The sequence below is a fragment of the Sturnira hondurensis genome, unplaced genomic scaffold (genome assembly GCF_014824575.4).
Source record: "Sturnira hondurensis isolate 20B ecotype Veracruz unplaced genomic scaffold, ASM1482457v3 Scaffold0022910, whole genome shotgun sequence".
Classification (NCBI taxonomy): domain Eukaryota; kingdom Metazoa; phylum Chordata; class Mammalia; order Chiroptera; family Phyllostomidae; genus Sturnira; species Sturnira hondurensis.
The window spans coordinates 10,114,857-10,186,945 of record NW_028095541.1 but is presented as its reverse complement, the minus strand read 5'-3'; the positions used below and the strand labels follow the sequence as shown (position 1 = coordinate 10,186,945).

At 43.0% G+C, this 72,089-nt stretch overlaps 1 protein-coding gene across 1 annotated transcript; it reads left to right on the top strand.

Annotated features, from left to right (window-relative positions):
- The first annotated feature begins 19,826 nt into the window (after window positions 1-19,826).
- ALOX5AP (arachidonate 5-lipoxygenase activating protein) lies at window positions 19,827-50,418 on the top strand. The gene is made up of 5 exons (XM_037037117.1): window positions 19,827-19,959; window positions 26,480-26,579; window positions 33,416-33,486; window positions 41,700-41,781; window positions 49,942-50,418. Exons 1-5 carry the CDS (start codon window positions 19,890-19,892, stop codon window positions 50,102-50,104), a joined length of 486 nt encoding a protein of 161 aa, XP_036893012.1. The 5' UTR covers window positions 19,827-19,889; the 3' UTR covers window positions 50,105-50,418.
- Window positions 50,419-72,089: the final 21,671 nt, after the last annotated feature.

Below are 72,089 nucleotides of genomic sequence, written 5' to 3'. Positions count from 1 at the left end.
ATAGCCCCCCCCCCCCCCCCCTGGGCCTCCACGCGATTATGCCTGTTTTAGGTCATTCCCCCCTTGGGGAATCTTCCCTGTCATTGGCTAACTGATCAAGCGGGGGGGGGGGGGGGTCAGATATGAAAAAAGGAGCAGAAGCAGTGCTGCTGCCAGGGAGATAAGCTTTGTCTCCTTAGTGGCTTATGGTCTGAAGGTCACTCACTCAGCCTTAGCCATGGGGGCATTACAGCTCCAGAAACCAGGTAGGGTGGTTCCCAACAGGGAAGCACTGGTCCTACATTGTTCCTATGTGGTCAAGAGGTCTAGGTTGCCTCTGAGAAGACTGCTTGCTGCTGGGCTGTAGGCCCTAGGCAGAATGTCTCCATTTAGCTTACAGTACTGAGTTCCTGTTAGGAACCTCAGGTCTTGTCAGTAGTGTTCATGTTGCTATGTGAGCAATGCCATTCCTGACTTTAATCTTGTTACTACACTATTACTCACTCCCCCTTCTGAGCTGGTGTCAGGTTGTTGGGACTATCTCTCAGCTGTGGACTGAGGGGGCACCTCTGTGGTCAGATCAGCTCTGGATTGGTCATGGCACACCACAAGTTATAGGAAGGCTGTCCTCTTCCTTAGGTTTGCTACCTTGCTCCTTCTCCATGTTGACAGGTGGCCTTGTACTGGTTGCTTAAGCCTCCTGGGCCTCCATAGAACAACTAGTTCTCAATGGCTTTGGAGTCTGGCAGGCCTGGCTTTGATTTACATCTTTTAACTTGCTTGTGACAACAGCGAAATCACTGGGGGTCTCTGAGCTTCACTCTCCTCCTCTGTAAAAAGAGCAATAATCATAGGTTTTTGTGTATATTAAATGAGACATTGGATATCAAGCCTGTGGTACAGTACCTGGAGCATTTATCACACTCGGCATATGTTAGCCTTTTTTCTAACCAATGGTCTATGACTCTACAAGTATGGTTGTGCCACATTGCACTAGCCAAAGTGTAGTTATTGAGTGCCTTCTTGGGCACTGGGGCAGACAGTATCTCCACATCCATTCTTGCTTGTTCCGGAGCCTGGCTCCCTGAGCACCATGCAGGGAGAGAGGCAGAAGCAACCTCTGAGCCTAGAGTGGAATGGTGGCAGGAACATCTTTTATGGGGTGGAAAATGGCTCGGGCTGCCAACTGTTGCCCTGCCTCCTCAGTACTTCCTCCTGGCGTGGCCCTGTGTTGAGCCCCCATGTTGAGAAGGGCTTATTTATCAGGGTGTGTTCAGAGTCTGGGGCTTTTGAAAGCTCCCCGTTGAGTTTCTTTCTGTGGCACATTAGCATCCCTTTGGGCTCCTGGGCTTCTTTTCAGGCAAGTAACCCTGTAATTTTGTAATATTCAACACCATCAGATATTATAGATTACCTAAACCCTCACCATCTAAATACATCTCTGAGTGGTTTGTAACAACCTTCAAATACAACATAAATTATAATATCTCTCAGGATATATGAGAACATCTGTTTTTCTTCAAATGCACTAAACATAGAAGGGTCTTGTGGGCTATCTTTAAAATAGATTTAATACAACATTTAGGAATGATAAGCAAAATATAATCACAGTCAAAAGGGAATTTGAGCATTTCATATTAATAACATTGGGACCTTATGTTTAATTCAGTGTTAAAAGTTGACAAGCCTGTAGGAGTCAGGAAATTCAATTAAAATTATCACAGTAATATGAATTTAGCCACATCCTGTATTAGTTATAAAACTCATTTAACACCACAAACAATTATGTTTTCAGTTATTATATTCAAAATGAAAAGAGAACCAAAAACATGTTAATACTGTATATGCTCTGTTCATGTGATCTGGCTAGTTTTGCCAGGAGAAGAAATTTAACTTTTGAATCTTTGAATGCCCAGTCATTTAATGAGAACTCTATTTGCTTGCTTGTTGCACAATTTCTGTCATTAAAAGATGAAAAAAAAAAAAGCAAAGGAGCCTTTCTCTCTCCTCCCTGATGATTCATAAGAGACTTGGTGGTCTGCAACCTGAGGGCATCCTCAGGGGCCCATGACCACCTCTAATATCTCCTCCCACTTTTCTGTGGGCACAGATCCTATTTGATTGCAGGTGTTGTAACTCAGTGAGTATGCAGAACATGTAATCTAGAGCTGGGAATCCCCTGCAGCCATTTATTTGGGGAGAAACGAAGCTCGTAATTCGGTCCTCCACTCACTGAGTCTACTGACTCTACTCCTTTTCCTAACAGGAGACCATAAGAGATGGCTATTCATTTTTAATACACATATATCTGCATCGAGTCTAATTTTGTCACATTTCAACAGTACTGCCAAGGGTGGTGTTTGGGAGCTATGGTCAAACATTCCCTCAAGAATGGCCAAAATCAACCAAGCCCTGGGAACTCCAGCTATGAGTCTGAGTGATTCCTGACAAAGAACAGTAACAATGATTGTTGTGAAAGAGTCACAGGGGACGTTCTCAGAGAATGGCACCAACATGTATCAAAAATGTTGTCAGAAATCTAAGAAGTATTCTTTTATTTTTAAATATTGTTTATTTATTTTTAGAGAGAGAAGAAGGGAGGGAGAAAAACATCAATGTGTGAGAGAAACATCAGCGGGTTGCCTCTTGCATGCACACCCCCAGTTGGGGACCTGGACCAAAACCCAGACATGTGCCCTGCCTGGCATCAAACTGGTCACCTTTTGCTTTGCAGGATGATGCCCAACAAAGTGAGCCACACTGGCCAGGGCTGAGAGTTATTCTTGATTCTTCTTCCTTATCCCTTATCCCACACTAAGCCTTGTACTGACTATTTCATAAATAGCCCTCAAATCCACCATCTTCTGGCTAAGGCTGTTGCTACCCACCAACCATAATCTACCCTCTTTTCTCCACTCATCTCTGGATGGAGCCCCAGCTGTTCTTCCTATCTTCATGTTGGCCCCTCCAACCTATTCACATTGTAGCCAGTCTGGTTTTTTAAAATGTAAATCCGGTTTCCAGGACCCCCTCTTAAATTCTTCAGTGGCTTCTCTTTGCCCCTGGATCATTTCAAGATTCCTTGATGGTACTGGCAAGGAGTCTTGTAACATGGTTCCCCAGGCTCCTCTCACACCACCCCTTCAGTCTGGTTTCCAGCTAAGTGGAAGTTTTTTCAGTTCCTCAACTGCATTGTGATCTCTCTTGCTCATGATTTTTGAATGTGTAACTTCCCCTTTTCTCATCCCTACCAAGCTAATATCTTTCAGGTCTCATCTTATAGGCACCTGCTCTGGGAAGATCTTCCCAGTATCCTCTTTAAAAAAGACTGAAAATACTTCTCTACCCTGTTATCCATTTCCCATTTATCCCACACTTCATCAAGGCAGTAAGTAACATGCCTTGTCAAGAGATTACATGCCTAGTCTCTTCTGAAGTGAGGAATAGCCTTGTGACAGCATTTTGGCCAATGAGATGGAAGCTGAAATGGCAGGGTAGGATTTTCAGGAAACCTCTTTGGAAGTGTGATTCTTCTTTTCTCTTTTCACCTTTTCTCCTTCATGCTTCCTAAAGTGAAGAACAGATGCTAGAGGCACCAGAAGTCACCTTGGACAATCAAGTGACAGTGAGATGGCAGCCACATATTAGGGTGGTGGAGCAGAAGGAGAGTTGGCATGTGGGTCCTGGATAATCTTGGAGTTGCCACACCAGCTCTGGTTTGCTTATCATCAGAATTTTTTTATATATGAGAGGAAAATAAACTTTTATGCTTAAGCCATTGCTATTTGGGTTTTTCTGCTTATGTGTAGATAAACCTAATCCCAACCAGTATTACCATTACTGGGTCTATTTTACTTAGTGCCAACCCAGGGGTATGTATACTCAGTAACTGTTTGTTGAATGAGAAAACAAATCAGAGAAGGTAGACAATACATAGAATTTAGTCCTCCTGCCTAGCTGTCATCTGATCCTTTTGAGGATCTGGGCACTGTATGTAATTCCACAATTCCTTTAATAGGTCAGTCAAAGAGCCTGGATCACTCTTCTAACAAATTACCAAACTTGGGGCTCTGATCGCCAAACACCTTCAAAAATAGTTGCTCTGATGAAGACACTTTAAGATCATGATTTATAAGAAACAGAACATGCTAAGAGACTAATGTGTTGGTAATTTTTGTGAAGAGTGTAAGATCTGTGTCTAGTTTGCACATAGATGTCCAGTTGTTTCAGCACCATTTCTTGAAAAAATGATCTTATTTCCATTGTATTGCCTTTGCTTCTTTGTCAAAGATCAGTTGACTATAAATAATATTGTAATAATTATGTATGGTGCCAGGCGAGTAGTAGAATATCGGGGGGTCACTTCATAAATGATATTATTGTCTAACTACTATGCTGTACACCTGAGACTATTATAAAGTAGTATTGAATATCAACTGTAATTAAGAAATAAAAAATAGATATAAGTAAAAATAAAAAATATGTCACAGGGATGTAATATATATATGATGATTACAGTTAATAATTTTTATTGTATATTTAGAAATCACTAAGAGAGTAGATCTTAAAAGTTCTAATCATAAGTACAAAAATTATAACTATAGGTGGTATTAGTTGTTAACTAGACCTATTGTGATGATCATTTTGCAATTATACACATATCAAATCATTATAGTGTATATCTGAAACTAATATAATGTTATATATCAGTTATATCTAAATAAAAATATAAAAATGAATAAATTTAAAAAATCAGATGACTATATTTATGTGGGTTGATTTCTGAGCTCTATATTCTGTTCCATTGATCTTTTTGTCTATTCTTCTGTCAATGAATAGAAACTGTCACAATTTCCATAGTTTCATAGTAAGCTCTTGAAGCCAGGCAGTGTCAGTCCTCTGAATTTTGAGTTGTATATTGTGGGTCTCTTTCCATTACATATAAATTTTAGAATTTAATTTGTCAACACCCATAAAATAACTTGGTAGAATTTTTATTGGGATTGCATTGAATCTATAGATCAAGTTCAACCTATAGTCAAGTTGACATCTTGACAATATTGAGTCTTCCTAAACATGAACATGGAACATCTTGTGATTTTTTTACTTATCTTTTTATTAAATTCATCAGACTTCTATAGCTTTCCTCATATAAATCTTGTACATATTCTGTTAGATTTATGCTTAAATATTTTATTTTGGGAGGAGGTGCTAATGTAAGTGGCATTTTTAAAAATGGCATTATATTTTTAATTTCAGATTCCACTTGCTCAATTCTGATATATAGGAAAGTGATTGACTTGTGTATCGACCTTGTTCCTGCAATCTTGCTATAATTACTTGTTAGTTTCAGGGTTTTCTCTTTTTTATTTGACTAATTCTTTCAGGTTTTCTACACAGACAATCATGTCATCTATGATCAAAGGCAGTTTTATTTATTCTTCCTCAATCTATATATCTTGTATTTTCTTTCTTGTCTTGCTGCATCAGCCAGAACTTTCAGAACAATTTTGAAAGGAGTGCTGTCTCATTCCTGATTTTAGCAAGAAAACTTGTAAACTTCTAGTTTCTCACCTTTAGGTATGATGTCAAGTGCAGGTTTTTCATGGATTTCTCTATCAAGTTGAGGACGTTCCCCTCAATTTTTAATCTGTTGAGAATGTGTTGATAATTGAAAGCATCCATGTTTCATACCAGCCATCCGAAAATCTAGGAGAGGACCGGAGCATGTGGCAGAGCTCACAGAAGGGCGAAACTAAACCAGAAAAAGAGCTCAGTTCTTTCTTTGAGTTATGCCATTTACTAGCTTAAATCTTGAGCAAGTTACTGTGAGTCTTAGTTTCTATTTTGGTAAAGTGGACTAAATAAGATAACGCATGTAAAATGTTTAGCAACATTCTGAGTAAAAGGTGAGCCCTCAATAAATGTCAGCTATTAACTGCTTGCTCTCTGATGGAGTAACAGCACGTTCTTTCCCAGTGCTCTCAGATCCAGGCTTAAGAGGAGCCATTCCATTCTCTCTTTTGAAGCCTTTTCTAATCAGTTCCTAACAGAATAAAGAAAACTCCTGTTAACTGATTTGCTCCTTCTCTGAGCTAATTTGTAGTTAATACCTTCCTTTAGCTTCTAGATGCCTTTTTTTTTTCTCACTCTCCTTCAGAGATTTGGCAGGTAATCCAATCTCACAGTTGGGTGGCTTCTTGCTAAAGATAGAGGATCTGAGATCTGTAGCAATTTACAGCTATTCATTGATTTTTTTCCTGTAGAAGGGAAATCTATGTTGTTTGGGTCAGTCCAGGATAACTGGTCCCAGACCTTAGAATCTCAGACAGGTGGTCATACCACCTGCCTAGTTAAAACAGAGACCAAAGCAAAGAATGGAGCGAGGGAAATATGTGCTAAGATTTTAGTGCTCCTGGCTCTGTCTTTTATGCAGCTTAGCTGGTTTGTGAAGGAAGAATAGATTCTGAAGATTTCTGTCACCTGATATTTCTAACCCATTTGAAAGTGAGAAGATCCTCTCATTCATTGGTCATAGTTAATATAAATTCCTTTCTTGAAACTTTATTAAATAAACTGATTGTGCATTTCTATGCAATTTACTTTAACCTCTAAGTGGAAAACACTACTGAGATACTAAACCAGACATTTTTTAAAATGCTGTTTTAATATCAATTTTATTGAGGTACAGTTTACACACAATAAAAGGCACCCATTCTAAGTGCATGATTTGATAAGTTTTGTTAAATGTGTATATCCATCACCAAAAACAAGATATAGAATATTTCCACCACCCCATAAAGGGCCTCTCGTGTTCTTCCTTAGTCACTATCAGCCCAGGCTCACCTCCAGCAACCATTACTTTGCTTTCTATCAATATAGATTATACTGTTTATCTTTTCTAAAGCTTCATGTAAATGAAATCATACAGCATGCATTCCTTTGTGTCTGTCTTCTTTTGCTCAGCATAATGGTTTTGAGATTCATGTATGTCATGAGCATCAGTAGTTTACCCCTTTTTATTAATGAATAATTGCACTGTAAGAATATAGCACAATTTATTTTTTCCATTTACTGGCTGGTGGACATTTGGGTGGTTTCCAGTTTGGGGCTATTTTGAATAAAGCTGCCACAGACATTAGGCCATGTGTCTATGTGGAGTGAATTTGTATTCCAAAAATCTCTGGGCCTGCCCTTGCTGTGAAATTCCTCAGGGATCCAGTAGTCTGAACCATGTCAAATTATATATTCAAAGGTGGAGGACAAGTTCTTACATCTGGTCCATCCTTCTACTAAGAAAAGTCACAATGGGGTGATTCACTCTGGGGTGACCCTGCGGATAATAATAAAGGATAATCTCCTCAGGGGGTAGACGCTGAGCAGTGAAAGTGAATGTTTCTTTTGCCCAAAGGAAAAAAATGGCCCTAAGCACAAATCTGCACACACTCATGGACGCTGTACAATAGTTTGGCTGGATTGTCAGGAACTTGGAAGGGACCTGATCAGAAGACTGGTGGCAAGGAGATCTGGGGAAAAGATGTATGGATTGATTTCTCGGAATGCACAGAAAATGTGAGAATAGGTATCGTATGTGAATGCCTTCAAAAGCAACTGAAGCAGAGGAGGAGCTTAGTAGTCAGGCGGACAAAATGATCTTTTTTAGTGGCATCAGTTACCCTCTTTCCCCAGATACCCTGGTTCTTGCCCAGTAGGCTTACAAATACAGTGCCTGGGGGTTGGGGCAAGGTTATGTGTTGACACACCAACATGGATTTCCAGTCATCAAGGCTAATATAGTTCTGGTTACTGCTGAGTGCTCAACCAACCAAGCATAAATATGGTGCCCATTCCCTGAGTTACAGCTGGTGAATAGAAAACTACCTGGTGGGATGGTGGTTATAATGGACCTCTTCTGTCATGGCAGAGGCAGTACTTTTTCTTCACTGGAATAGACATTTGCTCTGGAAAATGACTTGCCTTCCCTGATCATAATGCTTCTGCTACACTCACTATCTCTGGATTTGATCCCATTCTCACAAAATTTTATCCATCATTGCTTCTGATCAAAGAAGTATTTTACAGCAGAGAAAATCTAGCAATGGGCTCATGATCATGGCCTTCATTGGCTTTACAATGAAGCAGTTGGCCTGCTTAGAACTCTGGAATGGACTTTAAAGTCTAACCTATAACACCAGCTAGGTGGCCACACCTCTTAGAGCTGGGGTTATGTCTTTCATGATGCAGTATGTGGTCCAATCAGTGGCATATAAGTGATGAGATTCTTCTCATAGCCAGGACTCAGGGATCTAGGAATCCTGGGGTGAAAATGAGAGTGGCTTTTCTCACTATCACCCTTGGTGGTCCAGTAATAATTAAGTTTCTCACCTCTGCAAATTTCAGCACTGCTAGTCTAGAAATCTTAGTCCCTAGGGGAGCAAGGCTTCCATCATAGAACACAAAAACAGCTCCATTAAACTGGAAGCAGTTTACCACCTCTTCATGCCAGTGAACCAACCAGTAAAGAAGGGGGTTCTTTTATCTGCTGGGGCAATTGATCTGATTATAAAAGAGACATCGGACTGCTACTATGCAATGGGGTCAAGGAGCTTGTTCTCCCATGTTCTGTAATTCCTGTCAGTGGAAAACAGCAATAATTCAATACCTACAGGGCTGATAATGGCCTGGGCTCTTCAAGAATAAAGCTTTGGTTATTTCTCCAGGAAAGGAAGCTGACCAGTTGAGGTACTTGTTGAGAGAAACTATAGTATGGGTGATAGAAGGTAATTACAACTATTAGCCAACAGCTACTATAACCAGTTAAAGAAATGAGGACTATACTAGAGTAAAAGATTTCTTCATCTTGATCTGAATATAATTGTGTATATATTAATCATTTTATTCCTCTATTCAATTCTCTGCTATATAACATAATCCATGTTAATAGTAGCTAACCTTGTATTAGCATTTAAGTTGCCAGCTATCAACAGAGAAATATGACTCAGAAGCAGAAAGAATGGCACCTAAAGATGAGCAAATCATCTTTATACCATTTTTCAGGCAGGATTAGTGCCTTTCATATTTTATGAGAGAAAGTTTCATTGTGTTAGATGGAAGCATCATTTTGCCGTTCTCTTTTTTAGAAGTTAACTTCTGTTTGGTTTAAAGGGGTGTATGTGGCTACCAAGTTGACAAGGGGTGGACTGTGGTAGATTTGTATTGTGTGAACTTGCCTAAGCTGCAGCCATATTTTCCTCAGTTCACTTCCCTGAATAGTTCTGGGTTAGTGTGTGCCACACGAGGTTTTCTACGAGGTCATGAAGGTGGGAGTGAGGCCTTCTGCCTATGCTGAGGAAGGCAGTCAGTACATGTAGATCTGTTGCACACACCTGGTTGTTTATGCTGACTCATCTGGTTGGCTGAGCCCTCAGTTGCCCCAGTCTCTACCAGAAACCCCTTCAGCTTATCTGTGGTGAAGGCACCAGGTTCTTCTGAAGAAAGACTGGTGATTGAGGTTTGGGCTTAATGTCAGACAGACGTGGGCTCCAGCCTGTCCTCATGGTTTCCTCACAGATTATAGGTTCAAGTTTGTCCTTGCTTTTCCCACATTGTGTTCTTCCTCCCTTCCTGATAGCCTCCCTTCATAGTTTAGGCTTCAGAAACAGTTGTAGAAATAGCGGCTTCACCATTATGGGCTGAATTAGGTCCTCCAAAAAGACATGTCAAAGTTTTAACCCCTGTACCTCAGAATGTGACCTTATTTGGAAATAGGGTAATTGCAAATATAATTTATTAAGAAAAGTCATCCTGGAGTAGGGTGGGTTATTAATCCAATATGACTCTTCTCCTTATAAGAAGATGGCCATGTGAAGACAAAGGCGTGAGTGTGATCACCACATGACCATGAGGACTGAGACTGACCTGGTGCAGGTGCAGCTAAGGATCACCAGGGACTGTTTGCTACAACCAGGAGTTGGATTGAGGCAACTCCTTGATTTCAGACTTCTGTTCTCCAGACAATCGGTTTTGGTTGTTTTAAGGCACCCATGTGTGGTACTTTGTTACAAAAGCCTTAGTAAACAAATACAACACTGAGACTGTTTAGCCAGTTTCCACAATTGTGTTGAGTCAAATCCCTATTAAAGTTTTTATTTAAAAAAATGTAAGGATATTTTATTGATTATGCTATTATAATTGTCCCATTTTCCCCTCCCATTTATTCTCCTCCACCCTACACCTCCCTCCCACTAGCATTCCCTCTGCCGTTAGTACATGTCCATGGGTCTTGAATAAGTTCTTTGGCTCCTCCATTTCCTATGTTATTTTAAACCTCCCCCTGTCTATTGTGTGCCTACAAATTATGTTTCATATTCCCTGTACCCGTTTTATCCATTCTCCTTCCCCTCCTGCAGATAACCCTCCATATGATCTCTATTTCTGTGACTTTGTTCCTGTTCTAGTCGTTTGCTTAGTTTGTGTTTTTGTTTTTTTGTTTTTTAGGTTTGATTGTTGATAGTTGAAAGTTTATTGTCATTTTACTGTTCATATTTTTCTCTTTTAAATTTTATTTTATTTTTTAAAATTTTAAAGTTAATTTATTTAATTGTTGTTCAAGTACAGTTTTCTGTTTTTTGCTCCCATCCCAGGCTACCCCTCCAGTGCTCCCCACCTCCCTCCCATTTCCACCTCCCTTAGTTGTTCTCCATGTGTCCTTTATACTAGTTCCTGTACATCCTTCCCCTTTGCCCCTGGAATTCCCTCCCCTCTCCCCTCTGGTCACTGCTTGCCTGTTCTCTATTTCAGTGTCTTTGGTTATATTTTGCTTACTTGTTTGTTTTGTTGTTTAGCTTCCTGTTAAAGGTGGGATCATATGGTATTTGTCTTTCACTGCCTAGCTTATTTCACTCAGCATAATGCTTTCCAGTTCCATCCATTCTGTTGCAAAGGCTAGGAGCTCCTTCTTCCTTTCTGCTGCATAGAATTCCATTGTGTAAGTGTACCATAGTTTTTGATACAGTCATTTACTGATGGGCACCTAGGTTGCTTCCAACTCTTGGCTATTGTAAATTGTGCGGCTATGAACATTGGGGTGCGTAGGTTCTTTTGGATTGGCATTTCAGGGTTCTTAGGATATAATCCTAGCAGTGGAGTTGCCGGGTCAAAAGGTATATTTATTTTCAGTTTTCTTAGAAAATTCCATACTGTTTTCCATAGTGGTTGTACCAGTCTGCAATCACACCAACAGTGAACTAGGGTCCCCTTTTCCCCACAACCTCTCCAACACTTGTTGTTTGCTTTGTTTATGATGGCCATTCTGACCAGTGTAAGATGGTATCTCATTGTGGTTTTAATTTGCATCTCTCTGATAGCTAGTGATATTGAGCATCTTTTCATGTGTCTCTGGATCCCCTGTATGTCCTCTTTGGAGAAGTATCTGTTCAAGTCCTTTGCCCACTTTTTAACTGGGTTGTTTGTCTTCTTAGAATGGAATTGTGTAAGTTCTTTATATATTTTGGAGATTACATCCTTGTCTGAGGTATCATTGGCAAATATGTTTTCCCCATACAGTTTGTTTTCTTTTTATTTTAATACTGTTTTCTTTAGCTGTGCAGAAGCTTTTAATTTTGATGAGATACATTTGTTTATTTTTTTCTTTATGTCTCTTGCTCCAGGGGACATATCAGTAAAAATGTTGCTGTGTGAAATAACTGAGATTTTCCTGCCAATGTTCTCCTCTAGGACTGCAATGGCGTAAGAGCTTATATTTAAGTCTTTTATCCACCTTGACTTTATTTCAGTGTATGGTGTAAGTTGGTGCTGGAGTTTCATTTTTTTGCACGTAGCTGTCCAGTTCTCCCAACACCATTTGTTGAAGAGGTTATTTTTACTCCATTTTATGTTACTGCCCCCTTTGTCGAATATTAATTGACTGTAGAGAGTTGGGTTTATTTCTGGGTTCTCTGTTCCATTCCATTGGTCTATGTGCCTGTTTTTATGCCAGTACCAGGCTGTTTTGATTACAGTGGCCTTGCAATACAGTTTGATATCAGGTATTGTGATCCCTCCTACTTTGTTCTTCTTTCTCAAAATTGCAGCTGCTATTCGGGGTCTTTAATGGTTCCATATAAATTTTTGAAGTGTTTGTTCTATGTCTGTGAAATATGCCATTGGTACTTTAATAGGTATTGCATTGAATCTGTAAATTGCTTTGGGTAGTATGGACATTTTGATGATGTTAATTCTTCCAATACATGAACACTGTTTATGTTTCCATTTGTTTGTCTTCCTTGATTTCTTTCTTCAGTGTTGTGTAGTTTCTGTATTCAGGTCTTTTACCTCCGTGGTTAGGTTTATTCCCAGATATTTCATTTTTGTTTTTGCTATATCGAATGGGATTTTTTTCCTGACTTCTCCTTCTTCTGTTTCCTTGTTGGTATACAAAAATGCCTTTGATTTCTGGATATTGACTTTGTATCCCGCTGTTTTGCCAAATTCATTTATTAGGTTGAGCAGTTTTGGGGTAGTGTCTATAGGATTCTCCAAGTACACTATCATGTCATCTGCAAACAATGACAGTTTTGTTTCCTCCTTTCTGATTTGGATGCCTTTTATTTCCTTTTCTTGTCTGATTGCTGCGGCTAAAACTTTCAATACTATATTGAATACATATTTTTGATCTCTTCTTTTTCTTAGATAAGTCTTTTTAACATTTTATGTAACTTATATAAGTATATAAAGGGCTTGGTGGTGAAATTTTTTAACTTGACCTTATCTGGGAAGCACTTTATTTGTTTTTCCATTCTAAATGATAGCTTTGCTGGGTAGAATGATCTTGGATGGAGGTCATTGCCTTTCGTGACTTTGAATATTTTTTTCCAGCCCCTTCTTGCCTGCAAGGTTTCTTTAGAGAAATCAGCTGATAGTCTAATGGGCACTCCTTAGGTAACTGTCTTCTTTTTTCTTGCTGCTTTTAAGATTCTCTTTTTATCTTCAATCTTGGGTATTTTAATCGTGATGTGTGTTGGTGTGTGCTTTCTTGGGTCCATCTTGTTTGGGACTCTTTGAGCCTCCTGGGCATCTATTTCCTTTGCTAGATTGGGGAAGTTCTCCTTCATTATGTTTTCAAATAAGTTTTCAGTTTCCTGCTCTTCCTTTTCTCCTTCTGGCACCTTCGTAATTTGGATGTTGGAGTATTAAAATTGTCCTGGAGGTTCCTAAGCCTCTCCTCATTTCTTTGAATTATTCTTTCTTTGTTCTGTTTCTGTTGAATGTTTATTTCTTTCTTCTGGTAGAAACCATTGATTTGAGTCTCGGTTTCCTTCCCTTCATTGCTGGTTCCTTGTATGTTTTCCTTTAGTTCACTTTATATAACCTTCACTTTTTCCTCTATTTTGCAATCATACTCAACCATTCTGTGAGCATTTTGATAATCAGTGTTTTGAATTCTACATCTGATAGGTTGGCTATCATTTCATCGCTTAGTTATTTTTGTGGAGTTTTGATCAGTTCTTTAATTTGGGCAATATTTCTTTGTCTTGGCACACCTGTTATGTAATAAGAGATGGATCCTTAGATATTCGTCAGGGAAGGGCAATCTACATCACTGCTTTGTGGTGCTGTATGTGGGGGAGAGGTCAGAGAGGGAACAATGCCTCTTGCTTGGCTCTCACCTAGCTTTCAGTCACTTCCCTTGCTACCCACAAGCAAATTGGGCCCTTCTGGTGCTGATTCCTGGGTGGGTGGTTTTGTATACATTCTAGGACCCTATGGGTCTCTCCAACAAACTCTCCTGTAAGGCTAGGAGTTTCTCCCAACTCCACAACCCCCACAGGTTTTTACAGCCAGAGGTTTTCAGGCTTCTTTTCCTGCACTGGATCCCTGGGTTGCATGGTCTGTCTTGCTCCTCAGTTGTTCCTCCCCATTTTTCCACATGCAGATGTGGGACTGCCAACTACTGCCTCACCCAACTAGTCCTCCAGCCACCACCTTGCCATGTGTCCTCTCCGCCCCCTCTACCAGTCTGCATGAATGTTTCTTTAGCTCCTTGGTTGTTGGACTTCCATAAAATTCATTTTTTTTCTGGCAGTTATGGTTGTTTTTTGTTATTAAATTTGTTGTTGTCTTTCTTTTGGTTGTGCAAGGAGGCAAAGTGTATCTATCTACCTATACCTCCATTTTGGCCAGAAGTTTAAAGTTTTTATGTAGATATAATCTTTTAGTGGTTTTGTTTCTTTGGTCAATCCCTGGCTGACACAGGACATGTGTTTTTATTTCTTTTGGAAAATTGCCAAACCTTCTCCAAAGTATTTTTATTTATATATTGTCATCTTTACCTGTCACTAGCAATAGATTAGCATTCCACTTGCTATATATCCCTGCTAACCATGTTCAGAGGCTTACAGTGGGACCTCATTGTGGTTTAATTTATATTTCTTTGCTGACTAATAATGGTGAGCATATTTTCACGTTTTTAGTGGCCATTTGTATATTCCCTTTTGTGAAATGTTTGTTTAAACATTTATTCATTTTTAAAAATGGGGTTATCTTCTTATTATTGACTGAAAATAAATTCTGTATACTAATATATTCTGGATAGAGGTCCTTTGTTAGATTTATGTATCACAAATATTTTCTTTATGTCTGTGGCTTGCATTTGTATTTTCTTAATGGTATGTTTTTAAAAAGATTTTATTTATTTTTAAAGAGATGGGAAGGGAGGGAGAGAGGAAGAGAAATAGATGTGCAAGAGTTACATCAATTAGTTGCCTTTTGCATGTCCACAACTGGGGACCTGGCCCACAACCCAGGCATGTACCCTGGCCTGGAGTTGAACCAGCAACCTTTCAGTTTGCAAGATGATGTACAACCTGCTGAGCCACACCAGTCAGAGCAATGACATGTGTTTAAGTGCAGTAGTTTTAAATTTTGATGAAGTCTAGTGTATCAGTTTTTTTCTTCATAAACTTTTTGCATCTTATCTAAAAAATCTTCACCTTCCTTATGGTCACAAAATCTCTCTCCTATGTTTTCTTCTAGAAGCTTTATAGTTCAAATTTTACATTTATGTTTAAGACCCATTTCTAGTTATATTTTGTGTGAATTTTGGGTACAATTTTCTCCCAGTCCCTGCATATGGATCCAGTTGTTCAAACACCCTTTGTTGATAAACTTTCCATTCCTCATTCAATTACATTGTCAAAAATCAGCTGAGCATATGAGAGCATCATGATTTTTAATATTACTAGAACTAAATGTTCCCACATCAGGCTTCACCCACTGCTGACCTCCTCTCCTTAGAGAGTCTACAAGACAGATCAAGCTAATACTCAGCAAAGGAATCTATGTCTAACATCTGTTGTTGTGCTCAATATATGGCACGATGTTTTCTGCACTTATGGATTATTTGCTTTATTTTCCTGCAAACTCATAACGATATACTGTGTGGTGTGTCTTTGTGATTGAAGAGGGAAGAGGCTTCCTGTGTACTGTTGTGACTTCTTGCAGTCTGTGTGACTGTGGACTTCTGCTCATATATATTCTGTGTAGAAACTGATTATATATATTATTATTATTATTATTATCAGCTTCTAGCTTGAATTCTGGGGAGTAAGGGTCATATCTGTAAATGCCGTTTAGATTTGTAAAGCACCTAACTTAGGGTCCTGAGCATGTGTGAAATTTAGTCAACAGCCTTGAGGTTACAGCAAATTCATCCTCCCTCAGTTTCCTCATCTGTATAATAACATGAAGGCTCATCTCTATTTAGTTCAATTCAGTTCAGAACCATGGTTTATTGTGGCCAGGGAAGGAGACATAACATTCAACCAGACTGATTTGGTTTTCCTGGGGACTATCAACGTGTAACATCTAGGACAGACCATGTTTGGCCTTTGTTCATATCACTTATCTTTTGGATCAGTATTACTCTGAATAGCCTTTTAACTGACTGGAATTAAAGGAACTGCCTCATAACTATCTAGGATTTGTGCCTGTAGACCTGAGCAATATCTCTATGTACAGTCTAGTGTTGACACCCTAGCTCTGGAAAATTCTGTCCCTTCCCTACTCCCCACCTTATATACAGGGAAACCCTTGTCCTAATGAGCACTGAGGGTGACAGGGAATGGAGAGTGAAGGAAAGAAATGTCATGAAGTGGTGACACGTGCTCAAGGTGAGATGGAAGATATGTGGATGTTGTTGCCTGATCACCCAACGGAAGTGGCCCATGTTGCCATAGTGATGGAGGTGTGTTGCCACTAAGTGCATGAACAGCTCCCACGTTTCAAAGAGCTGCTCATTAGTGCCACTGCCTTCTCTGAGTTGCTGCTCCCCTGAGTCTCTGCTTGGCCCTTTCTGTCCTGATCTTTGTTGATGAATGGTTGTCCTTCACAGAGAAATTACTAAGAGCACTCTAATTAATGAATGTGCTAATTGCTCTTCCCTATGCTCAGCACATTTGTCTGACCAGCCTGTCACACTCAGATAAGTGCAGCATATGCACAAGCACCGAGAGCATTGGAGCTGGGGCCTGGGGGGAGCACGACTCACACCTTGTAGCTGTGGTGCAGTTCTTGTTAAATTGCCTTTACTAATGGCCAAGTGTCTGGGGAATATGTTATTTTTTTCTGGGAAATGTATATGCTTTCTTTTCTTTTATTTTTATAAAAAATTCATTCTTTAGGGGCTGAGGAACCATTGCCCAATTCATGAGCCTCTGAGGGGACTGCCCAGCACAGGTGGAGGAGAACCAGAGAGTCCCCAGTTCTGAAAACTGTTCCAAAAGCAGTTTCTGGGGAGGGGGGGTAGTTAAAACCCAGACTTTGAAGGTACACAGGTCTGGGTTTGAGTCCCAGTTCTGCTCTTTACTGCAGGTATGTCCTGAGGCATGCAGCTTAAGCTGTCTAAATCTCACTTGCATCCTTTGGCAATGGGAGGGAGGAATAATTTGTAGCCATACAGTTGTGGTGAAGAGCAAATACAGAAGCAACGTCCCCAAGACTCAGTGTCTCAGAGCCTTGGGTCCCAGGCTTGGTCTGGGAGTGCTGCCTGCGGAAAGCCAGTGACTGCAGGGCTGGAGACCCTCCTGTTAGAGATCTAGGATCTGGCACAGGCTGCTGCTCCCCTCCCCTGCTGCCTGGTCCTTGCCCTTTTTTTTTCTGTCTCAGCAGGTTTCTATTGAGATGAATGCCATTTCCAGAGGCTTCACCTCAGATAAGTGTCTCTCTGCACTGCAGCCAGAATCTTAATGTGGGCCCTGGAATTTAATGGCCAACTCAGCTGAGTATTAAAACGTTCTTCCCAGGGAAGTGGGCTCACTCCACCATACATGCTGTCCACTCTGGCAGGTGACTCCAGAGTCTCAGCTGTGGGTGTCCCATCATAGGAAGGATACAGCTACTGGTCTCCCACCAGACCCCTTTACCAGCGGCTAATGTGGAAATGGCTGCCCCCCACTCCTGTTCTTTGTGGGCTCGTGGGGGCTTGGAAAACAAGCAGGAGGCTGCCCCTTCCTGCCTCTCTGAATTCTACAGAGCTGACAAGATTCCCAGTGGCATCTGGGCAGACCATGTTGGATCCGTTCACGTGTTTTCTGTGTACTTGCAAATCGGGGCACACATGCATACACCATAAACGTAAACACCAGGCAGGAGGGGAATTGGGTGAGCCTTGCATATACCAGATTATAGGACAGAGAACCTTCTTTAAAAAACTGGGCATTCCACACTGCCTGATGTGGTTTAGTTGGCTGGAGCATTGTCCTGTACACCCAGTCACCACACATACCCAGGTTGTGGGTTCAGTTTTGGTTGGGGCACATAGGGGAGGCAAACAATCTATATTTCTCTGTCATTTGATGTTTCTCTCTCTCCAATCAGTAAACATATTTTTAAAAACTGGGCATTTTAATCTGGGATTCTAAGTAGTGGACAGTCACGATATGATAACAGATGTACCCAGTACTCTTCCAAGCTCTCCAAACTTTCTTTAGGGAACAATCTCCCTCAACCATGTGACAACTATGGAGATGACCAGGTTCCTTCATGTTCCTTCCATTGGGTTGTCTTGAGAATGGATATCTGATTAGCTGGGGTCAATGAGGTAGTCCTAAGAACTTAGAGGAGTGAAATTAGTCTTTCACAGGTGACAGAAGTTGTGAGATATAATACTCCAGAGTTGGAGGTGGGCATATTGTCTCCTATGTAAAGAAAACTAGTCTGTGGAGAGAAAAAGGCTGACAAACTAAAGAAAGATGAGAGAGAAAAATAATTTGAGAGAGAGAACCACATGAGAGATAGAGATAGAGATAGAGAGAGAGAGAGAGAGAGAGAGAGAGAGAGAAACACTTGGCTTCAAGGCCCAACCACATCTTTACTCTTTTCAGCTTTTGGTTGTTCAGGTCCTTGGATTCTTTGAGCTGATAAATTTCCATTTTTCCCCAAGTTAGTTTGAGCTATGATTCTACTGTTTGCAATCAGAGCACATTTAAGGGAACTGGCCTTCACTTTGAATGCATTGTTGTTGGCCTTCACTTTGAATGCATTGTTGCTAAGTTATGATGGTTGTTGGCAGGTTAACTCTTTGTAGGGGTCAGACTCCTTGTCTACTAGTATCCAACCATCCCTGAAACTTAGCAAACTTCCACACAAATGAGGTCTCTCTAAGGAGATCACAAAAGTTTTGCTAGTGCTAGGCACTAGGCAGGTACTCAAGTGTCACAACCAGCAAGGACTGCCCTTACCATGGGCCTTTGTGCATTCTCTCTTGGCATGCTACCTATGCAGGACTCATTTTCCCTAAGTCTAGCCGGGGCACTCTAGCTGGTCTCTGCTGCCTTCCGTACAAGAGATATGAGACTGTTTTCCCACACTGGCCTCTCCTACACCACTGGGCATACTGGACAATGTTTTCTTTCTAAGTGAGGTTTTGCTAAAAGCTCCTCTTTTTAAAAAAAGATTTCATTTATTTATTTTTAGAGGGAAGAGGGAAGGAGAAAGAGAGAGAAACATCAAAGTGTGGTTGCCCCTCACACACTCCCTACTGAGGACTTGGCCCACAACCCAGACATTTGCCCTGGACTGGGAATCAAACCACTGATTCTTTGATTCATAGGCCACACTCAATCCACTGAGCCACACCAGCCGGGGTGCTAAAAGTTCCTTTTAATCACTGCCAAATTGTTGTTGAGTCTAGACACCAAAATGAAGATTGCAAGAATTTTGCATTTTTTTCTGTAACTTCCCAGGGGTTGTCATTTCCCAGAGAAAGCTGCTCTGTAACTGCCAGGGGCCACCTGCCCCACCCAGCAGTTCTACCCTCATACCTTCTGTGCTCTTGTCATTATGTTGAGAAGACTACAGGGAAGGTGTCTACGCAATTGCCTCATGGGAGCCAGTTGCAGGGTTTAATAACACCTCCTGTTTGGAAGTTTTCTTTAGGTTTCGCCTGCAACCCCATTTCTCCCCCTTATCTTAATTCTTTGGTTGACTTTTAATTCTTGTGTTGCTTTCAACTGTTTCTTCTCCTCCTCATTCATTTATTTACCCAGGCCTTATTATTGGGGTGCTACTGTGGACCCTGCCATGTGTTAAGTATTCCTCCCCTACCCCTAGGAATTCTACAAAAGAAAGGCAGTGCTCAGGACACAGATCTTTTTGATGTTCTATAAATAAAAAACAAGTTTTAATTTCCTTTCCTTCTGCTCCTCTCCTGAGCCCTGCTTCCCCTGGCAGGTCACACTGAGCCAGGGCACTTTGGTGCCCAGTTAAAAAAGAAGAAGAAGGCACTGTGTAATTGTGCTGGGACCTTCAGAAATTCTAATGATGAAAGAGACGGCAGGCCCTCACTTCCCCTTCCTGTACAGTGCAGACGTGGGTGCCACTGAGCAGTCCTTCCTGGTGAGCCTGAAGCAAACATGGACCAAGAAACCCTAGGCAACATTGTCCTGCTGGCCATTGTCACCCTCATCAGCGTGGTCCAGAATGGTAAGTGAAGCCCCTCACTTGGGAGGGAAAACAAGAGGAGATTTTATTTTTTAGTGGTTTGAAAGTCAGGCTTATACAGTTCTCTGTGTGTGTATGTACTTTTGCTTTATCTGTATTTGTTTCTTTTTATTTGAATGTGTAGAGGTATGTGTATTTCTGCATGAACTGGGGGTGTTCCTTGTCCTGGTCTTTCTTTCACTTTAATGGTGATGACTAATCAGGTTTGCAGTGCCAGAAGAGCCACCTGGAGGCTTTACAAAGACCCTTACCAAAGGACCTGCCATCATCATTTTAATTACTATTAGTTAGTGGGACCGGAGGGGAAGGCGAGAAGCCTAGAAAGGAAAGACGAGGCATATGCTCACTTAGACCCTGGCTTTATTCTGTGCAGCTGGGCTGGCTTCACTGCATCAGAGGTTGCCTGTCAAGTGTAAGCTAAAAAAAAGTAATTTGGGGGTTTGTGAAAGGGAAATCACCTTATTATTATTTTATCTGTGTTGATTTTTTATTTTGAAGAAACATGTTCTTTGTAATACTTTTTTTCTAGCAATGTATAATTTTTGAAGCATTTTTAATATGTATTATATATTTACATAAATAGAGGTGGGGGGATTTTTTTTTTCGTTTGGGGCTGTGCATTCATTAATCTGCTATCAGTTTAACAAAACCAAGTAGGGTACCCAGACCTGAGAATGGTAGAACTGTGTAGTACTCTCTCTTTAAGGTTCTGGGCTAGGACTTCATCAGACTCTTTTTATAAGTATCTCCAGTGGCTTTGGTTTTTGCATTTTGTTAAGACAGAGAAAAAAGGAGAGCATTTACTAAGGACATCTCTATAGCTCAATGGTAATAAATATTCACACACTGTTGCACTTTGGAAATTTGAGTATTATATCAATTTGGGATATTCTGATATTTTCTCCCAATTTGAATGTGGACAGAGGCTTGTGATTAGCCCTCTGGGCACAGAGTGTCCCTCCCTCCCCTACCCTCCCCCTGACCAGAAGCTCAACTTTGCATGCTCTGAGGAGGTTCCTACAAGGGACAGTACTTCACAGCTTTCTGAGCCAAATGTATTCATATGAAACCATTCTCAGTGGAGTCGCAGCTCAGGAGAGAACAATGGGATTGTTTAGGCCTCCATTTCCTCAAGTCACTGTTGTTCCACGTGGAAAGTGCCTGGGCTCCCTCAGTTCGTCAATGAGCATGGGGTTCATTTATCCCTGCACACACCTACAGGGACCCCGCTCTGTGCCACACAGTGTCCTGGTTACCTGGGGAGGCAGTAGTGAGCAGACAGCTCTGGTTCCTGCAGCTCAGGGAAGGAAAGGCAGTGGAAGAGATGACCAAGCATGGTCAGCAGGAAGTCTGCAAGAACCCCTCTGAGAGGCAGTAGTAAGTGTGGTAGGTGAGCTGTGCTGGATCACCTCTGTAGAGGATCTTTCCTCCAGCCCTTCCTCACAGATTCAATGACACAGCTGATGAGTTTCGTGGCCAGGGAGCCAGTGCCCTCTCACTGCCTATGAGGACAGAACTGAGCTCAACTATGAGGTTGGCCTTCACTCTGAATGGCTCCCTCTCAGTTTAGAGCTGTGGGTGGGGTGGGAAGGTGTTGTGGTAACATCTCCTGTTATGAGAACAGTCTCTGCATCTTTCCTAATGAAGATGTACCAGGACCTGGCCCTGGGCTGTTGAGTGGGTGCTGGGCTTTTCTGTAACAGCATAGCAAACCCTGAACAGACTAGACCTAGATGGTGATATTTGCATTATTTTTGGCAGATGGGATTAAGATGTTCTTTGGTACAAATGTAGAGGAGGGATTATAGATGGTCAAATGTCTAAATCTAAACCACTATCTAGAGGCCATTTAAGATAGATAAAGAGAGAACACTATGGCCTCACTCATAGCGTTCCACCACTGATGAATGGGATAGAGGTTCCTGGTGGGGGAGATACATGAATGGAGGAGCATGGAACTACTGTTTTGGGCTGGAGACTTTTTCATGCTGGGAAAAACCCACATGAACCCCCATCACAGACTCTGTCCCTCTTCAGCCACCTGTGAGCAGCTGCAGCAGCATGAGAGCAGAGTGACCTTGTATGGTGCTGCTCCATCTGTGCTTGGGGAATGGACAAACTGAAGCCACAGAAATAGCCCTTGCCACCCCCTGAGTAACTCAGGATAAGCTGTGCTCTCCTGTGAGGCCCAGACCTGGGCTCTTATGGAGTGTGGAGCTCACTGTGTGAGGTCTTTTTTTTTTTTTTGTAATTGTTAAATATGCCATGGAGGAGAATGAGAAAAATTCCAATGACTTGAGGAGACAGCGCTTCTGCTTGTTTTCTCTGTGAGTCTCTAGGCAAATGCAAAAGCCCAAATGTATGTCCAGAGCCTTTCTTTGCAATTCTAATCAACCTCAATGTGGCAACCATAGCTTTACATTACAGGGTTTGAAAAATATGCAAAAACTGTGCTTTTCTCCCCCTTACCTGCAAAACATCATTCCAAATTCTTCCTGTTCATTTTAAATATTCAGATGTTGTTGCCAGGCACTGCACACTGGGTCTTTGTCCTAGGACAAGTCCTTGTGCATCTGCACTGGGGTCCAGGGCTCTGTGCCTTGGTACACCGTGTGAGCTCATTTTCCTAAGAGGCCAGGACCCGGCCACCTGGTGGAACTTCCTCCTCTGCCTTTCAGGCATTCTTTAGTCATCAAGATCTTTGAACATGTGGCTGGCCCTCTTCCAGCTTGATCCAGCAGAACACAGACATTGAAATGCAGAACAAGTTTGAAATATATCATTGCAAGAAAGCTAGGCCAGAACTCCCAGAGCCTGGTTTCCCAGGGAGGATCAATAGATGCATTTCCTATGAAAACTATCCAGAGAACTTACAACTTCTCCTGCCCAAGTGCCAGCAGCTTTGACATGGAGCAAAGGTAGGACACAGGTTTGGAGAAAGTGATTTCCACAGAAGCCAAAGTAATTAGATTGGGAGCACAGGTGAACTTAACTGATGACAGCAGGGAAAAGGTGTCCTCCAGCAGGGGAGCTGTTCTGGCAGCCCTTCTGGTGGTAGGGAAAGTGGCAGGAGTCAGCATCATCATCTGTCTTCAAAGAGCAGCAACCTCTTCAAGTATCTTCTTACTCTGAAGTCAAGAGCTGGTAGGAACCACCTACCTTTCCATGCTTTTCCTGATACTCCCACCCTAATACACATGCACTGTGAGTCTCATGGGCCTCCATATTGGAAGATCTCACAACCCACCCTGGGGCTTGATGGGCTCTAGAAACAAGATTAGGGACTCATGAAGTTCCCCATGGCAGAAGTCTTTACACATCTTCGACAGCTTCCACCAGAACACTACTGTAGTGGAGCGTTCACAACCTGCTGAGCATGCCCTGCCCAATGCCAGGTATAGTGAGAGTTTGCTTTGTGTCAAGCACAGTCCTTCATGCTTGACATAATATTAATATTATCTCATTAATCTTTGTCCTCTATAAAATCTATACAGAAATGATATTATTATTCCTATTTTACAGATAGGCAAAGTGGGTAGACCTTAGAAAGGATAGACCACTGGTTAGAGGACCTAGAGTCAGTGGTGGTGAAACTGGGATTTGAACCTCCTCCAAAGTGTAGGTGCTTGCACTATACATATTGCCTCAAATTCTTTTATCTAAGAACTCACTACCCAGAAAGTTCTTTCTAATATTGAGGTGAAATATGCTCCGTAATTTCTATCCATCAGTCCTGTTTTTGTTCTTTGGAAAAGAGACTGTGCCTGCTGCTTCTGTGTTTACAAAATCAGCTGTAACACTCCTCCTTCAACAGATCATTGCTCATAGGTCTTGGTTTCTAGAGTACCTTGTCATTGCCCACTCTTTCCATCTTGCCATGTTCTTTCTAAAGCGCAGATAGGTGTCTCCTGTTCCTGAGATTTAGACACCAATTCTGTTAAAATAATCTATGCATGAGATATTCTTTTGAAGACTTTTATCACACTGCTGGCTTATATTAACTTTGCAGTTAACTAAAATCACACAATTTTTAAATGACACCCTGAAAAAATTATTTAAATTTTCTGACCCTCAGTTTCCTCAACTGAGAAGCAAATTTATTAATAACTTCCATGTGTGGTGGTTGAAGATATTGCAAGAAATAACATAGGTAAGGCAGCTGAAGTGCCCAGTGTATGACTGATTCTCAGGAACGGTTTGCAGACTTTTCTCTCTGAGTCATCTCTGTCTCTCTCTGGTTTGGCCTAATGTCAGCAGATGCCTGAGATAAAAGTGTTAATGGTCTTTGCATGCACAGTTTCTGCAACATAGTTGAGGATAACAAAGGGTTGGGGTTAGAGTCAGCCAATGTAGACCAACTCTTCCAAGTCTAGCTTAGAAGGAGGGAGAGGAAGATCTAGTGGAATATTGGATAGAGACAGATTTGTTTTTGTTTTAAGAGTAGGAAAGATTTGAGTGTATTTCCAGAGTACAGAGAAAGAGAAACAAAAAGCCTGCAGTTTCAGAAAATAAGAAAAATAACAATGAGCAAAAATTTGAAGAGGTGGCTGGAGCAGGGTCAAGGTTCCAGGTAGAAGGCAAGCCTAGGGAAAGAGGAAGGGGTTTGTTCTCTGCCCAGGGAGAGGAAGAAGGTCAGACTCAGGGAAGTAGAGTCAAGTTGTGATGCCGGTTGCAAAAATAACCTCTGACTTTCTTAATACTGTCCCACTTTACATGTTCAGAGGCCAGGATGTCACCTTAGGTTCTCGAAAGACAATGATTAGAATTTCTACTGGATTCTGTGTAACAAGAGACACTTGGAATGGGCAGCCATGTGCTTAAACCCCGTGTAGCTGAGGGAATTATGCAGTGAGAATCAGTGTGACAGCAAGAGGAAAACACGTCCTCGTAGGCCCAGCTGGATCTGATCCCCAGCTTTACTGTTCCCCAGCAGAGTGACTCTGACATAGTTATTTAGCCTCCCTGAGCCATAGTCTCCTTGCCTATAAAATGGGGATAGCACTGGCCCAATAAGGGAACCTGTATCACGGTCTACCAGAGTGCCCGTAGTATGGTAGGTTCCCCTTTATACAATCGGGCCCTAGAGACGGGCTCAAAATGGGCCCATTCTTGGGGAAGAAATGTACTTTTGCCAAACAGAAAACCATGAAAGGCTTTTATTCAAATACACAATTGATAAGGCACTTTTTCTACACCTTTTGGAAGGGTACCTTGTGGATCACTGACAACCTCACTTTCCTTCCCCTTTTCACTGCTAAAATGGAGTAAGGAAATAAAATGGGGTCAGGGGAGGAGCGAGAGAGAAAGAGCGCTTCATCTACCCTCCAACATCCAATCTATAGACAAACCTCTGGATTCTGCCTCCTCTACAGTATCTCTCACATTCCATGGCCACCACCCCCATCAGCTCCTTCCCACCTTCTCTCCTGTCCTGGTCTCAACCCTCTCCATGGCCCTCACACTAAAAAACAGGGTAGCTTTCTGATTATGCCATGGATAAGTTTATATGTGTCACTAACTCCTCTTTGCTCTTGACATGGAAATAAATTCCAAATGTATTACATGGTTTTCATCAAAGTCTCAGTCCTACTGTTAAGTCCAGTGAGCACTTCTCAACCATCATCTTCAAGCCTTGGCTTACTTGCTGCTTCTTCCCTGAGGCTCACTCTATCTACCCTGTTGGGCACTTCAGTGGCCCCATACCAAGCTCTGCTTTTTCTTTGCCCACAACTCCACACATTGTCTAATTGTAATCGATGTATTTTGTTTGCTGTGTATGGTCTGTATTTTTCTCTTCTATCCTTGCCAGCATATAAGTTCCCCAAGCCAAGGCTTTTTGTGTGTTTCGTTTTCCATGCAAGCTAACTGTCTGGCTCATGGTAGTGATAATAGATAATGTCATTGAAAGAACCATTCACCACCTGTCACTCTGGCTTCATTTACAATTCAGCCAGGTTCTGCTGCCCACTCCCCAACATGAGCTAGACATACTGAAGAAAGGGCAGTTCTGGCCACTGGATCTTTGCATATTGTATTTCACTTGAGTAGAGTGATTTCCCTGCTGTTTCTTGTCCCTGTACCCACTTAGTGAATTCCTACTTATTCTTCAGACTTTATTCTAGGTGTCACTTACTTTAAGAATTCTGTTATTAACCTGAACACTGAATTAAGTTGTCTCCTTTGCCCCTTCATAGCATTGTGTTCTCACTCGATCTCATCTTAACATAAATCTCTGTAAAGTAATTTCTGCTTCACTTCCTTGTCTATTTCCTCCAGCTTCAAGGTCCTTGAAAGGGGGCTGTCTTGCTCTCTGTCTCATCACCAACACCAAACGCAGTGATGGGGGGGAGTAGCTGCTGAGTAAATTTTGCCTAAATGACCTTTAATGGAGGACATTTAGGACTGTTTGGAGGTTAAGTAAAAAAAAATTAACAATTAATATGAGACAGAAGACTCATGAGTATCTCAGTTATAACCCAAATGCAAACCTTTTCCCTGGCAGGGTTTTTTGCTCATAAGGTGGAGCATGAAAGCAAGACTCAAATTGGGAGGAGCTTCCAGAGGACGGGGACACTTGCCTTTGAGCGGGTCTATACTGCCAAGTAAGTTCAAACCCTGACGCTGCTGACCAACAGAGTTGGGGTATGGGGACAGGGGCCTCTTATCTTAGTGACAACCACCCTCAAGGCCACATGTCTGTCTGGGCCAACCTTTAGAATACCAGGGAGTTGAGACTCCCAGGAGAGGTTGAAGCCCCCTGGGAGGTTTTGTGGACACCCGTCACTTGTCTCAGTAAAGAAGTTAAAGAATGGAAGTGGGGACCCTAGGAGTGAGGAGGTAAAATCTTCTCAGCTCCCTCTTGTTCTAGAAATCTGGTAGCCAGTCATTTAGTCATATAGTGGACCCATTTCCTGTCGGGTTAGTGAAGAAGAAATACTACAAAGACCAGCTGCTTCTCACCCTCTAGCTGCAAAATCAACCGGCAAGACCCCCTGGCAGCAGTCTGCCACTTGTTGACCCTGCAGTCCCCTTGGTGGAAGTCTAGGGGTGACACAGTACGTTTCACAATGCTGCTCTCCTTGAGCAATGAGAACAAGAACAGAAAGAATGGGGCAATGATGCAATGGCTCTCCCCCTTCTCATTCTTTGCTTTTGAATTTAAAAACTATTCGAAAACACCTGACCAGTCCAGTGAAGGAGCTGGGGCTATTTGGGACTCAGCAGGTTTTATACAAACCCTTATTTTCTCCCTGTGCAGGACACATGTCTGCTGCTCCTCTGGGCCTATGAATAGAGAGAGGTCTGTAGGACGGGAAGGTTTTGACTGTTAACTGATGAAGGGCCTTCAGGCTTGGCTTGGAGGTGACTCTGATGTCCCTAGAGATCCTTCCATGGGAGGAGTCATGGCCACCCAAGGAAAGGACTTTTAGACTGGCAAGAACAGCAGAAGCAAATACAAAGACAAAGGCAGCTTGAAGTGTCAGAGGCTCTGTGGGAGCAGCTGGGGGGAGGTCTCCATACTCAGGGTTGCTCTTGGCTTCTGTGAATTAACATGACTTCAAAGGCTTTCACTGGGTAGGCTTTCACCACAGTTCCAAGACATACTTTCTATTCTGTCCCTTGCCTCTCCCAGCTACTTGTTGGTTTGTTTGTTTAAATGAGGTGTAGAAATGGGGAAGTCAGAGGGGGAGTCCACTCCTTTGCTACTTTTCACCATCATCCCATGTTTTCACTCAGCTTCTAAATTTCTGCATACATGGGCTGAGCCACTCACAGGCACATTTTTTAGAGGGTCATCCCAGGCTAATTTTCTGGTTCCCATCCTGCCCCTTGTTGTTCCAGAAGCCTGATCTCAAAGAAACCTTCTCCTAAACTGCTTATAGGGAGGTTTCTATTTTAACATATGGGCCCTCAGGGTATTACTTCTCAGAATCAATTGAAGAACTTTAAAGATGTAACTGTAGACATTTTGGATCTGTTTAAAGGAAGGTAGTGAACGCATGCAAGATGCCATCAACCACTTGCAGGGGGAGAGATGAGAGCTCCCTACAGATACATTCCATGTGCAATAGGTATAATGGAGGTGTCTTTGACCTGGGGAAACATCAAAACTCCTCTGACCATGGAGTTCAAAGCAAAAATTAATACTCTTCCACAGGTTTGGAAAGAGGAGGTTTTTCCCTCCCAGACTACTACTTTCTCACCAGTTACATTGTGTTGTTAGGTACTCCTCAAATTGTCTAATTTGAAGAAGTTAGGCATTGAGGCCATGAAGTGGAATTTCACTGTCCCTTGGGAGAAATTAAATTGCCTGTTGCTGGCAATGAAGGAGAAACAGAGCAGGTCAGGCCATCTGTCTATGCCTTTCCCCCAAGGAGTGAACTAATTCTGCTTCCAAGAGGTCTCTGTGTTCACACCTGGCCCCATTGCCAGCCTCCCAATTGCAGTAGTGCCATTTGGTAGTGGTTGGAGGGTGGTTGGAGGTTCTGCAATGGTGTGGGGTTCCTGACATAAGGAGATAGGGAAGTGTGGTGGGCAATTGGTTCTGCTTGGGGCCTCTAGCAGCTTAAGCCAGCATCATTGAACATCTTTCACACTTAACCTTTATGGCAGGAGAAAAGAAGAATGAGAAAAGGAGAGAGAGCTGTGGGGATAGGGCGGGAGAGAAGAATTTTCTATAAGATAAAGGTTGACCAGACACGTCTGTGGTTCTGTTACAAAGACACTTCCTCCCTGACCAGCTAACAGCTGGTGTGTGCCTTGGTGGGCGTAGAAAGAGCTGGGGCTCAGTGCAGCAAGACATGGTCCCTAGTGTGCTTGCCTCTGGAAGCTACAGGGACAGGGTGATGGGTTAGTCCAGCAGAAAGCCATCCCCAGCAACAGCTTCTCCAGGGGCCTCCAAAATCACCAAAGAAGGTGCAAGGTGAGTCATGGGGGTGCAAGGAAAAGACATGTCTTTAACCTTGCTATCTAAAGAATAGAAACTTTGTGAAAAAGATACAACAAAAAAGGAAATGTACTATATAATCTTATTAACCAATGTCATCCCAATAAACTTAATTTAAAAATAAAATAAAATAAAATATTCAAGGCAAAAAAATAAATAAAAATAGAAACTTAAGATTTACTCATTTTTAACATGCAGATGGAGAGCAGTAGGGGTGTGTAATTTATGTAAAATATACCTGTTATAGGCTGCATGATCAAAGCTTTTGGTTGATGGGGTGCAGGATCATAAACGTTTAGTGACTGTGGCTATGAAGAAAAGGTAGCAGGAAGTTTAAATGATGCTAGTGATAAAAAAGTCTGATGTATATTTTTTAGTATAAAATATGTCTGTGGACTGATACAGATAGTTGAAGATCATGGGGCAGTTGGTAAACAGACATCAAAGCCAGGTGTGGCCCATCAGCTCAGACTTGGCATCCGTTAATGGTTTGCTGCACCCCCAACCCTATGATAGCAGAGATAAGCCAGTATTTGAGAGAGAGAGAAAGAATCTTGACCTTGAATCTCTGTTCCTGGGTAGAAAACATAGTTCAAAGCCCTGTTCACAGGTGATGAGCACAGGTAGAGCAGTGAAAGTTTGTTTTTCAGAGAAAATTTTCAGTTAATTAACCAAAAACTTTCCCCCACTAGTGCAGGTAAGCACAGGTTGCAGAGAGATGTCTAATTTCCTAGCACATGTTTCACAGATAATAAGTTTTGTGGGCTGTTAACAGGTATTACAAGAACAATTTCTCTACAGCAAGACTTCTTGAGAGCATTCAGTGTTCTAAGGGACACTGAAATTCTTGGTTCTCTCTCTTTAAGCAGGGGAGATCTTATTTAACTACAGACTCTCCCTTTTTTGAAGAGCATATCAAGGGTTTAGTGTTTTACTAAACACATTTTGGGAAACGCTACCCTCATGTTCCTTCTTCCTCATACCTCTCAGAATCCACTCTAGATGCACTTTCAATCATTTGAAGGTGATACAGCTACATTGAGTCAATTAATTAGTATTAATACAATTACTATTATTTACTTAAATTAACCCACACCAACAAAACACTTAGAGCTTATATATTTCATTCTGAAAGGTGGAGAAAAGTGAAAGGGAAAGTAGTAATGAGTTCTTTCTCCATCAAAACATTGGCACAGCAAACTGAACGTAGCCTAGTGAGCTGTTGCGAGATCTGCCAAGTACCTCAGGCAGTGAGAACAAAAATGGGTCTGTCCATTTTGTTTTACAGGAAAAAAATGGCACAGAAATTTCCACAAAAGAAAATTTGAAATAATAAATATTTGTCAGTAGGAAACACAAATTTCATTGGGGATTCTAAGAAGGAAGACATTGGAGCAAGAATAACCACCATTTCTTGAATGCCACCTGTGAGCAAGATACAGCTTTCTCTCATTATTTCCATGACAATCCAGAAAGGGAATTACTGATGTCCACTCACCTCCAACAGATGAGAAAATTGAGGTCTCACGAGGCCAGGAGGTGCATTCACTTTCACGCAACCACTAAGTGGCGTTCCCACATCGGATGCTGGCTTTTTGGCTTCAAAGACCATGTGAATGCTCATTTGGCTCCATGGCAAGAGGCACTACATCACTGACCACAGCTACTTGAATTCATCCCAGCAGGTGCCCTCTGTCAAGGAGGGGCATGTGTGCACGGATCTTCAGGTGGAGATATGTCAGAGGCCCTGGATGGGGAGAGGGTACTGGCTTGAGCCAGAGTGAGGGAAAGGATTGGGGCATATTCTGGAAATCCACCTCAGGAGCCCATTCTCTTATAGTTAGGAAAGTTTCATTTGACTCTGCAGATGTCCTTCTGTTAGGAACCATGATGACTTGAGACAATAGACAGAAATGACTGAATGGCTGACACAGTGTCAAATCACTGGACAGTCTGTTTAACAAGCAAATACCTTGGACAATGAGGAATTATTAGGAATGTTTCATCACTCAGACAAAATCACTACTTTAAAACAAACCAACCAACAAAAAGTAGAAGTTGGGCTGATCTTTGTATTAATAGACTTTTAAACTAGGAGCATCAGATATTAGACCCCATCAGATACAGAATGTTATTCAACTAAATTAAAAAAGATATTTTAATATCTAGTTTCCTTGGACTGGGAAATGGGTCACATTCTCAGTTCTGAGACTACAATTTTGTCCTCTCGTAACATGCAGAATAGAGGCCATATTCATACATAATAGCTGCTGCAGTTTTCACTCTGGGTTAAGTGCTTCATCCTGGGTGGTACTTGTAAGGGGCTTCTGCCCTGTCCACTCAATAAATGACAATCCTGGGCATCCAGAACACATGGTGAGGTCAGTGGGCTCTGCTCTCTCCTGTGTCTGTATCCCAGTGTGAGACATGCTGGTTCCTTACATTTTACATTCATTGACTCCTCTAGTAAAGGCTGTTTTGATCATTAGAGAGACAGAAAGGCCCCTGTTGCAGTAACACTGCTGGCCTCTGTGGGTTCTCTGCAGAGGATGGCCCAAGGGCTGGCTGGTCATTCCAGAGTTCCTGTGGCCTCCCTGAGGTTCAAGGCCCCATAAGTTTGAACAGGTGTTCACAGCTGATTGAGAAGGAAAATCATGAGAATCAGATCAAAAGGGATCCGGACGAAGGAATCCAAGGAAGGAATTTGGATGAAATACCAACTATAGTTTGAAAGTTGCCTCTTGGCTTTTTACCTGCATAGTTTGCATTACATGAGACCAATGGTTCTCAAACTTGAGCATACATCAGGATCACCTCAAGGGCTTGTTAAAACTCAGACTGCTAGGTCTGCCTAGTTTTTGATTCTGGAGGTCTGAGGTGGTCATTAACATCTGCATTTCTAACAAGTTCCCTGGGGGTTTCTGCTGATTCTGCTGCCTGAGAATCACTTAAGAATTAAATTACCAACTCTGAGAACTTAAATGGATCTTAGAGTTATTCATGATCAGTCTCTTAGTTTTACAGGTAAGGAGACTAAGTTTAGAGAGATTGCTGTGCCAATGACCATCAGGTCAGGGACTCAATCCTAGTTCCATGCCCTTCCACTCTACCCTGTTGCCCCTCCCCCTTCTGTGTTTCCTTGTACCGTTGAATTGTTTTTCTGTGGATATTCGTATCAGTTGTCTGATCTAGACTGTAAACTCTTCAAGAGGACACGTGCTATTTAATTTCATATAGTCAAAAAGGTAACAGACCTGATTTAGAGTCAGACTGACCACTGTGTGAATCCTAGCTTTGCCACTCCATAGCTGGGTGACCCTGGGCCACTTATTCTAATTTCTTCAGCCTCCATTTCTCATCTGAAACATGAGAGTAGTTGTAGGTAGAATCATGGCCCCTCAAAGATCATAGCTCCTATCCAAATCCCAGCACCTCTGAGTATATTATGTTACACAGCAAGGGGGGATTTACGTGAGTAATCAGTTGACTTTAAGATAAAGAGAATGTTCTTGATTATTTTAGTAGGACTCAATGTAATAAAAATGTCCCTTTAATTGTGGAGGGAGGAGGCAAAAGAGTTGGTGTCACAGCAATTCAGTGTGAAAAAGACTTGATTGGCCATTGCTGGCTTTGAGATTGGAAGGGGCCACCAAGGAATACAAGTGATCTCTGGAAGCTGAAAAAAGGTGAGGAAACAGATTCTGCCCTAGATCCTCTGGAAGGAATGCAGACATGCTGACACTTGGATTTTAGCCCAATGAAATCCATTTTGTACTTGTGGCCTCCAGATAATAAATTTGTCTTGCTTTAAGGCAGTAAGTTTGTGGCTGCTTGTTACAGCTGTCATTGAAAACTGTTGTAGTCACCATGTGTACTCACAGGGTTCAGGTGAGCTTAAAGGCGATGGAGGTGTAAAACACCAGCCCACTGCCTCATGTAGAAGGAGAGCCCTTCCATGGGAGCAAAGACTGAGCCCTGCACCCAGCAACTGTACAATTAGCAGGATAACTTTCGGAACGTCAGCTCTTCTGAACTCCCCACTGCACTGAGGTTTCTTTATGATGCATGACCTCACCTTTTCTTTCTCAGCCTGGCCCGTGGGTCAGAACTGACTGGGTGTCTGACATGAAGGTCTCCTTAGCCAGGCTCTTCTCCCTGCCACTCCACCCTGACTGCCGCTTCTGGAACTGACTGTGTTGCTTACTTGTCAGTTCCAGAAGCACTAGGCACAGCCAGGAGCAGGATGTCTGCCAAAGCCAATCCATCAAGAAACTGAGTCTCTGATGGGCTTAACCTAAGAAGAGAATGAATGGGTTCTGAACATGTGTCACTTTACAGAGACGTCTGTTTCTGATGTGGAGGCTGGTGCCAGTCTTCATGGGTAGATATATGTGGAGTTATGAATGCGGTTTGTACCCCATGTAATTTTCAGATGACACTGCGGTAACGTGTTTGCTGATTTCTCTTGTTTTGTATTTATTTATTCTACAGCCAGAACTGTGTTGATGCGTACCCTACTTTCCTTGTCGTGCTTTGGAGTGCAGGGCTGCTGTGCAGCCAAGGTAATGCAACTTCTCCCTGTGTTCTCTTTCTGAACTATACTTGAGGAGGCTCTCCAGCACAGGCTCTTTGTTCAAAAGGCTTCACCAGAACTCCAGCTCCAATCTGTGAAGCTCTGGAGAGATGAGACCCCCAGTAGGCCATGTTTCTGAGCTCTGTGCCTGTGTATTGGTTCCGTAATGCATTGCTAATGCTGGCTCCCTGGTTGAGAGTGGCTATACTGACAAGGGTGGTTTGAGGCTAAATGTGACTCAGAATCTTTAAGCAGTGGGAGCTCAGATACAAGGGCATTATAAATGAGAGCAACAGAGGGATCTATTCTGGGACTGCCGTCACTCGGCTTTCCTGCTAATAAGCTTACAGTCTGGAAGTCCTCCCTTGGCCTGTGTCTGTAGAGTCATGGGCTGGATTCCAGGTCTCCAGACTTCCCCAGTTTTCCATCCAACAGTTGACTTCAGCAAGCTGACTCCCAGAGTGGATTTAAAATTAAATGGAAGCTTCTGGTCAAGATGGTTGCATAGGTAAACACATCTTGCCTCCTTGCACAACCACATCAAAATTACAGCTAAATTATAGAACAAAATCATCCAGAATCATTAGAAATTGAGTTGAATGGAAGTGTGACAACTACAGAATTAAAGAAACTGCATCTATCCAGACTCGTAGGAGGGGTAGAAATGCAGAACAGGCTGGTACCACACCTATGTGTGGTAGGTAAAAACTCGGGAGGCACATCTCAGGGCACCATAGCCAGGGTTCCGGTGCCAGAAAGATAAGTCCCCATAACTTATGACTGCAAAAACCAGCAGGGTTTGAATCATGGAAGAAACTTCAGGAGTTTCAAGCAGCTCCTCTTAAAGACCCACACATGGACTTACTCAGACTAACTCAGCTCAGCTCCAGCACTGGGGTAGCAGCATGATAGATACCGGTGGCATAAAGGGAGGAATTGAAGTGTCTGGCATCAAAAAGATGGCGGGGTACAGTTATCTCCCAGACAGAAAGGTGGGCAGAGGCCATTGTCTCTTTTCTGAACCCTCTCACTAAAGAGCCACAGAGCAAGCAGGTGGATGCCATATCTGAGTCTCCATCAACCTGGCTAACACTGTTTGCCCCACTCTGGAAATCCCCTGAGACTCCATCCCACCCAATTTATAGATCCATCCAGCTGTTAACAGTAATTTTTCCATATAATGGCTGGTCTACTTTCACACTTTACAACTCCCTAAATCCTCCAAAACAGGCAACAGCAGGCCTCGGTGAGTCTCTAGCACCCCTGTACCTCTTGTTAAGTGTCCCCAGTCCTGGCATTAGTAGCAGCTAGCTTTAATTCACAACTTGGCTTTGCCTGGGGATCCCCAAGCCCAGCACAAGTAACAGTCATATAAGATTGATTTATAGCTCATGCAGGGTGGCCCCAGGCAGAACACAGGTCGGGGCTGAAGATGGCCTGCACTAACTGGGAAACTCCAGAGCCTGTGCACCCAGTGGACAGCTGCAGACCACGCTGGAGCACCACCATCCATTGCCACAGAGCTGATCCTCCATGGAAGATGGAGGTTGGTGGTCAGTGGACACAGCTGGTCCTTGAAGTTGATTGGCCTGGATAAATCTCTCTCATTGATCTTCCAACAGCAATCAAGGGTCAACTACAAGAGGAGGGTGTACTCAGCCCACACAGAGGGTACACCTAGTACCTAAGTAGAGTGATAGAGGAGGCTGTGCCATTGGACCCCTACAGGGCACCTACTACACTAGGCCATGCTACTAAGACAGAGAGTCATAGCAGCTCTACCTAACAGTAAGGAGGACGGAAGGTCTACATGCATGCACACATGGCACTCTTGGCTGGGGGTCTGGGGACTTTCCCCTGGGTGCAAATAAAAAACTAAGTCTACAGGCCTTCAGCATGGACTGCAGCTCTACCTAGTACATAGACACAAACACATTGAAGCTGCCAAAATGAGGAGACAAAGAAATACAGCCCAAATGAATAACAGATTAAAACTTGAGAAAAAGAACTAAACAAAATGGAAATAAGCAATTTATCAGATGCAGAGTTCAACACACTGGTTATAAGGATGCTCAAGGGACTTAGTGAGGACCTCAACAGAATAAGAAAGATCTAGTCAGAAACCAAAGATATACTAATTAAAATAAAGAAGAATTCACAGGGAAAGGACAGTAGAATGGATAAAACCAAGAATCAAATCAATGATTTGGAACATAAGGAAACAAAAAACAACCAATTAGAACAAATAAGAAGAAAAAAGTATACAAAAAAATGAGGATAGGATGAGCAGCCTCTGGGACAATTCAAGTGATCCAAAATTCACATTTTAGGGGTGCCAGAAGGAGAAAAGAAAAAGCAAGAAATTGTAAATCTACTTGAAAAAATAATGAAAGAAAACTTTCCTAATTTGACGAAGGAAATAAGCATGAAAATACAGGAAGCACAGAGAGTCCCAAACAAGGTGGATGCAAAGAGGCCCAACCCAACATATATCATAATTAGAAGATAAAGAGACAATCTTGAAGTTTTGGTCGAGATGGAGGCATAGGTAGCAACCCTTCACTTCCTCCCACAACCAATAGGAGGGTAACAACCAATCTAGAATCAATAAACAACCAGAAATGCCAGAAAATCAAACTGCATGGAACTCTGACAACCAGGGGATTAAAGAAAAAACTGACCAGTAAGGTCGTGGACTGCATGGGCAGGGCTGGCTGAAGGAGAAACTAAGCCTGAGAGTTGACTGCAGACTATGGCAGGAGTTGCCTCAATGGGAGAAACTCCCAGTCTTACATCAGAGTCTTTTGGAAAACATGCTAGAGATGAGCAGGCAAACTGCATTGTTCCCTCTCTGGTCCCTCACCCACAGGCAGCACTGCAGCGCAACAGAGAGGGTTGCCTTGCCCTGGTGAATACCTAAGGCCCTGCCCCCTTATAAATTATCACGTGCTCTGAGGCAAAAAAATATAGCCCAAATGAAAGAACAGAGCAAAGCTTCAGAAAGAGGGCTAGGGGATGAGGAGATAGCCAGCCTATCTGATGGAGAATTTAAAGCCCTGGTAACCAAAATGCTCACAGATCTGATTGAGCTTGGTCAAAAAACAAATGAAAAATACCCAAAATGAAATAAAGCAAAATATTTAGGGAACCAACAATGGCAGGAATAAAAAACAGGACTCAAAGCAATGATTTGGAATAAAAGGAATCGGAACAGAATGAAGAAACAAGAATTCAAAGATGAGGGGAGGCTGAGGAGTCTCTGGTACAACCTAAAACATTCCAATATCCAAATTATAGGGGTGCCAGAAGGAGAATAACAACATCAAGAAATTGAAAATTTATTTGAACAAACAATGAAGAAAAACTCCCCCAATCTGGCGAAGGCAATAGACTTCCAGGAAGTCCAGGAAGCCCAGAGAGTCCCAAACAAGTTGGACCCAAAGAGAAACATACCAAGGCACATCATCAAGTTACCCAAGATTAAAGACAAGGAGAGAATCCCAAAAGAAGCAAGAGGAAAGGAGAGAGTTACTTACAAAGTAGTTCCCATAACACTATCAGCTGATTTCTCAAAAGAAACCTTGCAGGCCAGAAAGGGCTGGAAAGAAGTATTTGAAGTCATGAAAGGCAAGGACATACATCCAAGAATACTCTATCCAGCAAAGCTATAATTTAGAATGGAAGTGCAGATAAAGTGCTTCCCAGATAAGGTCAATTTAAAGGAGTTCATCATCACCAAGCCCTTATTACATGAAATGTTAAAGGGACTTATCTAAGAAAAAGTAGATAAAAATATGAATAGTGAAATGACAACAAACACACAACTATCAACAAATGAACCTAAAAGAAAAGTAAAACAATGAAAACAAAAACTAAGCAAACAACTAAAACAGGAACAGAATCAGGGAAATGGACATCACATGGAGAGATTTCAGTGGGGTGGGGGAATGGAGGAATAGGGGGAAAATAGGGAGGAAGAAGCATAATTACTAGGCATAAAATAGATGGGGAGAGATAAAAAATGGTATAGGAAACAGAGGACTCAGAGAACTTATATGTACAACCCATGGACATGAACTGAGGTGAGGGGGAATGCCGGAGGGTTGAGGGGCAGGGCAAAGTGGGGATAAAGGGGGAAAATTGGGAAAACTGTAATAGCATAATCAATAAAAAATACTTTGCAAAAGAGAGAGAGAATCTTAAAAGCAGCAAGAGAAAAGCAGTTAGTTACCTTCAGGGGAATTCCCTAAAACTGTCAGCTGATTTCTCAAAAGAAACTGCAGGCCAGATGGTATTGGCAAGAAATATCCAAAGTGATAAAAAGCAAGGACCTACAGTCAAGATTGTTTTAAGCAGGACTTCCGCCAAGATGGAGGCATAGGTGGAAACACTGTGCCTTCTCCCACAACCAAGTTTGAATACAACAAAGGTTTGGAAAACAAAGATACAGCCAAAGAACAGGAAATTGAATTATACGGAAGTCCGACTACATCTAATCATGCAACTGGCACGGTAAGAGGGGCGGAGCCAGCAGGGTCAGGGTTGGGCAAGACAGATCCCCTGACCTAGGCACGCAAGTGGCCCGGACCCAGTCAGGGTGAGGGGCAGACTGACCACGGTCGCACATTCGTGCACAGTGAGACAGACCACTCAGGCCCCAGGGGGTGAGGGCTGACGGTGGTGGCACACTCGAGTGCAGTGGGACGAAACGCCTGGGCCCGGTGATGGTCGCAGCTGCGGCACCTGTAGCTGCAGCAGCGGCAGGCGGTAGACAGGATGCCGCTGTTCCTCTTTGACCCCGCCCCCACATACAACATCACAACCCAGCGACTTAGTTGCCCTGCTCTAGTGAACACCTAGGGCTCTGATCCTGCTACATAACAGGCACGAACAGCCCAAAAGATGGCGCAAGAAGAACTCAAAGCCCCAGAGCCCATAACTCTCGGCAACCGATAAATTGCCAGCCTCTCAGAAGCACAATTCAAGACACTGTTTATCAGGATGCTCACAGAACTGGTTGATTATAGTCATAAATTAGAGGAATATATGAAGGCTAAACTAATTGAAATGAAGGGAGATGTCCAGGAAACCAATAGCGATGGAAAGGAAACTGGGACTCAAATCAATGGAATGGACCAGAAGGAAGAACAAAACATCCCACCAGAAAGGAATGAAGAAATGAGAATTCAAAAAAATGAGGAGAGGCTTAGGAACCTCCAGGACATCTTTAAACGTTCCAACATCCGGATTATAGGGGTACCAGAAGGGGGAAAGAAACAGCCACGAGTGGAAAACGTATTTGAACAAATAATAAAGGAGAACTTCCCCAGTCTGGCAAAGGAAATAGACTTCCAGGAAATCCAGGAAGCTCAGAGAGTGCCAAAGAAGTTGGACCCAAGAAGGAACACACCAAGGCACATCATAATTACATTAGCCAAGACCAAAATGAAGGAGAGAATCCTAGAAGCAGCAAGGGATAAGGGGACAGTCACCTACAAAGGAGTACCCATCAGACTGTCAGCGGATTTCTCAAAAGAGACCTTACAGGCAAGAAGGGGCTGGAAAGAAGTATTCCAAGTCATGAAATCCAAAGACCTACAGCCAAGATTGCTTTATCCAGCAAAACTTTCATTTAGAATGGAAGGACAGATAAAGTGCTTCTCAGATAAGGTCAAGTTCAAGGAGTTCATCATCACCAAGCCCTTATTATATGAAATGCTAAAGGGACTTATCTAAGAAAAAGAAGATGAAAAATATGAACAGTGAAAGGACAGCAAACTCACAGTTATTAACAACCACACCTAAAACAAAAGCAAACCAAGAGGACAGCTAGATCAGGAGTGGAACCATAGAAATGAAGAAGAACACATGGAGGGTTAGCAACAGGGGAATGGGAGGAGGAGAAGGGGGGAGAGGGCACAGAAAATAGCATAGATGGTAGGTAGAAAATAGATAGGGGGAGGGCATGAATAGTGGGGGAAATATAGAAACTAAAGAACTTGAGACACATGGTTATAAACTAAGGGGGGGGAGAATGGTGGGGGAGGGAGTGTGCAGGTGGAGGGGAATGAAGGAGGAGGAATAGAACAACCATAATGGTATAATCAATAAAATATATTTTAAAAAAGATTGTTCTAAGCAGCAAAGACACTTAGAATCAAAGGACAGATAAATAGCTTCCCAGACAGGAAAAAAACTAAGAGTTCATTTTCACCAAACCATTATTATGTGAAATGTTAAAGGGACTTATTTAAGAAAAAGAAGAAGATCAAAAACTATGAACAATAAAATGGCGAAAAATACCTACTAACAATTGATTCTAAAAAAACAAACTAAGCAAACAAGAAGAACAGAGATGGAATCATAGATACGGAGATCATTTTGGTGGTTGCCAAATGGGAGGATGTTGTGAGGGAATGGGTGAAGAGTTGATGGGATTAAGAAGTACAAATGTATAGTTGCATAATAGCCACGGGGGTGTAAAATGCAGTATAGGAAATGAAGTAGCCAAAGTTCTCATGCATAAGATCCATGGACATGGACAATGGTGGGGGGATTACCTGAGAGGGTGGGGGTTGCTGAGTGGAGGGGGGTAGAGGGGGAAATATCAGGACTGCTGGAATAGCATAATCAATAAAATAAAAACTTAAATGGAAACCAAGGTAATATTTTTTGGTCCCCTTTGGAGACTGGCACTGTGTCAGGTAGAAGCTTGGTATGGCCTGGCCAGTGTCCATGCTGTGGCCCAGTAGGTGTATCAGAAAAGGCTGCTAGTGTTCTTTGATGAACCATTTAGTCCTAATCACCTCCTCCCTCTTCATAAAGTATGTAGAGTGGATATTATTTTCCCTAGCATCTTTGAGGAAGGACACTGGGTTCAGAGGGATTAGGTCATTTGCTCAAGGTTACTGAGCTGGTGAATGACAAACCAGGATGAGAGCCTGGTCTTTTGGGCTGTATCCTGGATTTTTCACAAGTAGCCTTTTACTTTATTCATTCACACAATACACGTACTCTGTGACAAGCTTTGTGCTGGACACACAGTGACCAGTAAAGAGATGGTAGGGATGCCCACAGCAGCTGAAAAGATAAACCACAGAAATTCAGTGAATGAATAAATTATAGCCAAAAGTGAGAGGTGCCGTGCAGGAAAAGCATAAAAGCAGTGATAGAGAGAGAGGTGAGGGATGGCAGCAGAAACCACTCAGGGGCACCTTGTGGCCTCTTTCTCATGATGCTGTCAGTAAGGTCACTATTTATTTTCCACTTTCTATCCTGAGTTACATGAAGAACATGTCCTGCAAGACTTGAAAAACCAAGTCAAAATATGCTTATTTTAGGAGTTATGATGCATTTTATGTTTTTGATGGTACTTGATGTAGATGAATCTAAAGTTGTTCCAGCTAGACGAATACAAAGGGAATGTAGGTATGTCAGAGCCTGGGACCATGAATTCCCTGTTTAAACACATGTGAGCATTGCTAGGGGAATAAAATGTCAGCAAACCCCGTTTGATAATTGTCATATCTTACCAATGTAGTAATGGTAGAATTTCTTAGTTGAAAGGAACCTCAAAAAACACCTCGTCTCTAGAAGCTGAAAAATGCAAGGAAACAGGTTCTGCCCTAAATCCTCTGGAAGGAATGCAGACATGCCGAAACCTGGATTTTAGCCCCATGAGACCCATTTTGGACTTGTGACATCTAGATAATAAATTTGTCTTGCTATAAGGCATTGAGTTTGTGGCTGCTTGCTACAGCTGCCATTGAAAATTTCAGACAGTCACCATGTGTACTCACAGGGTCACTTAAGTGAGATGGTCTACTTTCCCTTTGATGGTGTACTGGGGTGCCTTTTTCTCCACATCTGCACCAATGTGTTGTTTGTTGATTTATTGATGATAGCCGTTCTGACAGGTGTGAGGTGATATCTCATTGTGGTTTTAATTTGCATTTCTCTGATGATTAGTGATGTCGAGCATCATTTATTATGCCTTTTGGCTATCTGTAACATCACTATTACTAAAATTCTTAGATATCTTTCAGCCATAGGTTGTTTGCTGAAGCTCACATCAGCCTGGATAGTTAGAGCCTGAGGCCTCTGCTAGATTTCGTGAGGAACAGTAATTGCACAATGACGGCCTTTACTTTTTAGCCTGTTTTGACATCTACAACACTAAGGTGTTTTTCTTTTTTCATTTAGTTCCTGCTGCCTTTGCTGGGCTGATGTACCTGTTCGTGAGGCAAAAGTACTTTGTCGGCTACCTAGGAGAGAGGACTCAGAGGTAGGCTCTGGGAGTGTTTAAGAACCACAGAGCAGTCACATTTGTTGAGCAGGAAGAGTGATAATTTACGATCGTATTCTGCATAGCATTTGAGGGCCTGGGGGACCACTTGGCATAGGAGGGTCTAGGCTGACTAGGCTCCTTCCTTCTTTCCTCCCTGAATTTTGGGGGCTCTGAGAAGACAAATGGGGGACTTGGCTAGTGTTTCCATTGCACGATTCCTGTCCATGGTGTTGGATTCACAAAAGGTGTTTTAATGCCAAGTGCTACACATTCCTTGCAATCCCATACTCTCTATCCCACCCTTCATAGCTGGGGCTTGAGTGAAACATTTCATTGTTTTCCCAGAGAAATGAGAACTAAAGCTTGCACCTTGTGATAAGTTCTATTGAGTAACAGAGCTTCTAGGGACCACCAGACGGAAGGTTGAGAACATAAGATACAATCACAGGCAGAGGATGGAGACCCAGAATAGAGTCACCATTGCATGGGTTATAGATGGTGCCAAAGCAGCAGTTAACACTCCCACTATACCTGGACTGGGAAGACTGAGTCTAGTAAAATAAATGATGGTTTTTACAGAAGAAACATCTGAGTGACTGGTATGCCTAAGAGAACAAAATTCCTAACATTGCGGAGGGCATCTAAGAGCCAGAAATTTGTTCTGGGAGGCCAAGCCCAGCCTTCCTCTCCATTTTTCTTCCTTGTCGAGTTTCACACTCCACCTGGCCTTTTACAATAGCACACTTCTTTAGTGGTTAATGGGCCCTCCATTTAGATAGCATCCTTCAGTGGTGACAAAGAGGTGACATCCGAGGACGTCGGCAGGTGAAAGCATTACTTCTGAGAAACTAGGAACCCCAGAACTAAATGACTTTGTGACTTGGTGGTGAGCAACAGCCAGAAAAGAATGGCTTCTTCCAGCAATTCTTTCCCAGTGCTCAGGCCTCCTTCACTCCTCTCTAGAGGTCATCCCATTTATCCTCTAAAACCACAATTCCATTATCTTTCTCATCCTTATCAATACTGTCCCAAGGATGTCCTTTATTCCCTTTGACCTTGGAGAGCCTCTATTCTGTTGTCCCCAGGAGATACCTGCTGTCAGGAGTTGAGGTTGTGGGGGAGTGTCTATCAATAAAATAAGGGGGCTCTGTTCTTGTGGGCTGGCTCCCCATGTAGCTCGTCTTCCTTCTCAAAGTGCTAGGGATTTGACCAGGTCACAGTTTTTCTTTTTATCTGTCACCACTTGTCTGAGACCTTAAAGCTGCTTTAATACTAAGACAACCTGTGGTACATGACAAAATTTTCCATTTACTCATAGGTTCTTTTTATTTTATTTTATTTTATTTTATTAAATATATTTTATTGATTATACCATTACAGTTGTTCTATTCCCCCCCTTCATTCCCCTCCACCCGCACCCTCCCTCCCCCACCATTCTCCCCCCCTTAGTTTATAACCACGTGTCTCATGTTCTTTAGGTTCTATATTTCCCCCACTATTCTCACCCTCCCCACTACCTATTTTCTACCTACCATCTATGCTATTTTCTGTGCCTTCTCCCCCCTTCTCCTCCTCCCACTCCCCTGTTTCTAACCCTCCATGTGTTCTTCATTTCTATGGTTCCACTCCTGATCTAGCTGTCCTCTTGGTTTGCTTTTGTTTTAGGTGTGGTTGTTAATAACTGTGTGTTTGCTGTCCTTTCACTGTTCATATTTTTCATCTTCTTTTTCTTATATAAGTCCCTTTAGCATTTCATATAATAAGGGCTTGGTGATGATGAACTCCTTGAACTTGACCTTATCTGAGAAGCACTTTATCTGTCCTTCCATTCTAAATGAAAGTTTTGCTGGATAAAGCAATCTTGGCTGTAGGTCTTTGGATTTCATGACTTGGAATACTTCTTTCCAGCCCCTTCTTGCCTGTAAGGTCTCTTTTGAGAAATCCGCTGACAGTCTGATGGGTACTCCTTTGTAGGTGACTGTCCCCTTATCCCTTGATGCTTCTAGGATTCTCTCCTTCATTTTAGTCTTGGCTAATGTAATTATGATGTGCCTTGGTGTGTTCCTTCTTGGGTCCAACTTCTTTGGGACTCTCTGAGCTTCCTGGATTTCCTGGAAGTCTATTTCCTTTGCCAGACTGGGGAAGTTCTCCTTTATTATTTGTTCAAATAAGTTTTCCACTCGTGGGTGTTTCCTTCCCCCTTCTGGTACCCCTATAATCTGGATGTTGGAACGTTTAAAGATGTCCTGGAGGTTCCTAAGCCTCTCCTCATTTTTTTGAATTCTCATTTCTTCATTCCTTTCTGGTTGGATGTTTTGTTCTTCCTTCTGGTCCACTCGATTGATTTGAGTCCCAGTTTCCTTTCCATCGCTATTTGTTTTCCTGGACATCTCCCTTCATTTCAATTAGTTTAGCCTTCATATGTTCCTCCAATTTGTGACTGTACTCTACCAATTCTGTGAGTATCCTGATAAATAGTGTTTTAAATTGGGCTTCTGAGAGCCTGGCAATCTGTTGGTCGCTTAGAGTTATTGGCTCTGGGACTTTTGAGTTCTTCTTGCGCCATCCTTTGGGCTGTTCGTGCCTGTTAAGTAGCAGGAACGGAGCCCTAGGTTTTCACCAGAGCAGGGCAATTAAGTCGCTGGGTTGTGACGTTGTATGTGGGGGCGGGGTCAAAGAGGGACAATGGCTTCCCTCCGGCACCCGCCGCTGCGACCCCCACCAGCACCGCAGCCACCACCATCACCAGGGCCACGCGCCCCGCTCCACGGCACGCGAGTGTGCCACCGCTGTCAGCCCTCCACCACTGGGTTTGCTCCCTGGGGCCTGTGTGGTCCGTCTCACTGCGCGCGAATGTGCGACCTTGGTCAGTCTGTTCCGCACCCCGACTAGTTCTGGGCTGCCTGTGCTCCTAGGTCTGTCCTGCCTGACCCAGCTCTGCTGCTGGCTCCACCTCTTACCGTCCTTGTTGAATGGTTTTTAGCTGTCGGACTTCCGTATAATTCGTTTTTCTGGCCTCTGGGTGTGTGTTAGTTCTCCAAAACTTTTGTTGTATCCAAACTTGGTTGTGGGAGAAGGCACAGTGTTTCCACCTATGCCTCCATCTTGGCGGAAGTCCAGGTTCTTTTTATTTTAAAGGTAATCACTGCTAGGAAATGGACAATAGAATATGGACTTGAAATCTGAAAAATATTTGATTTCTCCAGATCTCACTGAAATGCAAATGGCCTGACCTCTTAAATCCTTCCCTGGCCTCTCTCATCACGTGATATAAGAAGATCCTACCACCCCTCCCCATGGTCGTTACTTCTCAGTCATGGTGCTCTTGCCTGCTGACACTAAGCATGGTCTCACAGTGCTTCTGAGCAACTGTCTTACATAGAAATGATACACTATATACTGGATGAGATGTCCAGTCCTAATCTAGACCAAAATGTACCTGGGGTAGATGCAAGCTTGAGGGGCTTTGTGGCGAGATCCAAAGGGATTTTAATAATGCCTTGGGGATTTGCTTTAGTTCTTGGCCTCACCATGGAGGAAAGTCCTGCTCAGTGGAGCTCCTTCAATAAAATCTCTCCCTTGGGCTCTAGATCATCTCTGCTTCTCTCCAGAAAGTTGCTTTGGCCTATCAATTTGGCTCCCCTTCAGAAGTTCCACTGTCAATTTTGGTGCAGTGGGTAGGAAAGATGTTCCTTGGTGTCTCCCCCTCTCATTCATTCAGCATCCACTTAGTAAATGTTTGATGACCACCTGCTTTGAGCCATTCTCCTAAGGAGACCCTGGGGATCAGGGAAAAGGGTAAGTCCAGAAATACTAAACTACCAGCATAATAATGGGCATAGTTTTCAAAAGAACTGATCCCTCCCAGTCATTTTCCTCTTTAGGGTCAATATTTTAGAGCCTCGGGCCCCACCCTCCCTAAATGTGGACCATGGGGTTATTTCACCATAGTTGGAGAACAAACATGCTTCTTGTGGAAGTCCTGGGTGAGCATGTGGGTATCAAGGTTGGAATTTTCAAAGTAAAACCCACTAACCAACTGCACCAGACTTGCCTGGGGTGGCAGATTTCCAAGCACCTCCTTAGATGCCTGGAATGAGAATACGTCCAGTAGAGACTCAGAAATCTGCATTTTAACAACTTTTGGGGGGTGATTCTTATATACATGGAGTTTGGGCACCATAGAAGGCTAATCAGTCTTCTTTTCTTTCTTTCTTTCTTTTTTTTTTAGATTTTATGTATTTAATTATCTTTAGAGGGAAAGGAGGGAGAGAAACATCAATGTATGGTTGCCTTTTGTGCGTCCCCTGCTGGGAGTTGGCCTGCAGGGAACCGGCCTGCAACCCAGGCATGTGCCCTGACTGGGAATCAAACCACGATCCTCTGGTTCGTAAGTCCACGCTCAATCCACTGAGCTATACCAGCCAGGGCTTCAGGCTTCTTTTCTTAGAATGATCCATTCATGTGGCATACACTTATGGAAGGCCTGATTTATTGGGGACAAGCAGGTGAATGAAGGAGATAGTATTCTGCTTTCATAGATCGTACAATTCTTTTCCCGTTAGAAGTTATCAGGCTTATGGTGATATTTCCTTATTGAAAAGAACAGAGTTTAAAGCCAGAGAGACCATCAGGTTTTCTTTTTCTACCCATAGTTTCTGTACATTTTTGTGTGAGGTGGGGAGAGGGTCTGAGAGTTGTCCAAGGCTACACTGCAGAGACCTGCAGCTGAAGCTCAGGTCTCCAGACGCCTGGGTTCACCTCTCCCTACCACCTCTCTGCTTCCTGGAAGTTTTAGGCATATTCAAAATGGAAATTGTTTGGCACGATGCCTCTTAATGTTTTCCTGTAGATTTTATATTGTATGTGTTGAGGGGTAGGGGCACATTTGCCCCCATCAAAGCTTATAAGCAAATCCTAGTCTCCCAAATCTGAAGGAGTCCTCAGGAAACCAGTGTGGTAGAAAGAGCAGGACTCATGCAGGCAGATTTCAGTTCCCACTCTGCTTATTCCTGGCTGTGTGACCTTAAACAGACCATTCAACCCATCCGGTTTTGGTTTCCCCACCTAGAAAATTCGTTAATCATACCTCACAGAATGGTTCTGAGAGTTAAATGAAGACAAAGGTATAAAGCACTTCTATAGATTTCTACAACCCTGGTTTCTACAGATGCTTAATTGTTTCATTCTGACCTTCCCTACCCCATGTAGAGAGAACTATGCATAAACATTTGTTTATTTATTTATTTATTTACATAATTATTAAAAAATTTTTCAATCATGGTTGAAATTCAATATTACATTAAGTTCAGGCACATAGCATAATGGTTAGACATTTATATAACTTGTGAAGTGATTCCCCCAATAAGTCTAGTACTTACTTGGCACCATATGCAGTTAGTACAATATTATTGACTATATTCCCTATGCTGTACTTTACATCTCTGTGACTATTTTCTAACTGGCAATTTGTATTTTTTAATCATGCCAGTATTTTTACCTCCTAACCCCTCTTCCATCTGGCAACCACCAGTTTGCTCTCTGTATCTACGAATCTGTTTCTCTTTTGATTGCTCATTTATTTTGTTTTTAAAAATTCCACGTATAAGTGAAATCATATGGTATTTGTCTCTCTCTGTCTGACTTATTTCACTTACCTCTAAGTCCATCCATGTTGTTGCAAATGGTAAGATTTTATTCCTTTAAAATATTCCATTATGTATACATGTATGTACCACATCTTTATCCATTTGTCTATCCATGGACACTTAGGTTGCTTCCATATCTTGGCTATTGTATATGAAATGTCCTTCTTCATCTATTGTTACGGCCTTTGTTTTAAAGTCTATCTTGTCTGAAGTAAATAAGTTTCCATTTGCATGAAATATCTTTCTTCATCCCTTTACTTTCAGTCTGTGTGTGTCTTTTGACCTGAAGTAGGCCTTTTGTAATATGTATGGGTTCTGTTTTCTTATTCATTCAGCACCTCTGTGTCTTTTGATTAGACCATTTAACCCATTTACACTTAAAGTATTATTGATAAGTATGTAGTTATTGCCATTTTATTATGTATATATATATAAATTATAACATATAATATATATAAAATATATATAAAGATTAATTTGGGGGAGAGGGGAAGGGAAGAAGGAAAGAAACATCAAAGTGTAATGGCCTCTCAAATACCTGCTACTGGGGACCTGGCCTGCACTGGCAACCCTTTGGTCCACAGGCTGGAACTAAATCTGCTGAGGCACACCAGCCAGGGCTGTTATTTATGTTTTTGATCTTTTCTTCTTCTTCTTCTTTTTAAAGAAGTCTCTTTGACGTTTCTTGTAATACTGGTTTGGTGGTGATAAACTCTTTTAACTCTTTCTTGTTTGGGATGTACATTCACTTTCAGAAATGTTAAACGGGAAGCCATGGTGGTTCAAAGGCTGATGGCCAGCATGTGCCTGGTTGGGACCCCTTGCTCTTCCTCTGTGCTCTGCCTCATTGCAGGTTTCCTGTGGCTTTGCTTGAGCCTGGGGCAGCTCTTTATTTGTGTACATGCTGTCCACTCCCAGGGCCATAGCCCATCTCCATGCCTAAGACACTGAAAAATGCATCAGTGAAGTGCCCAGCTGGGGACCCCATTCACACTTGGCCTTGCACATCATGGGCATGTGCTGAGTTCTCCTTGCACAGCCTGAGAAGAGTTAAAGCACCATGGACATATCTCTTTGGGAGTCATTTGGCTTGAGACCTTTTCAAAACCCTGCCCATATTAAAAGGACTGCTATTCCATGAGGAGGCATCAGCATTCCACTCCTCACCACAGACTCACCTGGAGTACATTCCAAACAGCTCCACAGAAACCCCCTCCTTTGCTTCTGTAATGAGCATGCGATGGTCTTATTCATGTGGTAAATTGGAGCCACCACAGTATTTGACTTTTCTTAATTTAATGCCTCTGCACCCTCTGTTCTCTGTCTGAAAAAATAGACTCCTTTACTTTCTCTTCGCATTCTTACCAGAATTAGGAGGTCAGTCAGTACTTGCTTGTGAGGGCCACCATAATATAGTTCCACACACTGCGGGGCTCAAACAACAGAAATTTAGTATCTCACAGTTCTGAATGTCACTTTCCTCTGAGGCCTCATTCCTTGCCTTGTTGTGTAGATGATCATCTTCTCCCTGTGTCTTCACATGGTCATCTCACCATCAGATTGAGTTAGGGTCCGCCTTAGTGCCCTCCTTTTGTCTTCCCAACCTCTTTAAAGACCTTATCTCCAATATTCTGAGCTACGGAAGTTTAGGACTTCAACGTGTGAGTTTGGATAGGACACAATTCAGCACGTAATTCCTTCTTTGGGGACCATATCCCTCACCCTCCCAGTTCAGAGATAGGAGTTCTCAATACCTGAGCATGACTGTGAACCAAGAAAACCAGGAAGAGAACATTGCTGGCCAAGGAGCAAGGCATCTCAGTGATCAGGTGCTTCTCAAACTTGAATGTGCCCAGGAGTCACCAGAGAGCTTGTCAGAAGGCAGATTCTGATCCCACAGACCTGGGAGGGGGCCTGGGATTCTGCATTTTTCAGTAGCAGGAAGGTTGATATTCAACTGCTGAATGCTTTTCAAACTCTTGACAGAGGACATTATGGGTTACATTGTGAAACTTTGGGGTCCCCTTCAAAAAGATAAAACTTTTAACATGAAACCTGTGGGAACCAAATTTTGCTTTCTGATTATAGCAAGAATCAGTCTTAGTGGCATTAACTCACCTGTTCAGCTTAGCTACCTGTTCTTGTTAAGGAATCCTGGTTGCCAAATCAATCACTTGCCTATCTCATGCCTCAAACCGGGCACCTGGCCTGCAACCCAGGCATGTGCCTTGACCACAAACCAAACCTGTGACCCTTTGGTTCACAGGCCAGCACTCAACCCACTGAACCACGCAAGCCAGGGTGAGGTCTAGGCTCTTTAGCTGGATTTTGAAATATGTTCAATGGCTAATAATAGCCAAGACATTCTCATTCTTCATATGAAGTAAATGGAGCATTTGTGAGTGAAAAGAGCTGTAATTTAACTCCCCTGTATTTCAAGGTGATGATGTCTTTTTGTTCAATGGGTGTCATCTGTGCAGCTTCTACAGGTTTCTTTTTCCTTTTCCAGCACACCTGGCTACATATTTGGGAAGCGTATCATACTGTTCCTGTTCCTCATGTCCGTTGCTGGCATATTCAACTATTACCTCATCCTATACTTCGGAAGTGACTTTGAAAACTACATAAAGACGATCACCACCACCATCTCTCCTCTGCTTCTCATTCCCTAACTCTCCACTGAATACAGGCTTGGTGCTCTCATCTGATCAATACCTGGGAGTCAACATCATTCAACCCTTGGAGAGATGCAGCTCCACTTAGATAAGAAGTAAATCTAATGACCATCTGGGCCTCACAGCTTGAGTTTACCTTGTTTTTCCGGAAAAAAATAATTCTGCATTAGCTCTGTCCCTTGAAAATGGCAGTGAACCCAGATCTGTTACTCAGACCCACTCTGTATGTTCCTTGGCTTACCCTGCTTTCTGAAGATGTTTTGAGACTGGATTTGTGTTTTCCTACAATAAAATGCAGAGGCAGGTTTTAAGCTGGTGGTTGAGTTTTTTGGTGGGTCTTTTGCTACAGTTGGACAACTAATGTATTTTCCTCAACCTAAATAATGAAAATAAGACATACACTATTTTTAAACACACACACACACACACACACACACACACACACATACACACACAGCTGGAAGGATATTCAGCAAAATGACAACTGTGATTATTTCTGGGTGAAGAGAGTTGGGCTAAGTTTTATTCTCTTATTCATATTATCATGTATATATGAAACTTCTTAATGGGTAAATACCACTAAACAAAGAAAGAGAAGAGAAACAACTAAAGCCTTGCCTCTTCCAAGAAGCCTTCCCTATCTCCAGGTTGGTTTCTATATTGTCCTCTGACCTCTTCCAGCACCATATACACGTCTCAGCCACAGCAAATCCATATTACCATGTAAAGATATTTATTAGAATATGCCACTCTGCTCCACTAAATCATCAGCTCTTTAATATTCCCAAAGTCCTGTTTCTTTCCTTTCCTTTCTTTTTTTGTGCTATGCTCATGGACAGGCACCTAGCAGGTACCAATAACTCCAACTATTTGGGAACTTGAACAAACATCCTGATAAATGTTATATTGTAGAGGACTGTAGGTGTGAGTTTTATGAGATTAAAATGTGTTTTTTTCCTAAAGATTTTAATAGCAATAAATTGTGGGGAAATACAGAAGAAAGAAAGAAAGAAAGAAAGAAAGAAAGAAAGAAAGAAAGAAAGAAAGAAAGAAAGAAAGACTTCCGCCAAGATGGAGGCATAGGTGGAAACACTGTGCCTTCTCTCACAACCAAGTTTGAACACAACAAAGGTTTAGTAAACAAAGATGCAGCCAAAGAACAGAAAACTGAACTATACGGAAGTCCAACAACAACAAACCATTCAACTGGGACCAGTAAGAGGGGCAGAGCCAGCAGCGGAGCAGGGTTGAGCAAGAAGGATCCCTCAACCCAGGCGCACAGGCAGCCAGGGTAGCATCGTGCACCCAGTGAGGGTGCGGGACAGGCTGACCTTGGTTGCACATTTGCGTGCACAAATAAACCAGCAGAGTGAGCAGTGAGACAGACCGTGGGGCCCTGGCGGTGGGAGGAGGCAGAGGGGACCACCATTGATTTCCTTTGACCCCGCCCCCACATACAGCGCCACGGCCCAGAGACAGGGTCGCCTGGCCCTGGTGAACACCTAGGGCTCCGTTCCTCATATGTAACAGGCATGAACAGTCCAAAATATGGCTCAAGAAGAACTCAAAGCCCCAGAGCCCATAACTATAAGCAACCAAGAAATAGTGAACCTCTCAGATGCACAGTTCAAAATACTGGTGATCAGGATGCTCACAGAACTGGTTGATTATAGTCACAAATTAGAGGAACATATGAAGGCTAAACTAATTGAAATGAAGGGAAATGCACAGGAAACCAATAGTGCTGGAAAGGAAACGGACTCAAATCAATCGAGTGGACCAGAAGGAAGAACAAAACATCCAACCAGAAAAGAATAAAGAAACAAGAATTCAAAAAAGTGAGGATAGGCTGAGGAACCTCCAGGACATCTTTAAATGTTCCGACATCCGAATTATAGGGGTACCAGAAGGGGAAAAGAAACAGCCGTGAGTGGAAAACACATTTGAACAAATAATAAAAGGAGAACTTCCCCAGTCTGGCAAAGGAAATAGACTTCCGGGAAATCCAGGAAGCTCAGAGAGTGCCAAAGAAGTTGGACCCAAGAAGGAACACACCAAGGCACATCATAAGTACATTGCCCAAGATTAAAATGAAGGAGAGAATCCTAGAAGCAGCAAGAGATAAGGGAACAGTCACCTACAAAGGAGTGCCCATCAGACTGTCAGCGGATTTCTCAAAAGAGACCTTACAGGCAAGAAGAGGCTGGAAAGAAGTATTCCAAGTCATGAAATCCAAAGACCTACAGCCAAGATTGCTTTATCCAGCAAAGCTTTCATTTAGAATGGAAGGAGATATAAAGTGCTTCTCAGACAAGATCAAGTTCAAGGAGTTCATCATCACCAAGCCCTTATTCTATGAAATGTTAAAGGGACTTATCTAAGAAAAAGAAGATGAAAAGTATGAACAGTGAAAGGACAGCAAACTCGCAGTTATTAACAACTACACCTAAAACAAAAGCAAACCAAGAGGACAGCTGGATCAGGAGCGAACCATAGAAATGAAGAACACATGGAGGGTTAGCAACAGGGGAGTGGAGGAGAAGGGGGAGAAAGTACAGAAAATAGCATAGATGGTAGGTAGAAAATAGATGGGGGGAGGGCAAGAATAGTGGGGGAAATATAGAATCTAAAGAACTTGAGACACATGGTCATAAACTAAAGGGGGGGAATGGTGGGGGAGGGGTTGTGCAGGGTGAAGGGGAGTGAAGGGGGAGAATGAGACAACTGTAATAGCATAATCAATAAAATACATTTAAAAAAAAATAAAATAAAAAAGGAAATCAAGAAAGAGAAAGAGAGAGAAAGAAAGAAAGAGAAAGAAAAAAGAAAGAAAGAGGAAAGGAAAGGAAAGGAAAGGAAAGGAAAGGAAAGGAAAGGAAAGGAAAGGAAAGGAAAGGAAAGGAAAGGAAAGAACACTATGCTTCCTACAGGCAAACAGACTCCCTTAAGAATTGTTTGTTGACTGTGTGCCCCTCATTATATTATTCAGTTTAAAATATGCTCTAACTCAGTGTCCGTGCCTGTGATAAGGCCCATTGTAGGTATCCCAAATAGCGGTTGAACATGTGAAGTCATTAACTACTGGGCTCATGGATTGCAGGCTGGCAGCATTTAATAAAATATGTATGTTGAGCCTTTTCCCATATTGTGGGCAGACTCCAGTGATCCAACTACTGTCATACCAAGTGTCCCTTGGCACAGAGAGCACAATTTGGAAGATGGCCAGGTGTGATTAAAAGTCTAGAACACCCAACAAGGGGAAGCCAGCTCCTCCTACAGGGGAGTCAGCTTATCAGGGTTTAACTCTCTTGGTTGAGGGGACCAGCAATAAGGGTGGGTACCCTTAATCCCCAGCTGAGTCTTGTGAGGGTCCCAACCTTAAGCAGGAAGTAGCGGATCCAGGGGTTGAATCTCTCCCAACTTCCTGAGTTGCCTAGTGGAGGAGTGAGCAAATGGAGACGTGGAGTCTGGCCTGTGTGACAGCCAGGTCAGTGTGCTTCATATGTGATGTCAAGGCAGCAGACCTCTGGATTCAGGGGAAAAGCCCCCATCGGGCAGTTCCCTAGGCCTGTCTGATGGCTGCAGCTCCACCTGAGCTTTCACTCCAAACCCCATCCAGCAGAAACTTCTTAGTGTCAATTGCTTTTGTAAAGTTGCTTCTTTTAGCTCCCTGTCAAGAGTAGGACTTGACTATCCTAGTAGAGCATTTCTTTTCTCCTGGGGGACAGGAAAGGTCACAGCAAACTGCAGGGTGGAAGTGACCCCTAGGCCTGCCTCAGCCTGGGCTTGGTTTGCACAGTGGCAGGGTGATGGATTGTCCCAGCATGCCTGTGGCTGAGGAGTTTCTGGGAGGTGGGGCTTTCAGTTTTAAAACTGGGACAGTCCTGGGAAAACCAAGATGAATTTGTCTCCCTAAGGGTAGACTAGGCCAGAATATTCCCAGTGGAGCCTGGGGACACCTTAGCTCCTAGAGGCCACACTATCCAAAATGACCATAGGACCTTAGAGTGCGAGGAGGGGAAATGAAGAGATGGCCCGATAGGGGGTCTGTGGACAGTAGCCTGGATAGAGTGTGTGGAACTGAGAGAACTTGGGGTTAAGATGTGGCTGCAGCAGGCTTCCCAGTTACAAAGAAATAGGTCTCAGGTGCACAACTCCTGCAGGAAGGGCTCCTCCTCTGACTGGAGGCAACACTGAAGTGGTGAATTCTCTGCAGAGTTCTGGGCCTGGGCTGAATCCACCCCATCCTCAGTTCTGCAACTTCTTCCTAAGCTTCAGTTTTCTATACATTAAACTGGGATAATAGTGCCAAGTTTACAGAGTTGTTATGAAATATAGTGAGATAAAGCAATTAAAATGGTTAGTACATAATAAGTGTTGAGTATTACTCTGATCTGTTATTGCTATATTGGTTGTATTTATTATGATCTTATTGTGTTAGTTTTCTATTGCTGCATAACAAATTCCCACAAAGTGGCTTAGAACCACATACGTTTACAATCTCACAGTTTCCATTGGTCAGAGGACATCAGGGCTGAGCTAGTCCTCTGCTCAGAGTCTTGCCAAGCCTAAGTCAATGTGTCGGTCTGAGCTGTGGTCTCTGCTGAGGCTTAGGGTTCTCTTCCAGGCTCTCCAATTGTTGTCTCAGTGCTTTTCCGTTGTAGGGCTGAGGCCCTCAGTTACTGGAAGCCCCTTCCCTGACTCATGGCCTTCTCCACAACATAGTGGTTTTATTCTTTCAGGCCAACAAGAAAGCATCTTTGGTGGGGTTTTTTTTTTTTACTTCTGACCTGCAGACCCACTTTTACAGGGCTCACCTGATTAGGCCAGGCCCACCCAGGACAAGCTCTTCTTTGATTTAACTTAAAGTCAACTGATTGGAGACCTTAGAGCTGCAAAATCCCTTCACCTTGATGTTATCATGTAGCTTAGTAAAATCACACTCATAGGGCAGGGATCATTTAGGACTCTGATGCCCTATCCTGCCTTCTAGACTCACAGAGGCCAGAGGGAGCAGCATAGACAATGGGATTGTGGGTGCTCTGGGCAGAAGCAGACCAGAGAGTGTGGCTCTATTGTGTTAAATAAAATGTATTATTAGAATTAATTCCACCTGTTTCTTTGTACTTTTCTTAGTGTGGCTATTAGAACATTTTAAATCACACATGAGGCTTGTACGTTATATTTCTGTAGGACAGCATGGATCCAGTTCTGCAGGAGACGACAAGACCTCAGGGCTGAAAACAAATGCTGGCCCTTACTTGCCTTAGATATGATTTCTCGCAGACGATACTAAAAATGGTGCCAATAAAAGTTACCATAGGACGCCAACCAGTTTTGTCTCTGAATCTGGAAAATAGTTATTTGAAGCTGGTTACTGTGATCACAGGGTGTTTCATTAAGTATTTCTGATCACAGATGTGGCACATTATTAAAATATCACTTTTTACGGTCACCCTAGAGGCAAGAGCTGTCTGAACATGGAGAGAGAGGCAGCTTGTGGAACGGCCGTATGAATTAAATTACTGGAAAGTAGTGCACTTGACTGAACCTTGGCTCTGGGGCTTATTCTTATTAAAATGTTTAGGTAGCAGTTTCTGTTCATTTTGTAGAATTGCTCTCCAAGTAAAAATTTGGCTTGGCACACCAATAGACCCAAGTCCCGGGAGAAGTTTAGCTGCTTCTTTTCTTGTGATCCTTTCCTAAGCAGCTAATGCTCTGCTGGTGAGTAGTGCAGACTGTCGAGTGGAGCAAATGTAGTAAAATTTATAGCAGCCCTGCAAACTGGCACTCCCCCAACCCCGCTGTCTTGAAGAAGTCAATGCAGGTTTCAAGAAAGGTCTTTCCATAGAAAAGCAACAACTATATCTCTCTTTCAAATGTTTTTGGAAACAATATTTAATGAAATTTGGCCTTAATAGTTCAAGTTGCTGCAAAAATGGACTTGCTGTTAGTAGACTGGAAGCTACCACATAATCATAATGAAATATAAACCTTTGCAGAATTCAAGTTAATAAATGACTGCTCAGTGAATGAAAAAGAGGACAAAAGAATGGACGTTGGTGCATGATTGCTTAGTTTCATGCACATACATGTGATCCTCAACGGCAACCAGGATATGGACACAGCACCATCTGAAAATTCTAGTCTCACCTGGAACTGGGAAGCCACCCTCTTTGGGCATGTAACTCCCTCCCAACACGGCCCCAATTATATTTAAGCTTATCAATACACTGGCCAGTGACAAAGAATGAGTGCTGGCTGTTGTGATTAACACCATGAGACTGGAAAACATTTGTAATTTCTAGCCTCAGAAAAAGCTGGGGGAGGGGTCTGAGGAAAGGGTGTATATGTGTGTGCAGCCTCCACCTACTGAAGGAAAAACCACAACATTTTGTAATTTAGCGAACACATCCTTTCCTTCTCCCTTTAATCATCTAGGTTAATGGGGACCACAGAAAGCATAGCTAATGCCTAAGCCTCATCTCATTGTAAGCCTTATTTCAAAGCCCTTCCTTTCCTACATTCCCTGCCTTCATTTTTCTTGTGTATTGAGGCTATAATTGAGAAACTGAATGAGAGAGGCCAGACCAAGAAAGGAAGTAAATCACCAGGAAGCTGAGAGGTGCTTGTATACTCTTCTAGAATGTTCCACTTTACCTCAGTGAGGGACTGTCAATTGGTTATCATGAAATAAGTCAATAAGTCTCTGAGCCCAGGGTCTGACCTTGATAAAATGATAAAACAATAAAAATACATTTAAAAATTAGCCATTATTTATTCCTCTTTTCACTCTTTTTATTGTTCTGTTGGAAGCATTTTAAAGCAGAACACCAGAAAAACTCCTATCTTTGAGAGATAACTCAGTGTTTGATTCAATTAGACCTCGACAAAGGAAAAGGAAATGTCCTCGAGGAGACAGGAAACAAGAGAAGAGGAGAAAGAAAAAAAATTGATAAAATGAAAATGTTAGATACTTTAAAGCATATGAGGAATACAGGATATGTTACTGTTTTCGTGCAAAGATCAAAGCTGTTACACCTGGAGACAAACACTGGTGTACCAGAGAGTCTTTGTCTTAAAGAGGCTAACTTTTATTTGGAGGAACAGAATTGTTTACGACCAGATGATCCATAGCTCAAACTACTGTGGGCAGTAGTAGGGATCATAGGATCTCAGAGGATAGTGGCTGAGGTGTAAGACAGTCAGGGGTGGGAAGGAGGGACTTCATCGGGGCCAAGGAGAACAGACTGTGTGATTGCAATAGTGAAGAAAATGGTGCTTCTTGGTGAGCTACGGAACCCACAAACCACTTCATTGGACACATTGTCTTGGACCCTGGAGACTGGACTCATCCAATTTTACAGGATGGCTATAATCTAAAATGTTTTAAAATTAAGACAAACAAGTGATAGAAATGCAACATCCATATGAGTTCTAAATATGAAACACAAGACTTGAGCCCTGTACAGTGTGGCTCGGTTGGATGGAGGTTTGTTCCATGGACCAAAAGGTCGCAGGTTCAATTCCTGGTTAGGGCACATGCCTGGGTTTTGGGTTTGTTCCCCAGTGGGGGCATGTGCAAGGAGATATCTAATAGATGTTACTCTCTCACATCAATATTTATCTTACTCTCTCTCCCCCATCCCCCATTTCCATCTTCCTCTCTTTCTTAGAAAGCCATGAAAAATTGTCCTCAGATGAGAATAAAAATAAAACACACACATAAGACTTAAAGCAATATCTTCCTATATGTTCTGGAGTCACCCTCCCCTGTGATTTAGGGGCACTTAAATTATAGGGACAATTTTGAAAGACTGGACTGTGAACACAGGGGTTAGGAGGAGATGATGAGCAAACCATTTTGACAAGAGGGAAGGATTTCCTGAAAGGAAGGTCCAGGGGCTAGGTTGTGAAGATGTCAGGTGACAGCCAGCCTATGGGATCTAGATGCTCTCAGTAGAGTTGTTGAAAGTGTTTTTGTTTGTTTGTTTGTTTGTTTGTTTGTTTTTGAGAGAGAAAGTGATGATTTGTGCCAAAAAGAGTTCTAATAGAATTATCTGGCAGCCTTGTAGAGGGTAGTTTGGTGAAAAGAACTAGCTAGATTCGAGAGAGGAAACAAGCAGGAGATAGTTGGTAGGTAACGATTTTCGTGGTCTAAATGCAGGATGGCACTCGGACTGATATGGCAGCTGACTGAGTGTAGCATAGAGCATGGAAGACACACATTAGGAATAAACAGCCAATAGGAAGTATGGTTGGTTGAAGGAGAGCAGGGGAAGGAGAAAAACAACAAAGAGCTTGTGGCTTTGAACTTGGGTGAGAGGAGCTTCACATATAATTAAATCCTTATCCATCCCCTGCCATATATCTGGCCCAGGGCTGGGTGCTGGGCATCAGCAGTGACTTAAGAGAGACAAGACTAGGAATGTTCATTCCAATGAGGACATTAAATGTCAGAGAGTTACAAAACACCAGAGCAAGCCCCTCATTTCATCAATAAGCACTCATTCTGACACTCACTATCTTAATTTTCAAAGACTCAGGTGATGATCAAGATTCAAAGATGTGGTGTCTTTCTGATACATTGCCACCAGACTGCTTCTGGAGGTTGAGTTTTCTATGTGAGCATCTCAATGCTTCAAGAGTCAAGGCTCCAACTAACATACACTCATGTTCCTATGCACGATGTAAAACTATTGTAAAGTAATATATGGACACTGTAAAGTAAACCCACACTCTTAACTGCTACTCCATAAAACCTGTAAAATAGATTTCTTTAAAAGAATTGATCCTGATAAACTATAAAGTGTCTATTATTATTACTATTATTATTGGCTAGGGAATCTTAAACTCATAGCCCAGATTATGAAAATGACAGGTAGTGATAATCAGCTTTCATTATGGGCAAGGCACTGTGCCAAGAGCTTCAGACATACCAACGTACCACATTTATTTTTCAAAACAAACCAACAGCTCCATTATTACAGACTCCATTGTTAGTACAAGTGGAGAGTACACCCTGGAGAGAGCAAGTACTTTGACTTAGACCCCACAGCTCAGAACTGATAGATGTAGAATCAGGATCTGAGCCTCAGGGTGGGGAAGCTGAAAACCCCGAAATTTTCCTCAAAATTGTGTGTGGGCATCCATGCTGTTCATGTTGATCTAGGGAGTGGGGGATGGGGAAGGGTTGTGGTAAGTTTCTGTGACTTTCAGTGAATTATTGACAGCTTTCTGCACCGTGGTGGAAGCCAGCTCTGTCAGAATCCAGACGCCTCGCCTGACAGCTGCCTGTCATAAGTCATTGTCCTAATGGAGGCACAAAGCAGATGCTTCATTTCCTCTTCCATGGATGGACATATTGAACCAGGTCTTTAAATCTAAAAACAGAGCAACATTGTCTTAATTTATGGAAAACATGTCAAGTAGGAAAAACCACAGGCATTAGAAATCAATTGATCCTTTGCATTTTCCAATTTAGGGGTAGGCTCAAAGAGCAGGATGGCCCCACACCAGGGACATAGAGCACAGGTCTTTTTCTCATTGTTAAAGAAATGTAACTTTCCAGAATTTTCCTGGCAATGGCCTTACAAGTCTTTAGTACAGGTATGAGTGTTCAATTTTTCAGAGCATTTACCTGCAGTGCTTTGACCACTCTCTTCTTCTGAAAGGCTTTCTCCACCTGGCTCTCAGCAACCATTTTCCCCAACCTTTTGCTGTTTGAAAGAAATAATCTGCTCTGTGTTTATTTGCACCAAAGCAAAGTGATGTGTTTCCTCTGGCCTTGGGGTCATGTCGACAGAACAGCTAATCCAAATATTTTCCTGTTGCTGAAGTAGACTGACTGACTCGAAAAAAGAAGACGAGGCAAGGTTGAGGAAGTAGACATTTTCTTGACATAATTGTCCTTCTATGTTCCTTCTGAGGAATCTTGAGTTTCATGGAATAGTATTTGAGGAATTAGTATAAAAGGAAAATGTATGGTTTTATTCCTTCTCAAGCAGTACATATTTACTTTAAAAATTGCCTGAAAGTGTTATATAAAATGTAAACAAAATTTGCAATAATGTGAGATGTACTCTACTTATATATACCCAGCAACTCACCGATTTACTGCCCAGCTTACACTCTAGCAGATGCCTGATTTTCCCTTGAGCCCCATCTGCCTGTCCCTTATGCGAAGAGCTCCTGTGAGCACCAACGCTTTGCTCAGTGTAATATGAGGATTTGGCTACATTACACAAAAATTCCGAACTTCCCCTATAGTGCTTGGATGTGCAGAATTGGGAGGCATTTTGGGTTCCTCTATCAGAACTGAGGGAGAAGTTGATGTGGAAATTGATTTTTCCAAAACTTCAACATTTCAAGTGCAAAAATTCTTTTATCTGATTACTTCCAGGGAAATGACAGCTGGGAGTTAATAAATGGGAAGAGAAAATAAGAGATCTGAGCTCCATGATGGTCCTAATTCCACTTCCACCACCAGTCCCAGTGGAAGCTTCCCTAGGAGATGGAGCACCCAGGAAAAGCCTCCTGCCACTGCCAGCAGGTGGCCACTTTGGGGGTCAGTTTCTCGGAGGATGTCACCATCCTGCTGGTTCAGTCACGCCCCTTCACCTGGTCCTCAACTTCCTTGGGTCTCTATTCCCCACATACATGTGAACCAGAGCAAAAGAGGCACTTCAGGCTGGGGGACAGGAAGAGGGCCTTTTAATCTGAAAGGTTTCTTCTACTCAGTGCATCCCCATTATTTCTCCTCTAAATCTTTATTTTTATTCCATTTCACTAAACAATCATTTGTTTTTATTCGTCTCCTCAGCTAAACTGAAAAATTCCATGAAATGAGGCCTTTGACTTACATTTCTCTTGTATAATTTCAACATCAAGCAGAGTGCTATGAAGTAGATGCTCAGTGAGTACTGATGCATTCATTCCTCCCTTTAATGTGGATGTTATATTTTCTCTAGTCGTTAGAAAGCTTTGTGAGGACAGAAGTGCTATATTAATCTTTTTTGCATTTTGTGCAATAGCCAACTTAATTATTGATCAGAGTCAATGCTCAATAATTGCCCTGGAGGGGCTGACCAGACAAGGCAGCGATGAGTGGACCATGCTGTGAGGCCTCACCAGAACAGATTACAGTGTTGGAAAAGGAAGATAGGGTGGTCTTTAGATTTTCTTGCCGGGATGGGAGATTTACCTGGAGTGCTTTGACTATTTTTTTCTCCTGAAACGCTTTTTCCATTCGGCTGTCAGCAAGGCCCACTGGCTGACTTGCTGGGTTCTCTCTGACTTCCTCCTTTGGGCTTGGTGCCGGCACGTGAAGGGTGAGCTGTTACGCTTACACCGAATCCCTGATTTCTTATTTCACACTTGCCAGTTTCTAAAATTCTGTCTCCTACCAAAGAGACTTCTTTTTTTTTTTTTTTGCCTGCCAGACTAAAATACCCAGTTGCCCTCATCTCTGCTTAGTACACCGACACACAACCCCTGGTTTCTCCTATGACCAAATCAGTACCCGCCCCCCTCACCTGGCCATGGTCCTCATCTCTGTAAATGACAACTCTGTGCTAACTGCTCAGGACAAAGCCTTGGGACAATGCTGACTCCTCTTTCTCTCATACACACATTCAGTCCTCAGCAAATCCTGTCAGTTTTACCTTCAAAAGGTATTTAAAAAATCTGACCATTTTTACCACTCTGCCACCTCCACCCTATTCTCAAGTTGCACCATCCCTGCAACGTAAACTCCATGAAGGCATAGATCTTGTCTGTTTTGTCTGTTGTTGTATCTTCAGTTCCACTACCAGAGGCATAGTAGATGTTCAGAACTATTTAATGAGTAGATCCCTTGCCTGGACTGTTGTTGTAACCTCCTGACCCTGATTCCTCAGCCTTGGCGTGACTGACATCTTGGGCCCTGTGGGGGCCTCACCGGCACTGCGGGGTGGTCAATAGCGTCCCTGGGCTCCACTCACCAGGTATCAGAAGCATACTCTGCCCCACCCCCCACCCCAAGCTGTGACAATCAAAAATGTCTTCAGACATTGTCAAACATCCACTAGGGGACAGAACCATCCCCCTAAGCTGGTCTTTCACTCTCACACTCATGCCCCATAGTCTCTGAGCAGCCAGACTGACTCTAACCATGGAAGCCAAACCATGGTGACTCTGAGTAAAATCCAAATATATTTCAACACCTATTAGGCCTCTCCTGTCTCCTTCAACCTCATCCACTACCATTGGTCCCTCTGTCCCAGACCCACTCTTTGCTTATCCTCTTTGCCTAACACCGGGCACTTTCCTGTCTCGGGCCTTTTATGCTGGCTGTGTCTACTACTTGGAGCACCTTGCTCCTGGAGCCCACATGAAGCCTCCTTATAAAGCAGTGTTATTTCATACTGGTTTTTCCATATTCCCCTACCTCGTTTCTGGGCCTCTATAGCACTTACTATCTCCTGGTAGACAAATGTGCCCAGAATAGTGCCTGGCAGCAGTTAGGTGCCCCAAAAGCATCACTGAGTGAACAATGAATGAACGGGTAGATAGATATAGGAGACAATGGTTTTGTTGGCAGTCTTCACTGGCCTCCTTCCTCTTCTGCCTTTCGGTCTCTCCTGTCTTACTGAGTCATGGTTGGTTCTCTTTCCTCCTCACACTAAACATATGACCAGAACTAAACAAATGATACAAAAGGAAGCCCATGTAGACAACCAATAGTCTCATAGGGAGTATCTTCCAGAACCCAGCTTAGAACCAGTTCCCTGTATGTCCCAGGGTTTGAGCTGTATTTGGGGTCACTGTCACAGCTTGTCTGTGCTTAGGACTTAGAGTTTGATGCCTGGCTACATCCAGGCATCCCCCAACCCCCTGTGTGGTCATGGGCAATTTACTTTCCCCCCCTGTGCTGCAGGCCCTCATCTGGAAAATGCAGTAATAATAAGACAATTTCCTAGGGCTGTTGTGAGGATTAATTATACATGTAAAGGGCTTAGGCATGTAGTAGCCCTGGAAAAATATTTTCTAGTATTGTTGGTCTGTGTATATGCTGCCTGCATGAGATTTGAAACTTTCTTCAGGACGTGTTTGTTCATTTAGTCCATATGTATTGACAGTCTGCCATGTGGTTTGTGCTGTTCCAGGTACTGTTGATATGGGTGAATGGGACAAACAGGGCCCTGTCTTCTTGGAGTCTACATTCTACTTTGAGGATACAGGCAATATACAAATAAACAAGAAATCATCAGATAGTAGTCAGTGCCATGATCAGAATAAAAGGAGTGATGAGATGGGAAGAAGAGGGGAGAGGGGGATTGCTGTAGGTTTTACCATCTGGGCAGGCTGTTTTGACAGGTGACTTTTAAGCTGTTACCTGAATGACATCAAGGCAGAAACCAGCCAAACACCTGAGGCAAGAATTTTCCAGGCACTGTAAGGGGTGGAGCCTGGTGTGTTTGAGTGAAAAAGAGGCTAGTAAGAGTTGGGTGGAATGAGTGTTAGTAGAGAATGGGCAAAAGGAGATCACAGAGGTTGAGTTAAGGTACACTATAGACCACAGGAAAGGGTCTGGGTATTTTTAAAAAGGGCTGGGGAGTTGTTGGAAGGTTTAAATATGAGGAATAGCATTTTACCAAGATTTTGCTGGCTATGGTTGGAGAATGGACTGAGAGAGGCAAATACAAAAATAGGTACACCAATGGGGCACGGTAACAAGGAAGACACGTGACCATTGGGGAGTTTTGATGTGATACTTAGAGGCAGTTCTCAACCTTGTTAACATGACATGCCAGCACACAGGTGAGGATGCCATGACAGCTGATGGGACCTCCTGCCCCAGGAGGGAGCTGGCTTGTCCCCTGGTGTCTTACTATTCCTCTTCAAGGAGATTTTAATGTACACTTGTAATGTCATTAGTGCGGGGCAAATGGGTAAGACTAGATTCTCTTTACTTCTAGAAACTTCTCCCATGGCTTCTAGGCATAAAAAAACAAACAAAATAGTATTGAATTTAACAGGAAAACAACAGTGTCTATATAAAGACTGACCAAAAATTTCATGACGACAGTGGGCTATATTTATTAAATATCAGCTTTTGGCAATGATGTAAGTACATGTGGGAGATGTTTGTCTTAAGAGTCTTAAAAAAAAACACAGAGATTTCTTCCAAAGGTTAAAAACAGAAAGGCCCCTGTGCTCCTGTTGTATGAATTCTATGTTTCAGATTTAATAAACAGTCACTAGAAAGGATTTCTTTTTTGGGTCCTGTGGACTGAAGGCCAAGTTTGTTATTACCATTGTTTGTGTGTTTTTGGTTTTTGGTATTCTAATTGATACCACAATTTATAGGCCTGCCATTTTCCATACTTAGAACACTTTCCAAAATGCAGGGAAGAGGCCAAATAAAGTTTCTAGAAATCTCCTCCTTTCTGGTTAGTCCGAAGAGGCATAGTACCCCTGAAAATGGGACATAGGCCCCTGAAACACTGGTTTTGGGTCAGATTCTGACAGCTATCTCCCCCTTGGTCTATCCAAGATCACTTACTAGGCAACCTGTTTAGGGTTGCCAGATCAAATACACAATATCCAATTCGATTTGAATTTCAGATTTTAAGAAATGAATAATTTCTTAATATTGGGGGCAGGCATGAAGCATTTCCAGCAGCAGGAGCCACTGATGCCACACTTCTGCTGTCTCCTTGGGCCTGTCCATCTCTGGTCACCCAAATGGACTTGTCAACATACAGCAGGAGGGTATTATCTCTGAAGTGATTGGCTTTCTCTCTCTACCTATTTTCTTGAGTCTCAATTAGATTCTATTTAGGACATTCCCTCTTTTACTTGCTCTATAGTACAAACCATTTTTCCAGTCATCCAGCCATCCGTTTGTTTATTCATCTGTCTATCCATCCACCCACCCATCTATTCAATAAGTATTTATAGAACACCTTTTAAGTGTCAGATACCATGCAGTCAATCCATAATCTCCCTGAGAACATGTCATGTGAATGATTTATATTCTGTTTTGGAGCCAACTCCTTGGAAGCTGTCCAGAACATAGGAAGCAACTCTGGACCTGTCCAGCTGAGCCTCCATACCTCAGATGCCACTAATTGCCCTGGAACCAGTCCTTACCTGTGAGATGCAGTACAGGGAAGCTGAAAGATAAGTAGAGCTCTCCTGTGGTACCAGTTAGGGAAGGTTATTTGTTCTAATAAACAGACCTCAACCATGTATAATCACACTAGAAGTTTATTTCTTCTTCAAGTAATACTCTGGGAAGGTGCAGAGGTTGGTGGGGCAACCCTCTTCAGTCCCATACAGGGACTTGGAATGGCATAGGCTCTGACATCTTCATGAGGTCACTGGTCATTGGTCACTTGCAAGGTTGCCCAGAGGCCATCACCTTTCTGCCAGTCAGAAGAGAATGGGAGCATGGAGGCATGCACAGAGAGTTTAAGACCTGGCCTGGAAGTGGCCCACATTGCTTCCTGTCAGAACCCTTGGCCAGCCACAGGGTAATGGCCACTCTGAGTCACAAGGGAGGCCAGGTAATGTGTGACCAGGGAGAAGATAAGAACATGGACTTGATTAACTTTACTGAGCCTCAGTTAATTCATTTGTGAAATATTCTGAAATTCAGTTGGTAAAATTTGCTGGGACCTACCATTGGCAGGTCTGACAACATCACCTAGTATCTCTTTCCCATCCTGCCTGCTTCTTGGTTCTTGTCTTTCTTAAGCTATCTGCCAAGAGGGAAGTCACTTCATGTCATAGGATGTTCTCCAGGAGTTCATTTATAGCCTGGTCACTTGGGAACTCTGAATGCATTTCTCCATAAAAGTAGCCATAGGTGGGGTGGTTCTGGCCCAAGTCAACTCCAAGGGTTGGGTTGACAGGGAGAAAGCAGGAGGCTCTGGCATCCAGGCAGTTCCCATGGCGTCATCTCAGCAGCTCACAGCAGAGAGTGGGTGTAGAGTTCAGGGGCCCCAGGAACTTTTTAAAGGGCTGATTCCCATGGCAACTGTGGGGTGGACTCCAGGATGCCAGGAACCAGTTACCAGGGCTGGAAGCTGAGTGGGTAAGTTCAAAGCTTGTAAGTAATTCTGAAACTGCCTGTGGATACAACTTTAAGCAGGGTACCTTTCACACTAGGTTATCTTCATTAACAGCATACCCTAAATAGCCCTGTTTCCATTTCATTGAACACATTGACTTGTTGAGCATCTGCATGCCAGACAGTGCAGAGGATACTGGGAATCTGAGAGTTAGACAGTTACTGGACCTGGCCTGGCAAGTGTCCCATCTTAGAGGTTGAGTTCAATACACAGTACAATAGAGTGACATTGCCTACCTATATCTGACCCTGGCAGAGAGGGATCTGACCCAGGCAGGAAGGAGACTGTGGGGAAGCTCTGGGAGGGGAGAGATGTGGACAATGAGGAGGGTTTCAGGATGAAGGGGAATAGTTTTGTCTAAATGGTGGCCACAGCATTTGCAGAATGCCACGTGCCCAGTGGCTGTGGGTGGCAGTTAGCTTGGGAGCTGTTTGTGGCTGAGGAGCAGGAGCAGGACTTTGGATCATGTCCTGGGATGAGGAGGGGTATGGATCCTGAAGCCTTTTCTGAGATGAGCATTTGAGGCTGTTGAGTTCAATGGGTCCATGAATATTTTCAAAAATCTTAACTATATTCCCAGTCAGGGCACATGCCTGGGTTGCAGGCCAGTTCCCAGCAGGGGGACTCATGAGAGGCAACCATACATTGATATTTCTTTCCCTCTCTCCTTCCCTTCCCCTCTAAAGATAAATAAATAAAATCTTTACAAAATTTTTTAACTACCATATTTTTTGGACTATAAGACACACTCCCCCCCACCTCCAAATTTGGGAGGAATAATGGTTGTTAATGTGGCTCTTGAGTTCTGTTTACATTTACATTGGTGAAATATTATGTTATTTCTGTTATTAAATAGTTTAGCACATCTTTTGCCTCAAATTTTTTTTTCTATTTTTCTCCTCTAAAACCTAGGTGTGTCTGATGGTCTAAAACTATGGTAGTTTTAGATCTCTTGGACTTATAAAAAAAGAAACAAAAAATTCAGGGATGTTTCTCTCATGTTTGGCAAATTCTGCCCACTGTCTCCATCCTCTAATGGTCATCATTTTATTTAGGAGAGTTGGCAACCTTTAGGGTGCAATCCCTGTTCCGCAGGTGTGTTTGTGTGTAGTGATGCTCTTCCCTCTTGCTCCTCACAGCTTGGTGTCTGCATCTATCTCTGAGTCCTGCCTTAATGTCCAGGTGTCCACATTCCCTCATGGGGTGACCAACAATACTGGTTCTAGCACCGAAAGTCCTGTGTCCCAGGAAACCCTCAGTCCCGGGGAGAAAAGGCAGAGGCCAGACCTCACACTTCCAGGACAGGGACTTGCAGGTGGGGTTTTAGGGAGAAGGCTGGCTCTGAAGCCTTCAGAAGCTCCCAATGGAAGCTTGAGTTCTCTGCTTGGCTGTATGATCTTAGAGACATTACTGCATCTTTTGAACCTTAGTTTTCTCTTATAGGGAAAGAAGAACATGTGTCTTATGGGTTTGGGAATAATGAGTGTTAAAGATTGACCAATAGGAAATGCTCAGGAAGTGACAGTTACTGTTTTCCAGGGGAAGTCATATCAACAGTCTCAGTGAAATGTGTTGAACTCTATGTTGAACTTTTACATCGAATGTTGAGGATACAAAGCAGGAACATGTAGCTGGCTTGGGTGGTCAAGGAAGTTTTGTAATTGCTTATGAAACTCTTAGGTGGGGCTCTCCTCTTTCTCACACAACCACTGTGGACTGTGATTACAAATTAGAAAAAGAGGAGATGCAGTAGAGTGAGAATATACTGAGGAGTATGAAAGTGTGAGCGGCAATGGTTGCAGACACAAAACACATGTATTCTCTGAACTGTCTTGATGCAGGGTAAGAACCTGTAGCTGGGAGATTCCAAGGCCCACAAGCTCCCTGGTGCAGAAAGTTGGGTTGCTTAGTGGGAGGGTACAAATATTCCCAAAATTCTCAGAAAGTTCTGGAACATTCTAGAATATTCTTGAATTTTCCCTGCGGGTAAAGCCAGAAGGCAGGGAGAAGTTTACATGATTCTGTTTTTGAGGAAGAGGCTGAGCTTGCGAACTTGTGGGGTACCTCTAGGAGGACCATGAAAGCAGCCTTAGAGCCACATCTGGAGAGTTCTGCCTCTCTAGAGAGGACAGAACTCCAGGAAACAAAGCAAACTTCCTCTAAGAGAGTAACCAGGTCTACACTGTACTGTTATTTCTTTCCCCCCAAAATCTGGAGAATGTTAAATCCATACCTTCCACCCATCCCCCTTCACACATGGAGGTCTCCTCTTGAAGGTCATTTTTAGTGCTGAAGCTGTGGAGAAGGCATTTTTCTTTCTTGTTCTGGAATCACAGCTTCTTGATACCTAAGGACATTCTCAGCAGGCACATGAAAAGAGATTGGTGATGAGCAGGTGTCTAGACTCTCAAGAACGTTCTGTCTCTCCAGACTAATGGCTCCTATAGTGGTAATAGGAGGTGGTAATAGCCTGAAGGTGGAAGAAAGAGCTGGATACTGGGCTTTTGCCTCACTTACCACACTGAATGGCAGATAATTCATTGCTAGCCACATTTTCTTTCCTGGTGCTGTGCAAGGAGGCAGCTTATTACCAAGGGCAGGTCTGGGTCTGCTGTCCTGTGTTCTGCCCCAGTTTTTCAGTTGATATATCTTTCTACCCCTCATCTCTGCAACAGACTGAATGCCATCACAGGGTCACATGCATCCCTTTTAACCACTAACCTTCCATCTTGGGGATCATCCATTAGAGGCAATGACCTGTGGGCATTCAAAATCCGAGGTCCTTCATGTGGAAGTGTCCTTGACAGCCGCATCCATCTCACCAAAGTGGCCCTGGCAGCTGATGGCGGGTGGTTCTGCCTGCTTTGCCTTTTCCTGCACACACTTTAGTTCTTAATGTAATCTATCCCAAAGTAGGGCCCTACAAATTCAATCGCGTAAAATGAAGGCTTATGTTACAATTGGGTAGATGGAAGGACCAGGTGGGCTTGGTATAGGGGCAGGAATCAACCATCCCACATTTTATATCCATCTGATCATGTGTTATTGTGGGTGCAACATCATGAGGCTTTATTATGTAGCAATAAAAACATCATTTCCACCAAGTGCAAAGGGAGCAAACCCAAACTGTGTTTTTCAGAAGCAGTCATGAGTAATGCAAGATTTGGATGCAGGTGGGTCATGATTTGGCCTCGAAAGGAGTCTTTTCAGATGCTCTGACCCCAGCACCACACTGTCTTTTGTCACCCAAGCAAGGAGTCCATGTGCAGAATGGGGCTGATTCTGGTGCACACTTGCAGAGCGCTTAGTCTAGGTGGCAGGCATGCCAACCCTCTAAGCAGGGAAGGGAGCCCCTTAGAACAGCTTCTGCTGCCCCCTTCTCTAGGGCTTGCTTCTAGACCTCGCTAAGCCACAGCTGCCCCACAGCCTGGATGCCAGGGGCAGAACAGACCTGCTTTCCTTCGCTTGGATGTTGATTTGGCCTGTGATCATAATCAGAGGGCACATTCCAGGTCCATGGTTTAAGAGAAAAGTGTCTTTGACTGTGATTGAGGAGCCATTGGTTCTGAGTGTTTCATGCTTCTCTGGGGCTCAGCCCCTCTCCTTCTGTGGGAGTCTGACCACAACAGCTTTGATTTCAGAGGGAGGCTGGCAGAATGCTTGGAAGAGCACATGGGCCCCAATCTGGATCTGCCTAAGGGATTACCATGAAAATGTGGCCAGATGAGTGTGTGCTGGGGACTCCCCAGGGAACCTGGGTTCTGCATCTTTGTCAGAAACACCCAATAAACCACTTGCCTCAAAGCTCTGTTATTTTAGTGCAGGGCTTAACTGCAGTCTCCTCCAGGCTGCCAGGGGACCACATTGCTGCCTGCACCTCTCCACCAAATGTGGCCCCCTGACCCCCCAGCGTACTCCAACAGAGCCAACTGGGACCAGAGAAAGCTCCGGTTGGCTCTTTGTGTGTAAGGGCAAGTTCACTAGGTGTTAACTCACCAGGATGACACTGGGAGCACCTATCTTCAGGAATGTATGATGGGACTCTCATCAGGGGAGTCCTACTCATCCCTGTGAGACTGTCAAAACCAGCTGGCTAAAGCTCAGGGTATGGCTGGGGGCCAAGGGGCAAAGTCTGTCTGTGAGTGTGGTAAAACAACCTGTGACATTTCTTTAGGTATATCCAGCCCTGGCAGGACCAGGCAGCTATTTGATAATTAAGGGCTGATAGAATTTCTGTTGGCCAGTTAACCAGAATTTTAAGGCCTTTTTGTTAAGTAGCTTCACATGAGGGAAAACACTCATTTAGCTACACCATTGTCACTGAGGACCTGAGGAGGCTGCTCCCCTAACCGTGGGCTCAGCTGATTCACAGTTGGAGGGTGGCCCTGGAGGCTGAGTTCAGTGGAATGCAGAGAACAGCAGTGTGCACAGCAGACCAGCCATAAACAAGTCTGGGCTGGATCCTGGCACTAAGGAATCTGGGGTCAACATGGATCAGTGGTGCCCAAGAGTTTAAAACAATTGCAACCAGAAGGCTAGGCTCTGGTTGTTATCCATGGTGGGATGCAGAGTATGCAGATACAATGGTACTATTTCTAAATGGAATCAAGGCATTTTCTCCACAAGTGGTATTGTCCCTGGCTAAGGTTTAAGCACTGGTCAGGGCAATGACTAATGACCTAATTGGTAACTTACCCTTTGCTGTTGACATCAACTTCATAGTCATGAGGGGAGGTGTCTGCCAATTTCTGTCAAAGAGTTGAATCTAACTAAATTTGATTTCACCCACGTTTGACATCTTTGAGCTGCAGATTTCTGTGATTCTTTGACTGACAAGAATATTGTGTCTTTGTTTGTCTCTCTGGTTTCTCATTGTTCTGTCTGACAAGATGGCAACTCATTGGGAAGGCTGGGTTTTTAGTTGCAGCATCAGTGATTTGAGAAGACCCAGTGCTGATTCAGGGAGAGTGAGGGATGAAGAGTGCTCTTGGCCTGAGGGAATCAGAGACAGTCAGACAGGAACTGGAAACCCAGGCAATGACACCTAGCAGAAGACAGAAGCCTTTCAGGCTACCCCTCACTACCAGCTGTTGAGCATATTCTTAAGTTCCCTTCCTGGCTCAGAGTGATTTCTTGATGTTCTAGTTATCCAATCCCCTCTTGTCCCCTGACTCTAGCCAGGTAGTCTGAATGGGAGCTGTCATCCCTTTCCATGTTGCTGTCCCCCACAACCCTCAGCTACAGTCCTCTAGAGGGGAAGACATTGGAAGTGCAGGTGGTGGGGAAGAGGTGTTCTTTTTGGGAAGAGGGAGAAGAGGAGTGAGCAAGTAGGATTGAGAGCAAAGATGAGATTTTTTCCCATTCTTCCTAACCTGTCCTACAAATCTCAGTTCAGTTCAAGAAGGAATGGTGGAGCACATACCACACTGGAGGCATATGTTAAGACAGAACTATAGTGTTCCTCACACACTGATATCATCCTACTACTCAAAACCCCTTCAGCAGACAGCCCTCCAAAAGCCCTCGGAGTAAAGTTTTCACTGGAAGTGCCTTTCGAGGCCCTACATGACTTTCACACCCAGCCTGTCCTCTGTGCCATCCCTTGGAACCCATCCAGCATCCTGCCTGAGGGTGGACTAGCTCTACACTGACAAGCTTCTTTTTTACTCTCTCCTCCAACTATTGACACCTACCCACCTATAGGGCCTGACTCGCACCCTTCCCTCTTCAAATCTTCTCCGAGTCTGATTCTTTCACATCTGTCTAGTGGGACTCCCACCATGTATTTTTAAACTCTCTCAAATAGGAGCTTGTGTGGTTGTTGTTAACTGTGTCCTCATCACACATCTGGTTGTCCCTACATG

What these genes read in the sequence shown, in the direction of transcription:
- ALOX5AP (XM_037037117.1), top strand. Translation starts at nt 19,890, where the DNA reads ATGGACCAAGAAACCCTAGGCAACATTGTCCTGCTGGCCATTGTCACC. An exon ending in CATCAGCGTGGTCCAGAATG is followed by an intron (nt 19,960 to 26,479) that starts GTAAGTGAAGCC and finishes TTTCCCTGGCAG; the next exon opens with GGTTTTTTGCTCATAAGGTG. An exon ending in AGGGCTGCTGTGCAGCCAAG is followed by an intron (nt 33,487 to 41,699) that starts GTAATGCAACTT and finishes TTTTTCATTTAG; the next exon opens with TTCCTGCTGCCTTTGCTGGG.